Source organism: Pseudorasbora parva, chromosome 1 (assembly GCF_024679245.1).
Source record: "Pseudorasbora parva isolate DD20220531a chromosome 1, ASM2467924v1, whole genome shotgun sequence".
Taxonomy (NCBI): domain Eukaryota; kingdom Metazoa; phylum Chordata; class Actinopteri; order Cypriniformes; family Gobionidae; genus Pseudorasbora; species Pseudorasbora parva.
In genome coordinates this window covers 43,841,458-43,905,011 of record NC_090172.1, presented here as the reverse complement: position 1 = coordinate 43,905,011, position 63,554 = coordinate 43,841,458, and the positions used below count along the sequence as shown (strand labels likewise).

Genomic DNA, 63,554 nt, shown 5'->3' with positions numbered 1-63,554 from the left:
TTCTGAATGGAAAAGTTTTTAGAGCTGCTTTACAGCATAATTTGAATTTATTTCATATTTGCATAATTGATTTAGTTATATTCCTGTTTATTGCTGTGAAGCTGCTTTGAAACAATCTGTATTGTGTAAAGTGTTATATAAACATCCAGTGGAACACAAAATAAGATATTTTAAAGAATGTTGCTACTGTTTTGATCCTTACAATAATTGTCAGTGGAGTCCAAAACAACTCTGAACCCCGCTGACCTTCATTGTTTGGACACATCTTCTTTTTCGTTCCACAGAAGAATGAAATGCAAACAAACATTTTGAACAAACTATCCCTTTAAGACTTATGGTAAAGTCCAAGGCGGATTTTGACATGTAAGCTGGTTGGTAGCATCGTTTATTTAGTTATGTGGACTGCTGGTCACTCTGACTAACATCAATTCTTAATCACCAGTCAAGTCTCCGAGCCTGGGAACGCAATCCCCTTGTATACACAAGATATCCCTTTCCCTTGCCACAACTCATCAGACTGTTCACGCCATGCACTGAAGGGCAGAACTGCCCAGCAGCAACACTCTGAACTGGCGTGAGTCCTAGAAGTATTAACAGTTTAGTGACTCTTAGATGTTGGGTTTTCATTTGAATTTGAAGAGGAGGATATGACAGCTTGCTGAGTCAAACACATGTGACTCGATGTGTGTATATGCAAGAGAATGAAAAAAAATGACTGAGACAGGGAGGATTTGGTTTAGGTGTCTCCAGCCAGTCCATTAGGGGTACCAGAAATATGTCTAGACTATTTTGGTTTTCTGCTCTATCTGCTGAATGCATTTGGTCCCTCAGCTGAGCTCTATCAATGTTTCACACACTAAACCACATTTGATGGACTGTCATAAGCCACCCATTTAGCTGTGCATTTGTATCTCTTCCAAAGGAACGAATGTTTGGGAGATTTATGTGAAATTACACAGTACTCCCTAGTATATACAGCAGCAGTGTAACTCCAAAACCGCATGACATTTATGAATTTAAGCACACACAACTCAGACTCACCATGGTAAAATAGGAACTTCAAGTAACAAAAGCATAAGAAATTGTTGAATAAGACCAGCAGTTTACCTTTGAATAGCAAACCTAAAATTGTAGAAGAAGCTGGTATGCTCTACTGTGTAAGAGTGCATTGTGCACATGACTCAGGCCTCTCATTTCTCATTTGTTCAATTGTGGAGTAGACCGAACAGATACTGGTTACCTAGGAGACAAGCTAAATGGTGGTAAGGACAGACGCTGAGCTGTACAAGTGCATGATGCAGAAGTATAAGAATTTTTCTCTCTAGATGAAACTGTTTTATATTTACACGGCAAGTTCTCCACGGCATGGATTCTGTTATTTCTGCACAGACAGGGTGCAGTTGGTGAATGAATACCACATTAAAGGGAACAAAGCAACATTATAACTTTGAATCTCTATCAAGGTGCACAATAGAATGAATGATTCAAAAGAATGTCATTAAAAGTAAAAAGAGGATGGAAAAGACTGTACCCATGACTGAAAAAACTCCTAACTCCTGTCTTAGAGCACAACTGCTCATTAGAAGTATTAACTACATTTGATGCCAGTCTGCCGTAACTTTACTAGAGATTTCATGGATGCCTGAGCTCAGCTCTGGCCCTTGCTGCTGATCTACCTCTAATCCCCTGTAATTTCCTTTGAGCACAACACTGTGAATTTTCTCCTCAATTTGAAGGACTATCTAACTTTGGGAGTCCCAGAAAACCAGAAACCTAATATATCACATGATTGGCTGCATTATAAATAAATTTTAATAAAAACACAAACAAACAAAGACAGATCTGATTTTATTTAAAAGGTAGGCCTGTTTGTTTTCAAGATAATGGTGACAAAATATAAATCAAACAGATTGAAAAATGTTGGTACATACGGTGTATTTTTTATTGGTCTGTAATATAGACTGTACCCTACAGGCTACTTTTCATATTTATGGAAACCATTTTTTGGATTAGTTTATCATGTTGTCCTCCACAATTGCCTGATAGTAAAAAAAAAACTTGTTTACCTGAGTGACTGTAGTTTTTCACTGGTTAGCCTACTGTTATGACCAAGAAAAAACTGTGTTTCTTATAGTCAGTAGTAAAGAGAGCACCTCTAGTTTGTGTGTGTGTGTGTGTGTGTGTGTGTGTGTGTGTGTGTGTGTGTGTGTGTGTGTGTGTGTGTATGGAGCTAGAAATATGACTAAATGATCTGAATTTGAATTGTATAAATCTGAATTATTGACAAGTGTAATCTAACAAAATTGAATATTATGTTGCATTTTACATAGTTCTGAATTTGAATTTTTTAAAATGTTGAATATAGAACCTTTGAAATTGAACACATCTGAAATGTTTTTATGTCGAAATTGTTTAGACATGTATTTTCAAACAGCAGATATTTTGTTCTGAATTAATCGACTGGAAATATTCAGTTTTTGAAAATACAGATTCAAGATTTCAGATGAAAAAGAAATTCAGATCATCAAATTCAATATTCTAAAATACAGATCATCAAATTCAATATTCTAAAATTCAGATCATCAAATTCAATATTCTAAAATTCAGATCATCAAATTCAATATTCTAAAATTCAGATCATCAAATTCAATATTCTAAAATTCAGATCATCAAATTCAATGTTCTAAAATTCAGATCATCAAATTCAATGTTCTAAAATTCAGATCATCAAATTCAATGTTCTAAAATTCAGATCATCAAATTCAATGTTCTAAAATTCAGATCATCAAATTCAATATTCTAAAATTCAGATCAACAAATTCAATATTCTAAAATTCAGATCGCAGAAATTCAGATCATCAAATTCAATATTCTAAAATTCAGATCATCAAATTCAATGTTCTAAAATTCAGATCGCAGAAATTCAGATCTTACAGAAAGTAGGCCAGAGGTCATCAGGGAAGAGTAAAGGATGTCAGAAAAATCCAACGGAGCACCATATCTGATCATTTCATTTACTATTTGTAATGGAACAAAGAGAAAAGATCAAACAACCCCTTTATACTTTTTTGTTTATTTTAAATTAATGCACAGAAAAAGAGATTTCGGCTAGATTTCTCATTTTTCATGTGGTTTACCGCACAATTAAATAAGGTTGGGTACTGATTAATATTTTATATATCAGATAAACATTTTTTTCTGTGAAACGGGTTAAGTTGCACAGAAAAGTTGCCTGATCTAGGACCTGCCCAGTACAGTTTAAGAAGCGGTATCTTCTACTGCTATAAGACTACTATTTTGTTGAACAGACCTGGGCTGAATCTGAAATCGCCCCCTATACCCTCAATACCTGCAAACAAGTTTCAAAATCCGGCCTATCAGGTAGAGTACAGAGTAAATTGTATGTACTGTACAGTGTATTGGGGGGATTTTTGGTGGTATAAATATATTGATTTTGTAGTAATATTCTCATCAGTGTTCTATCAGCTTTTACATAGGCCTAATTAAATCTGCATATTTGTGATATTTACCCCAGGGTGTTATGTCATTTTATAAAGGCCATTTTTTTTTAATCTTATTAAATGTATGCATTTCATGTTCAATTCTTACATTTGATTAATAAATGCAGTTATATTAGTTAGACACTAGGGCTTTTACCAATCAAATTAATTAATTTAAACTGCAAAAATAAAACAGCAATGAATAATGTTATGAGATTGATGTTCTAAATGTTTGAATATACAAATAAAAAAATGCAATGATACTTTTAAACATGAAACTAAACCGCCAATAGGTGGCAGCAAGTGATCGTCTTAATGAGTGAGTCATTGAGTCGTTCATTCAAATGATTCATTCAAAACGCTGATTCATTCAGTTCAAAACACCGCGCTGAGTGTTGTTCCTTTGGAACTATATTCGTTGGTGAAATCATAGTTGAAATAGAAAAAAAAAGGTTTTTGAGTCTAAAATGTAAGTACCTAATACTGAATTATGCTACACAATTCACGATTGCAATGTAGCTATTTGAAATCGTTTAGATTGCTGCTCACTTGTTTTGATTTCTCCACGAATGTCTCACAAAGAGATAGGCAGCGCCAGCCTCAACGCGACTTTGTTACCAGAGATCCACTCCATTATCAGTCGCTGTTTACATTGAATATAATAATAAATAAATTATCTGGTTATTTTAATGTTTTATTTGTCCTGTCGGGAAAGTGAAACCCTCTTTGATTTGTCCCAGACAAAGATAATGTGGAGCCCTTACCGACAGCCCTGTGTGTTCATTCATGATTTCTCTCGTGCTGTAAAGCGGAGGTGATTGGTTCATGTCATGAGCGCTGCCGTTTGTTTGAACCGAGGGCTACAGTGATCTGTGAATGTCACGCCATAGACTGTTAAAAAATAGGTCACGCATCATTAGAGCATTTCCCATTATTATTGTTAACAACTTCACCCCCCACCCCCAAAAGAAAACTCATTCATCTACATTCATTCACTTTTTCGAGTTAACTGTATTAGTGGACTAAAGTAGGGTATAGTGAGGGTTTATGGGGGCGATTTTGGATTCAACCCTGGAGAACGACAGATGACGTCAAACGCTTAGATTTTCTTCACTAATCAGCGATTTGTAAATCACGCACGAAAAATGAGAAATCTAGCCGAAATCTTATTTTCTGTGCATTAATCTAAAATAAACAAAAAAGTATAAAGGGGTTGTTTGATCTTTTCTCTTTCTTCCATTACAAATAGTAAATTAAATGATCAGATATGGTGCTCCATTGGATTTTTCTGACATCCTTTACTCTTCCCTGATGACCTCTGGCCTACTTTCTGTAAGATCTGAATTTCTGCGATCTGAATTTTAGAATATTGAATTTGATGATCTGAATTTTAGAATATTGAATTTGATGATCTGAATTTTAGAATATTGAATTTGATGATCTGAATTTTAGAATATTGAATTTGATGATCTGTATTTTAGAATATTGAATTTGATGATCTGTATTTTAGAATATTGAATTTGATGATCTGAATTTTAGAATATTGAATTTGATGATCTGTATTTTAGAATATTGAATTTGATTATCTGAATTTTAGAATATTGAATTTGATGATCTGAATTTTAGAATATTGAATTTGATGATCTGAATTTTAGAATATTGAATTTGATGATCTGTATTTTAGAATATTGAATTTGATGATCTGTATTTTAGAATATTGAATTTGATGATCTGTATTTTAGAATATTGAATTTGATTTAATTCAGAACAAAATATCTGCTGTTTGAAAATACATGTCTAAACAATTTCGACATAAAAACATATCAGATGTGTTCAATTTCAAAGGTTCTATATTCAACATTTTAAAAAATTCAAATTCAGAACTATGTAAAATGCAACATAATATTCAGTTTTGTTAGATTACACTTGTCAATAATTCAGATTTATACAATTCAAATTCAGATCATTTTGTCATATTTCTAGCTCCATATGTGTGTGTGTGTGTGTGTGTGTGTGTGTGTGTGTGTGTGTGTGTGTGTGTGTGTGTGTGTGTGTGTGTGTGTGTGTGTGTGTGTGTGTGCGTGTGTGTGCGTGTGTGTGTGTTAGAGGTGTGGCCCCAGTGAATGGTTTGAGGAGGAGGAGGGTCGAGTGTCTCAGCGGTAGATCCATGAGCGAAGAAATCAGCGGCTGAATTTTATAGATTTAACCGGACTGAGAGGAAACATGCTGGAATACAAATCTAAAATTCCATTTCCACTTCACATCAGCTGGCAGTCTCTTCGGAGAGGGACGTATTGGCTTTAGTGGTAAGTTGCTTAAACAATAAGTTAAAGGGGGCAGTGGGTAGACCAAAGAGGTGCGATCGAGGATCCAGTATTGTTCGTATACGTAGGACTGACCACGTTTATCTGTTGAATGCTGTGTGCGTAAAATCACCTGTTGCAAAACATCACTTTTTACTAATTTATTTTCGTTTAAGATAAGCGATTTGGCACTAAACTGTATTAGGATCCAGGCTGTATATCGTGTGTTTGTAGTGGTATTAGAGGGTGGGTGGGTGAGTGAGTTAACGTTAGTTGGGGGTGGGTGGAAATGGGCTCAAATAAACAAGGTGGTGCTGGATTGTGCGCATGTGTTCTCGTACAGTCACTGCAAAGTAAAGCTCGATATCTTACAAGCACGTGTGAGGGAGAATAAACGTTTAAAAACTAGGGTAAACTATGGAAAATTATTCATGTTTGTGATGGGGCGCTGATAAAAGCTATCCTACTACCAACCGTTTGGTTTTTTGAGGTGCTTCCACCCTCTTAAATGTAATGTATCGAAACTTAATTTATTGCAGTTTTATTGCGATTATTCTATTGTTTCATTTCACGTAACAAGCATCAATTAAACTAGGGCAGTGGTTTTAAGTTTACAGCAAATATGACCAGTGCTTTTAAAGTAAAGCAATGTTCTGATAACAACTAACGTTAGATTTGTCCAATCTATCACCTTTGGGAAAACCAACCCTACCAGACCATCAAGATCCCAGGAAATCGTTGCACATCAGTGTAGTCAAGTTGTTAACTACAGTTTGGGCCAGACATGTTAACCACAAATGATGCATGGTGCATTAACGTTACAGCATGGTCCAGCCTAAAACCAATCACAAAGGTGGACAGTCTACTTTATGTCAATAGTCAATAATTAAGATCTAACAAGTAAATGCATGGAGAAGCTTATCATAACATATTCAGATAAACTGTAAAGTACATAAAACAAACCCTCATAGATAATCAAATGCAGTTATCAGTTTGATACTGAAGCTCACTTTTCACATGAAAGCATGCAGGCTACAATATATATATATATATATATATATATATATATATATATATATATATATATATATATATATTGTATATAAAATTTATTACATTTGTTTATTTGTGATATTTGCTGAAATCATCCTATATAGTATGCCAATTTCCTTTGTTTTAATGTCTAAGATACTTCAATCAAGTATTCATTAACCATGATGATTTATATTTATCATTTTAATTATGTGTGGGATCTGAAAATGGACAACATCCTCCTTAAATGTGTTGGGTGGACTTTGTTTATGGTTCAGATCATGCGATCTTTGGAGTGTGTACTATGAGAGAGGTTTGATAATGATTAACACATGAGATAACAATTTAAATGAAATTAGTGATCTCAACTTTTTCCCCACGAAAAAACATTTTAATTACAGATTAAAACCAAAATAATCAAAACTGTGAAATGCTTGCCAATATTTTCAAAGACTGAAGATTGTGTGTTACTAAAAATACAGGTAAAACTGTAGTTCCTCTCTGTGGTTGGGTGAGCACATGAAAGCAGACCTTTGCTGTTTACATAAACTCTACTCTCTTTAGAACAGCATCAGCCTTTTGGATCAAAGACTACAAGGACTAGAGAATGAATACCTTGTATGTCCATATCAAAGAACCGTTTGATGTTTATATTATTTGGTGAAGATAGTGTGTGTCCTCTTGGTTTGAGTCAGAAGGGAGTCAACAAATGATAACCAGCCCTCCATTTGGCTTATCACTTTGCCAGAGAAAGACAGTTCTTCTCACCATGTCACACCTCAGGAAAGAAAAACATAATTTGCTGTTTAACAATCTGTGAACATGAGCACCAGGTTGTTGCCTGTGCCCATGTGAAATATCCGTTGTTTGTATTTGTAGATGACCTTCAGGAGTTTCAGTAGAATAATTTATTGATACAGATAATTTGTTAAACTTTTTGCCCTAAGGACCTACTATGCAAAGTAAAAGAAAACAGACCAACGGTGTACTGCCTTCTTCCAGTTAGTATAATAGGACCCACTTTATATTAGGTGGCTTTAAAGAGCATATTGCAGGTTAGAGACTCCAGTGAGTCAGTGTATGGAAAAATAATGTAGGACCTAGAATTTCTACTATGTACTAACATTGTAATTAATCATTTGATATAATGCATTTATTGTGTACATACATGTTTTTACAATGTACTTACATTTAAAAAAATACCTGCATGTAATTACGTCTGTAATTAATTTCTGTAGTTACATTTTTAATTACACAGTTGGCACTTCCCTTACACCTAACCCTACCCTAAAACTGACCCATCCCACCACACCTGTCCCTAACTCTACCCGTATCCCACCTCAATATCAGCAAAAGTGCTTTGCAATACAATTTGAACACAGTAAATACATTGTACATATTTTTTGATTTAAGTACATAGTACTTAAGGCCACCTAATATAAAGTGGGGCCGTATAATAAAAGTGTCCTACAAATAAAAGATTTGACTATAGTTTTACATTTGTTTTTGTTTTTTCTGTTGTTAAAAAGTTACAACACACTTTTAATTATATTGAAATTTTAAAGGTACAGTTCACCCAAAAATGAAAATAACCCTATAATTTACTCACCCTCAAGCCATCCTAGTTGTGACATTTTTCTTTTCAGACAAGTACAAGAGTTATATTAAAACATTTCCTGCCTCAATGTCAATTAATGGCAGCCCACATTTTCAATGGGTTTGTACGAAAAAATATCCATATTTTAAAAGTATAACATTATTGCCGCACCAGGTTCTCTTTTTCCATAAATTAAATGAGGAAGGCGGTCCGCTTGCTAGATATTTAACATGTCATAAAGTATTGACGTTATTATTACAAAACCCCATCGATTTGCTTCAGAAGGCCTTCATTAACCCGCTGGAGCCGTGTGGATTACATTTAAAATGGATGGATGCATCTTTTTTGGGCTTCAAATTTTGAGCTGCCATTATAAAGCTGGGAAGGACATGTTTTAATATTTACTACATTTGTATTCGTCTGAATGAGGAATGTCATATACACCTAGGATGGCTTGAAGGTGACTAAATCATTTTTCAACTTTTTCAACAACAACAAAAATTATCCAATCATCTTTTGAGATCATGCACTAAGTCAGAAAATTTAAACATAAATGGAGGGTCATTAATTAGCTAAAGTTCTCTACTAAGTATTTTTTATAGAGTCGTATTCATGTTGTTTATTTATTCATTTATTCATTGTCTGGTACATGTGATCGGTCTGCTGTTGCAGGAGTTTATGTAAGTGTACACAGCATGTTTTATTTTTATCTCTGTCTTTAATCATTTAGAAGTGTCTGTCTTCCAATTCCCTGACTCTTGAGTCTTAGCAGGGCAGTTATGTGAGGTCTGCAGGCTATGGGTGTTTGTGTACATCTTGTACTTATAACTGATGTCAGTAGTACACTCATTTAGTTTGTTAGATCTATGCACAATCTAGGCTATATTGTTGGTGTATACATCTATTATATGTTTACACGGCTGAAATTTAGGCTGTTTGTTTGCATTTTATGGTTTGCAATGCTAAAGACAAAATAGTCAACTGGTCTATCAGTCCAGATTCAGAATTGAGTGACTGTTGATTGAAATTTTCTCCAAAATAATAATAAATAATTAAATCAGCACTAGGTAACTTTTCAACCTTCATAATATATTTTTTAAGACTCTTGTGATGATAAATCAACTTACAATAGGTTGAATGAGACGTCTGCCATAGCCTGATGGGGTCTGTATCGTTTTTAATCGTACTTTTAAACTTCGGGTTTCGGGTAGTAACCCGAGAACAAAAAGAACTACAAAATTCGACTGCTTTACGGCATATACGTCACTTCCACCACCACCACCACTTCCTTAAATTCAGACGTGCGAGCACAACTTTGTTCGTCGGATAATATAGTCCTGTCCGAAGCAGCAGAGACAAATAAGAAAGAAAAGGTTTTGTTGGAGGAAAGCAATAAGAGGAAACGAAAAAGTGATTATAGGCAGGACGAGGATCAACATTGGACCAGCGTTTGCTCGTCGGCGTGAGCTGAAGGAGGCGTGCCCGACCGATGCTGTCCTGCTTGTTATGGTGATTACCTACCACTCAAACATTGAACTGAAGTATCATATAGATTCTGTAAAACGGTAACCAATAGACTACTATAATGACGCTGGCTTGTAAACGTGAGCATCGTGATTATTTGGCGTTTGAAAAAAATAAAACCCATGAAATTATATTCATATGACATGCTGAAACATAAGCCACTGACTGTAACTTTACCTGGGATGAAGACATTTCACACGCGACGCCAGAAGAACTCAAACTCCTCTTGCAGCGTTCAGGGGAACTGTTAGCGCTGCACCAACCCGCGGCGCCACTTTTATGAAGTTATTTGGCCCGCATCGCACCACTGTATATATTTTTACAACCCGCCCCGCACCCGCGACCATTAAATAGATATACGGGGTCCGCGGGTTATGAGACGACCCGCGCATTACTAGTTCAGGGCTATCAGGGTTGTCATGTCAACAAATGCACGCGCGATGGCATCCCCTGTTGTAGGATGACAGATCTTACGACAGTAGTTGAGGACATTATTTTTTCCAAACTGTAGGGGGACCCCGAGAGCAAAAGTAGCCAAGTGCTGCTTTAAATAATACAAATTAGTATTATATAAAAGTCAAATGGTAACACGAAAACAATGCAACAGAATTTAATAGAAAGTAATATAGTTAAATATTTATAGTGTCCCCAACTGAGCATGCCAGGGAGAAAAATACTTGGGAGAAAAAAACCTTGGGAGAAACCAGGCTCAGTTGGGTTGCCAGTTCTCCTCTGGCCCATTAGCAAACAGTGTATAATTATGATTCAGGCAACGTTACAAATCAGAAGTCATATTAGATCCGAACAGTCAGAATATTTGTCCAGTTCCATCCTGCTCAAGTATTGAAAACAAATAGAAATCGAGAACATGAGCATGATCAGTATGGAATTTTGTAATTTTATTTGTGTGTTATGTTTGAGGCTACAGAGACTACACTGCCTTCCTGTTTTCAGGACATATCACCCTTAAAAGCTGATGAGGCCAAAAGGGAGGAGTTGTTGCATTTCCAAATTCTGTTTGGATAATGTCATGCAGAGAAGGACATTAGATTCAGCCTTTTTCCCACATAAACACTCAAGCATGTGCTGTGGCTGTTGAGATCAGCCTCATTTGAACTGAGAAACATCCCTTTTCTGTCATGTGTATGATTTGTCTTACGTTCTTCTTTAATTCAGCCATGAGGTGTTTTTTTGTGTTTGTTTTTAATAATCATCAGCTGTGAGTGGCTATAACTCATAGCTGTATCATTCAGTCTGTTCGTTTCTGTTTAATCATGTGATTTAAATGTGCTTCCGTTTCTTCCTCTGCAGACTCCAGACGATCTAATTGGAGTTTGCTACATGGATAAACACCAATAGGTGGAATTTGTTTGCCCACAAGGATCTGATATCTGTTCACCTTTGACCTCTTTGAAGGCATAATTGCACTATGGCAAGGTCTCTGTGACCTTAAGTATTCCTGAAAGAATCAACAGCCGGGTGTAAACATCACATTTGAATACCAAAGATACCTGGAATATAACAATCTTCAGTCGCAAATCAGTAACTATGGCAACCAAACGTAAAGTCCAGTGGAATGTATCCATGGAAACCACAAACTCTCTCTGGCTCTTGTTTTGGACCATATGGATTTTTTGGGCTGGAGTTTTACAAGCAACCATGGTTAAGGAAGATGATGTCACAGCACGCATCAGTTTCTTATACAGTAAGTGCATGAATTAATTGCTTTCTTATCCAAAGACATTTACAATTGCCCTTCTACTGTAAGGCCCATTTACACCAAGAACGATAACAATAATGATAAAGATATAGTTCTAAAAATCATTCTAAATATAAAAGATGGTAACGCTTTTTGTTGGTCTCCTTCCTTTAGACATTCTGTTGACTATAAGGTACGTTACACCTACTAACTCTCATTAGAGTTTTAGTGGACTGTCTGCTCAATATCTGATAACACTTTATTTTAATGGTTCCGTTCTTATTTTTTATGGACAAATTCTACTGGCATACAGTGGGTACAGAAAGTATTCACACCCCCTTAAATGTTTCACTCTGTTATATTGCAGCCATTTGCTAAAATCATTTAAGTTCATTTTTTCTCTCATTAATGTACACACAGCACCCCATATTGACAGAATTGTTGACATTGTTGCAGATTTATTAAAAAAGAAAAACTAAAATAGCACAAGTATTCAGACCCTTTGCTGTGACACTCATATTTAACTCTGTGCTGTTCATTTCTTCTGATCATCCTTGAGATGTTTCTGCAACTTCATTTGGGTCTAGTTGTGTTTGATTATGCTGATTGGACTTGATTAGGAAAGCCACACACCTGTCTATATAAGACCTTACAGCTCACAGTGCATGTCAGAGCAAACGAGAAGCATAAAGTCAAAGGAACTGGCAAGGCACAGATCTGGCCAAAGTTACAAAAATAATTTCTGATGCACTTAAGGTTCCTAATGCTGCGTTCACACCGCACGCGAATGACGCGATTCGCGCGAGTGATTTACATGTTAAGTCAATGCAGAGACGCGAATAGGCATTCTGCGGCGCGATTCGCGCGAATGAGGCGGCGCGAATGGCGCGATTCGCGCGAATGAAGCGGCAATGATCACGCGAATTGAGCGTTTTGAACGCGTGATTCGCGCGAACCGCGCGAAACACGCGAATCGCTCAAGTTGAAAAATCTGAACTTTGGCGGATATTCGCGCCGCGTTAACCAATGAGGAGCCTGCTACTGCTGTCACGTGGTGAAGTGACGGATGGGAAACCCATAGGGGAACCCCGAGGCCAGAGTAATTTAAAAATACTACTCTATTGTGTCACAAAATGTACTTTTAATAGTTTTTCAGGCGAGAATGTAGTTGTTTAAAGCTCAAATATGTGATTTATTTATTAAGAGAGCTCCTATTTGAAAATTTGATCTGGTGTTTTCGGAGGTGTGAGACCCAGGCGATCACCGGAGCTCAGCGCTCATCAACCCCGGTGAGAGCAGCCTTAACTCGGATAGTCTTTCTGCTTACTGCCGCTGCCTGGCAGAACCCCCTCCCATGACGCGAATTTGCGTCTGTTGTGTAGTGAATGTCACACGCGAATGAGCACTTTTTGTATAAAAAAAACACAGATTTGAGCATTAAACAACAATATTATCGCCTGAAAAAGTCTTCAAACTACGTTTTGTCACACATTAACAGTAGTATTTTTTACAGAAAAGAAGTCAAGTGACCCAGTCAAAATGACTAGCAGAAACCCCTCCCATGACGCGAATTCGCGTCTGTTGTGTAGGGAATGTCACACGCGAATGAAGCGAATTTGACGCGCGAATGGATTCAAAATGTTCATGCGTCCAACTTCGCGCGAATAGCGCGATTTATTCGCGTCATTCGCGTGCGGTGTGAACGCAGCATAAGAGCACAGTGGCCTCCATAATCCTTAAAAGGAAGATGTCACCAATACATTTCTCTGGTCTGATGAGACCAAGATAGAACTTTTTGGCCTTATTTATAATTAGTATGTGAGGAGAACCAGGCACTGCTAATCACCTGTCCAATACAGTCCCAACAGTGAAGCATGGTGGTGGCAGCATCATGCTGTGGGGGTATTTTTTAGCTGCGGGGGCAGGACGACTTGTTGCAATCGAGTGAAAGATAAATGTGGCCAAGTACAGGGATATCCTGTACGAAAAACTTCTCCAGAGTGCTCAAGACTGACGGTTTACCTTCCAACAAAACAATGACCCTAAACACACGGCTAAAATAACGAAGGAGTGGCTCAACAACAACTCTGTGACTGTTCTTGAATGGCCCAGCCAGAGCCCTGACTTTAACCTAATTGCATCTTCATTTTCTATAATTTTATTAAATATGTTTAAATATACAATGCATTAAATACAGCCTTTTTAAATTTTAATATTTCTTTTTTTGTGCAAAAAACTGTCCTGAAATATTATATAATGTCCTATCAACATCATAAAGCATCTTTGGTAAGACCTAAAAATGGCTGTCCACCAACATTTACCATCCAACCTGACAGACCTGGAGAGGATCTGCAAGGAGAAATGGCAGAGGATGCCCAAATCCAGGTGTGAAAAACTTGTTGCATCTTTCCCAAAAAGACTCATGGCTGTATTGGATCAAAATGGTGCTTTACTAAATATTGAGCTTAATACTTAGGTATATTTCTGTTTTTCTTTTGTAATAAATCTTAATAGAATGCAAAAATATCAACAGTTCTGTGTTTTTCTTTCAATATTAGGGTGTTCTGTGTACACAATTTTTTTTACTTAAATGGCTGCAATATAACAGCGTGAAAAATGTAAGGGGTTCTGAATACTTTCCGTACCCACTGTAAGTAACTTTGCAAGTGCATACCAACTTATTCTACTAACCTGAGCCCCTTATTCTACTACTACCCTACCTGTACTCCTAAAAGTCTACTACTATTCTAATGAGAGTTATTTGACAGGTAGGTGCAGCACTACTTATAGTCAAGAGAATGTCTGAATATGAACTGTCAGTAATGTGTAACCTAAAAGAATAGCAGATAAAGAACTATAATGATAACGACACAGAGAAACAATATCGTTGGAATCACGTTCAGAACTAATGAACGATAAAACAAAAAGAATCCATCATTCTTGAAAGCATTTGAGCATTTAAAGTGCCAAAACAAAACTGCAGTGCATTGTCATTGTTTGAATTTTCAGCATCATTACTCCAGTCCTCACTCTTCAGTGTCACATGATCCTTCAGAAATGATTCTAATATGCAGACTTGTTGCTCAAGAAACATTTATTTTTTATCATCAATGTTGAAAACGTGTTGTGATGCTTAATATTTTTGTGGAAACTGAATAATTTTTTTTCTTCTTTTTTTTCTTCTCTTCTTTGATGAATAGAAAGTTCAAAAGAACAGCTTTTGAAATGGAAATGTTGCATAAAATGTCATTTTATGCTCACAAAAGCAGCAATGTCAGTAATGAGCACTGTATTCTCTGGAAGAAGCTTTTGCTGTCCCAGATTTCCCTCAGATTAACTCTCATCTGCAATAATTTAGCTCAGTTTTAGGGCTACTTGAACTGCTATGATGTATCTTGTTCCCGAAAGACCCATTACGAGACTGTTCCAAATGTTACATTCACTCATCTTATCCAAACACACAGGAGGGTTAAATCCTTGATTGTAAACATTAAAAAGTGCTATTAGAACAATTTGCAAACCCTTGCTGGTGTATTGTATCAGAATAACAAGCCATACTCATTAATCATTTGAGGTTGAAATGCAAATGTAATGGATGTACTTAGAACAAAACGGCTCATAAAGGGTTTTATTTCTGTAAACACTGACGTAAGTGACCTCTGTGCCTTGCCAGGAAAACCTTCTGGACATACAGACCAACATCATTTTAAAAGTTTGGTTTGTGTGCCAGGTTTGTGTAGTTTTGGAGGTGCATTCCATGTGAGGAATGCAAGATGCTTTCTGAATGTACTCTTAAGACTTTATGTAGACACTGATTGAATATATATTTGTGAAACAACATTAAGATTGGTTGTTCTTTGTATGAGGTGGTTTTAAACGGCATGTACAAAGTAATATTTTTGCCTCTGGGTGTGTTCAGATGCAGACGGGCGATCAGTGAGAGAGTTTTCTGTGGATGGTGTGTTCAACTATTCAACTCTTCTGCTGAACCCAGAAGAAAACAAGATCTATGTGGGAGCTAGGGAGAACATATTCTCTCTCAGCCTGGACAACATCAGTGCAACGTATCTACAGAAAACAGTAAGTGCGTGCGAGAATGTTTGTAGTAGTGTGTAGGAGTGCATTTTGATGTTACTCAGCGTTGTTTTGCATCTTGTGCAGCTCACATGGAGCACTCCAGAAAGGAAGAGGAAGGAGTGTATCTTCAAGGGAAAGGACCCCCAGGTATAAATGTGTTGCGTTTTTTGTTTATATAAATGTGACGCAATGTATTAAAACAACAAACTAAATGATAATTTGCCTTTTATGTGTTTCAGACTGACTGTTTCAACTACATCAAGATTTTACTACATTTGAACAGCACACATCTGTATGTGTGTGGAACGTATGCCTTCAGCCCCATCTGTGCTTACATTGTGAGACATCTTTTAAAAAATCTAATATTTTATATTCATATCTTTTATATCAGATTCATGTGGTTTTGGAATTTTTTTTAGAATTTAATGCCTCTAAAAATTTGATATGGTATAAACATTAAGTAAAAAATAATAATATAAAAGTAATTTTTAAAAGTGAAACTAATTATCCGATATTTTATACAACTTTTTGACACACACAGTCATGAAGGTCAGTTTCTTTATGGTGTCATTTTTATTCGTTTAAAAAAAAAAATGTATTTGTTGCTTGAACAACATGACTCGTTTTGCGGACAAAGATTTTTCCAATTTTAATTAGCAGTGAATCTGTTTTAAGTTCTATAATAAATATTTTAATAGCATTTACTTTAATAACTTTTAAGTTTTTTTCTTTATGATGTTGATAGGACATTATATAATATTTCAGGACAGTTTTTTGCACAAAAAAGAAATATTAAAATTTAAAAAGGCTGTATTTAATGCATTGTATATTTAAACATATTTAATAAAATTATGTATAGGAATAAAATTACATAAAAAACCCTGAGCTTTATGTCATTGGCCATTATGCAAGTGTGTCTGATGTCATTTGATTTAATGAATTATGTGTTTTTGTGTTTTTCATGAAATTTGTAGAACATTTCAAGTTTCTCTCTGGAGAGAGATGAAAAGGGGGAGCACGTTATGGAGGACGGCCGTGGACGCTGTCCATTTAATCCAGAATCCAGATCTACAGCTATTACAGTGGGTGAGTAGACTCATGCAAAAACATTTTGTTTGAACTTCATATATAAACATCATTAAGTTTGATGAAAAGGTTGATTTGGTTAATGAGAGCTTGTATTTTTTGTGTTATAGATGGGGAACTGTACACTGCTACCGTCAGTAACTTCCAGGGAAATGAACCCACCATATATAGGAGTCTGGGGTCTGGCACCCCTCTCAAAACGGAGAACTCTCTTAACTGGCTCCAGGGTAAATATATACAAACACACACACATACACACACACACTTCCTCACATGGGACCTTCTAAGAGATTAATATCTAAAAAATAAATGCCAGCATCAATGATTACAGAACCCTGCTTTCTCACGCAAAATTACTGACTGAAACTAATGTTAAATAAACAGTTTTACGTTTTAGTTTTCCGGATTATGTTAAATGTGTGTGTGTATGTGTGTGTGTGTGTGTGTGTGTGTATGTGTGTGTGCGTGTGTGTGTGCTCGCTGTGGTCTGTCAGACCCAGCATTTGTAGGTTCTGCTCATATTACAGGTCAAGACAGCGACGGAAGTGATGATCAGATCTATTTTTTCTTCAGCGAGATGGGGAAGGAGTTTGACTTCTTTGAAAACACTATAGTGTCCAGGATTGCACGTGTGTGTAAGGTAGGATAGAGTGTTTAAGCAGTTCACACAGTGTTGATAAAGTCAGCATAAACCTGAGAAAAAACATGCACTGACCCACGAATACAGAAATCCAAATATATCCACTATCAGTATGCACTTACTATATGTGTATCTGTCTTATTCTCTTTAGTTTTAAAAGTAAAATGAAAGTTAAAGGTGCCCATTACATCCTAGGGACAATTTCTAGGGTTATAAATTGACCTGTAAAACTGTATCTGGACAATTTTTGCCCTTAAATAAGCCAAATAGCCTCTATGTAGATATCAGAGAACAATTTAACATATTGTTTCAAATCATTCTAGGACAACTTTAAAGTGAAAAACTTTATACTTGTTTCCTGGTGTTATAATGCAATATTCATTAGTTCACATTATATTATAAAGTTTTCATAATCTTTCATTTAAATGTAAGGATTTGATTTAACTAAATTAACTTTTGTCCCCTTTTATATATTGTGTTAACCAATAGCTAAATAGCCGATCAACATTGTCTTAGAAAGCAAATTTAAATTTGGCTCCATTATTCATTTTGAGAGAATCCTATTAAGAACCACAAATGACGGCAGAGACCGTACCAGAAAGACATTGACTTTATGGGTAATTCACCACTGTCATGATGGGCTTTTAAGAAAACCTGACTGTTTATGCAGTAGATGGTGTCAAAAGTCAGCCGATGACATGATTTGCATCATCCAGTGGATTTAAGTTCACAAATAAACCGGGAGATCTGGGTGCAGGTAACATGGAAAAAGAGTATACATTGTTCATTTAAATATACTACTGGCATTGTAACAATACAAAGCTGGTCTAAAATCTGCAAACTTTTCATTTAATTTGAAGTCATTGAGCCTAACAGAGGAAACTTGCACATATTTAACTAGGCTGTCACCCTAGTTTCATATTAATTTAAGACGCAAATGAACAAGGTGAATCACAGGAGACTGTGAACTCTGCCCTATTAATGCTCACATATGTGTTACTTTCCCACCCGTTGATGTTCCCTGCCTCCTTTACACCCATGGGAGTGCAGTTTTTTTTTTAGACATGTACCATGGCATTAAACTATTATTTTTGAAATACCCCGGATAATTATATACATTCTATAGTATATGAATATAATAATCGTTTAGTACTGTGGTATCACTATCTGATACTGTCATTGTACCATTGTTACTGCAACAATACTTTTCCCCCCACCATGATGCTCTGATACCAGGGCTGGAGTTCTGATGCCCCCTAGTGGTTCTTCAGAGTCTTATAAAATATTGAGAAGTGAGGGAAATATGTTAGTTTGAATATGCTAATCAGCTGCTGCTGTGTGTTTGTGTATAACCTCAGGAGGATCAAGGTGGAGAGAGAGTCCTGCAGAAGAAATGGACCACATTTCTAAAAGCTCAACTCTTGTGTTCGCTACTCGATGATGGTTTTCCTTTCAACATCATTCAGGATGTATATGTGCTTCCAGCCCAACGCAAGAAAAACGCACTCCTCTATGCAGTGTTCACTGCTCAATGGTGAGCGAAAAAATAGAGAGGGGCACAGGAGGATAATGTTTTTCTTTACTAATACTAGAAATACTATACTAATACTATATATTAAAAAAATGTGTTGCTATTTTTGTAGGAGTAAAGGTTTAGCAGGCAGTTCAGCAGTGTGTGTGTTCAGCATGGATCAGGTAGAACAAGCGTTTACTGGCCGTTACAAAGAGGTGAACCGAGAGACACAGCAGTGGTACACACACACTCACTCTGTACCTGAACCACGACCTGGAATGGTAAGACGACACACACTCTCCCACATATACACTTTACCAGTCCTGTATAAGTGTAGGAACTTTGAGTTTCTGTGAAGATTTTTGTGAAGATTTTTTTTCCCCGCCTTTCTACAGTGTATTACCAATGCTTCAAGGCAGCTGGGAATAGACTCATCCCTGGATATGCCGGATAAGGTACTAAACTTTGTGAAAGACCACTTCCTTATGGACAGTCCTGTCAAAAGCCATCCTGTGCTCTTCACTCACTCTGTGCACTACACACAAATTGCTGTACACCACGTGCAAGGCCTCCACAGAGCTTACAATGTGATGTTCATCGGCACAGGTATGTTGGTTTTTTTGAGTGTCTATTTTTCTCTGGTTATTTTTTTTTTCTAATTAGCATTTGATGTTGTGCTCTATGATTTAACAGATGATGGGCGTTTGCAAAAAGCTGTAAATGTAGCTGGTACGATGCACATCATTGAGGAGATCCAACTGTTCCCGGAAAAACAACCCGTACAACACATTGAACTGGATTCGGATAAGGTGTGTGTGTGTGTGTGTGTGTTCATGTTTTTCTGTCCCGGTGGGGACTTCAACTTGAATGCACACTGGCTTATGCGTGTGTGTGTGTTTATGCAGTAACACCTTACAAAGAGGTTCAATGCATTAATTCATATCATGAACTAGCAATACTTTTACAAAATTGATTTATCTGTTAATGCTCAGTTCTGCATACAACTACATTTCAGTTGCATTAACATGAATAGTTAACAACAAACTGTGGTATATTTAAAGGGGGGGTGAAATGCTGTTTCGTGCATACTGATCTTTTTACACTGTTAAAGACTTGGAATCCCATACTAAACATAGACAAAGTTTCAAAAGTTAAGGTGGACGTTTGATGGGAGTATTTCTTTGTCAAAAATACTACTTCCGGTTAGTCATAAGTTTCGGCAAGTTTTTTGAGATCATGCGTCCCCTTTGACGTTAATGGGGGCGGAATTTCCTTGTATGGGCCTTACGGACAATTCTACCGGAAGTGCGTGAGAGAGAGAGAGGGAGAGAGCGAAAGTAACAGGCTACGCCCATCAAAGCGCTGGCTTGTAGGATGCTGCACAGGTGATGTGCACATAACAATGTCACCAAAAAAGTGCGTTTTTGGTTGCCAGACCAAGACAGTCCTGCACAGATTCCCCAAAAACCCCGCGGTAAGGCAACAGTGGATGGAATTTGCTTTTCCGGATCAGCAACTGAGTTGCGCGAATGTTTATATCTGTTCGCTGCATTTCGGTGCCGACTGTTTCATAAACAAGGCCCAGCTCGACACAGGATTTTCCGATCGCCTAATGCTGAAGGATGGAGCAGTCCCAACGATAAAGGTCCCAACGTTAGTACCGCAGGCTGTGAGTAAGACTGCTTCAAATGTCTGTGTTTTTGCCTATGCCCATCAAGTAGCCCAAACATGATCACGTATAGTTAATTGATCAATGGAGCATGCGATGTGTAGTGCGTGTACATTTGTTTAGCTGGCCACTATATGTGTAACTTTATGTTTGTGTATTGTAAAAGCACTCCAAACAACAATACACAAAGAGTGGGGAAATATGTTGAACTAAATAAGCACGCTTCTTCATTCAAATGCGCTACTATTCCGTGTCTTTCTATGTAAACACTAACTTAGCCTGCCGTGCAAAACCAGTCCGCTTACTGTCTACACAAACCACGCGTAAACACACAAACACACGTGCACAACTGCACTTCCCACATGTACACCTTCAAAGACAAAAATACGACGATATAATTCAAGTATAAATATGTAAATAACACAAGCCGCTAAGCATATTATATAGTTAGTGTATAACTTGTACCACATAGAGACGTCCTGCTCTAGTCGTTTTTGCTGCTGCTCCTGTTCAACTGCAGCCTCTGGGTCTGATTCCGGATCATAGATGTATGGCTGTATCTGATTAAAAGCCATATTTTTATTTTGAATAAAGTTGTTTTCCCGCTGTTAGGGATGACACAGCTTTACGACGCACTCGACTCAACACAATAGCAGCAGCGAGCACACGTCATTATTTAGCTCCGCTCACACGATACGCCCCCACCCGCTCGGCTTTTTTCGGAAAGACTCGGAACAGCGCATCTTTCTTATATAATTATAAAAAAAATAAAGACTTTTCGGAGATATGCAGGATGCAATGCTACTCTATAGGTACTCAAGATTGACATGACACTGACTGAAACTGAGTGTTTCACCCCCCCCTTTAACATTTAAGCTATGTTAATAAATAGATTGTTACTTGTTAGTTCTTTAACCTAATGCATTAAATAATGCTCACATTATTTGACTTACATGTTACTGTTTATTTGACTTTTTAAAATAATTTAATACACTACCATTCAAAAGTTAGGGGTCAGTAAGATTTTTTTTAATGTATAAGTCTTAAACTGTTGTCTTGTGCTGGCTTAGAGTACAAACAGTAATATTGTGAAACATTATTTATTAATAATATGTGTAATATATAAAATGTAATTTTATCCCTGTCATGGTAAAGCTGCATTTTCAGAATCATTACTCCAGGCTTCAGTGTCACATGATCCTTCAGAAATCATTTTAATATACTGATCTGGAGCTCAAGAAATATCTTGAGCTCCATGTTAACCATGTTGAAAAAATTTGGTTCTGTTTAATTTTTTGGTTTTGTTGTGGAAACGGTGATTAATAACTTTTTATTTTTATTTTATTTTTTACAAATTTGTAACATTATAAATGTCAGTACTGTCACTTTTGATCAGTTTAATGCATCGTCTTTTAGAAAAAAAAATCACACTTTTTACTTGCTCCAAACTTTTCATGTATTTGAATTTGAATTACACATGATCTTGCACGTGTTCTCTACAATGCTTGTATTTCACTCTTACTCCTCAATCCTTTCTCTCAACAAACAGGGTTTGTTATTTATGTCGTCACACTCTGGTATTGTTCAGCTGCCAGTAGCAAACTGCAGTTTCCATAACAACTGTGGTGAGTGTGTTTTGGCGAGAGACCCATACTGTGCTTGGACAGGAACACACTGTAGTGACGTCACGCGCATCACGCCACAAAAGTAAGTCTTCTTTCTTTCTCTGTTCCAAATGATCTATTGAATTAATAATTTTTGGTACCAATACCCATCTTTTAACATCCTATGTGTGTTTCAGGCAATGGCAGCAAGATATTGAAGAAGCTGACACTTCATCAAAATGTAACGGCACAAAGCTCAGTGAGGACTCTAAAAGCTCAGGTAAACCTGCGAACTCTTACATATACAAGCATTTAATCATTCATCTGAATGTGTCGTAATATCTATCTCTTCTATCTTTCCAGTGTTACCACGTTCTTTCCCAAATTTCCAAGCATCTGATTGTGAGGTCATCATCGTCCCAGCTAACACCCTTCGGCTGCTGCCCTGCAATCTTCGCTCTAATCATGCCCAAAGAAAATGGGTATACAAGCCAGATGTAGGTCACTTCCTGTTCCCCAGCCCAGATGGTGGATTGGTAGTCAGTGGCCGTGCAGGCGTCGATGAGGTCTTCTCGTGTTGGTCAGTAGAACATGGCTTCTGGCAACTCTTGGCCAATTACTGTGTAAAGGCAGAGCCTTTATCCGAGTCCACAACAAATACTGGGGCGATGGATGCACCTCTTATAATCCAAAGCATATCGTCGGACCTACTGTCCGGTGAATCGGCACGCTCTGCTCAACCTCGCATAAAGACGTATGGCACAGAGCTAGCGGTAGTGTGTGTGTTGTTAGCTGTGTGTGTGCTTTCGTTCGGGCTGTCGGTAGCCTATCGACACAGGGGCCGGATGAAGGAGGTATTAAGAGGTGGAGAACAAACTGGAGGAGCCCAAAAGAGCACAGTCAGACCTGGGGAGAGTTTGCCCCTCAATGCTGGTGCGCTTCCAACCTCCCCATCCGACCACAAAAGCTACCAGACATTGGAGGAAAACTGTGGTTACATAATTGCTCCATTAGAGACAAGCACACAGCACAACTCCAAGGAAGCACAAACACTCGCCCAAACACCACAAAATGGGTTCAAAGAAAGTCATGTGGAGGTCAGTGACATTAGTCCTCGCCCACGGGTACGACTGGGCTCTGAGATCAGAGACTCTGTGGTGTAAAATACAGAAATTGCCAATGAATTTATATGATTTATGCAAAAATAATCTAACAGTCTTAATATTCACTTGGTACAGTCAATGGGCAGCTTTCATGAAGACTAAGCGTACTGAGCCCTGAGTACAAGAGAATAGATGAGACGTGCTCAGTGTGTGTATTGCCAAATTTGAGTTCAAGACAATGCCCTCAAATCCACTCACACAGCTCCTTTACACTTTGATGTTGTTATGACACAGTTTATTGTGTTAATATGAGAAAGTGTGTTGAAATATTAGAGATTAGAGAAAACAATTGGAGAAAGAGTGGACCAGATGGATGGACTGGAGAGAAATGGGCAACAAGCCTTCTTGTACTGGTACTGGTGCTTTTATCACTGCCAAGACATGAGTAATAATACTTTACTCAAGGTGAAGAGAAAAAAAAAGGTTTTATTTGTCTGTTTGTATTACTTCGCCATTGTTGTGCAAAGATTCAGTGTATGTGTTTAATGAGGGTATTTTATTGTTAAAAGCTGACTATGAAGCCAATAGCCCATTCTCTGCAGAGAGACATTATACCAGCATTGAACACCAGGCAGTTCAAACCAGAGAGCAGAACTTGGTAACTTTCTAAACGGTTTAGAAATCTACAATCATTTTTATTTATTCCTTGTTCGTTTTCCTTTTGTCAATTTTTTATTTCTTAGACCTTTTTTGGGAATTAGTATGTTAGTGTTTTCTCTTCTGTGCTGGTGTTAAATAATGGTATAATGTGTATGGAAATATTAAATATACAGAATAATTACGGGGGGGGGGGATGCTTTTAGATAAAATGTAGCAAGTGTGTATGAGCATTAAGAAACAAGGTTTCGTAATACCTTTGAATGTACATTTGAAGAGCTATATGGGAATGTAAAGCACAAGTACAATATTCTGTCTTACCACACAGGTCTAAACAGAGTCTAAACTGACAGAAACAAGATGATGATACGGTACAATAGTACAATGCAACAGCATTGTTGGCATTTGGCAAAGAGTGAGGTATATTGAAAGAGAAAAGAATGATAAACATTGTGGATGAATTTGATGTAAATGTATATTATAACATGTACAAGGAAATCATACGTGGCTAATACTGTGAGATAAGAGCGTCGACTCCAGTAGGAAAATCCATCTGTTTTAGGGTTAAAAAAGGAACTAGAGGAACATTGCAGGTTATGTTCATGGGTCATTCGTACTTCAAACACACCCTCTCTAAAACAAACACTAACTTCACTATTATAGACTTCCACTCTGAAAAAACGTTTTAATCGCCATTAACCGTGACATGTTTGATGTTGTTTAATCATGGGTTACATTCCACTGTTTTCAGCTTGTGTGTTTTGAATGGAAAATGTAAAGTAGATTGTGATCTTTTATACTCTGACACTGTTTTACTGTTGATGTGTTACATTGTACATTCACGCACTTTATTTTTTTCTACCAGTATTTGTAAGCTGTAAATGAGGTTGGCCACTGTCAAAGTCCTGGTTTCGTAGTGAAGGTTTGTACATTTAAAGAAATTGTAAAATAGGTCTGAAAGAGTGTCTCCACAGTCTGACATGCAAAATAAAATTTTGCATTAACTCATATGATCACAGTCAGAGTATCTGTCTTTCAAATTAAGAGTTAATTTTGTATGCAGTTGATGCATACAAAACGTCTATGATCGATTTGTCTTCTTGAAATAAGACCAATATATTTATTATACATGATAATTATACACTGAGGTCATAAAACTGCACAAAAAAAATCATTTTAAATGAAATTACAATAGGGATAATATTTTGAATACACATGTATACATTTTAATACAAGCAGGATTTATACTAATTGTATATTCAGATAATCATAAAAAAATGTTACATAAATTATGAGAATTCAAAACCTGTGGAATGGTTTTCACAGAGATTTAGAATGCTTTTATTTCAAGAAATATATAGAGTACAGATAAACGCAACAGAAATTGAACAAAAGCTATAGTTCCTTCTGCAGTTATTAACTCCCATCCTCTGATGGCTACTTCCAGCAGTATAATGCACCATGTCACAAAGCTCAAATAATTTCAATTTGGTTTCTTGAACATGACAATTGGCCTGTTGCACAAAGCTGGTGTCAGTTGTTACCCAGGTAAGTTCGAGATTAGTTTGAGCAAACTGGTTTTTCGGGCTCAAGAAGGTGGGTTGGTTTTTATCAGTGTTCATTATAATGGTAACTTACACTACACAGCTAACCTGCTCTGGAGCAGGTTTTATTCTGGGTTTGAGATCGCAAACCCAAACTGGACCAATCAGCTGCAAGTAAAGATGCAATAAAGCCACACACCCTGTATGTCTCGTTCCAAATGAAAGAAGTTTATAATGAAAAAAAAAATTGAAATAAAATGTTGCATCTTTTGGTGCTGATTATTTATTATATTTATATGAATTATAATCACTTTGAATTCATATACAGGTCCTTCTAAAAAAAAAAAAAAAGCATATTGTGATAAAGTTCATTATTTTCCATAATGTAATGATAAAATTTAAACTTTCATATATTTTAGATTCATTGCACACCAACTGAAATATTTCAGGTCTTTTATTGTTTTAATACTGATGATTTTGGCACACAGCTCATGAAAACCCAAAATTCCTGTCTCAAAAAAATTAGCATATCATGAAAAGGTTCTCTAAACGAACTATTAACCTAATCATCTGAATCAACTAATTAACTCTAAACACCTGCAAAAGATTCCTGAGGCTTTTAAAAACTCCCAGCCTGGTTCATTACTCAAAACCACAATCATGGGTAAGACTGCCGACCCGACTGCTGTCCAGAAGGCCATCATTGACACCCTCAGGCGAGAGGGTAAGACATAGAAAGAAATTTCTGAACGAATAGGCTGTTCCCAGAGTGCTGTATCAAGGCACCTTAGTGGGAAGTCTGTGGGAAGGAAAAAGGGTGGCAAAAAACACTGCACGAGAAGAGGTGACTGGACCCTGAGGAAGATTGTGGAGAAGGACCGAGTCCAGACCTTGGGGGACCTGCGGAAGCAATGGACTGAGTCTGGAGTAGAAACATCCAGAGCCACCGTGCACAGGCGTGTGCAGGAAATGGGCTACAGGTGCCACATTCCCCAGGTCAAGCCACTTTTGGGCTACAGAGAAGCAGCACTGGACTGTTGCTCAGTGGTCCAAAGTATACTTTTTTCGGAAGAAAGCAAATTTTGCATGTCATTCGGAAATCAAGGTACCAGAGTCTGGAGGAAGACTCGGGAGAAGGAAATGCCAAAATGCCTGAAGTCCAGTGTCAAGTACTCACAGTCAGTGATGGTCTGGGGTGCACAATGTCAGCTGCTGGTGTTGGTCCACTGTGTTTTATCAAGGGCTGGGCCTCCATAACACCTCAGCAGTGCCACAGGCTGATTGCCTCCATGCCACGCTGCATTGAAGCAGTCATTTCTGCAAAAGGATTCCCAACCAAGTATTGAGTGCATAACTGAACATAATTATTTGAAGGTTGACATTTTTTGTATTAAAAACACTTTTCTTTTATTGGTCGGATAAAATATGCTAATTATTTTAGACAGGAATTAGGGGTTTTCATGAGTTGTATGCCAAGATCATCAGTATTAAAACAATAAAAGACCTGAGATATTTCAGTTGGTGTGCAATGAATCTAAAATATATGAAAGTTTAATTTTTATCATTACAATATGGAAAATTGAAAATGAACTTTATCACAATATGCTAATTTTTTTAGAAGGACCTGTGTGTTCATATAAATATTATTTTAATTGACAAGTAAATAGTAATATAAATATAATACATGCATTCATAATTCTTTTAAACAATGTGTATTCATTAGAGCTATGTGATAATTATTAGGCATATTTCTTTGATACATCAGGCATTGATATAGTCAGATATTCTATAAGCTGCCTTCTCAAACTGTCGCTGCAGCATCAGAGTTTATTCCTGCCTTGTAAACACATTTAATTTTTTAATAATTTTCAAAACGATCTCTCAATCTTCAGAAGAGAAGTGAATCAAACGGATATGTTGTGGAGAAGTTTAAAGCTGGATTTGGATACAAAAAAAGATTTCCCAAGCTTTAAACATCCCAAGGAGCACTGTGCAAGCGATAATATTGAAATGGAAGGAGTATCAGACCACTGCAAATCTACCAAGACCTGGCCGTCCCTCTAAACTTTCAGCTCATACAAGGAGAAGACTGATCAGAGATGCAGCCAAGAGGCCCATGATCACTCTGGATGAACTGCAGAGATCTACAGCTGAGGTGGGAGACTCTGTCCATAGGACAACAATCAGTCGTATACTGCACAAATCTGGCCTTTATGGAAGAGCGGCAAGAAGAAAGCCATTTCTTAAAGATATCCATAAAAAGTGTCCATTAAAGTTTGCCACAAGCCACCTGGGAGACACACCAAACGTGGAAGAAGGTGCTCTGGTCAGATGAAACCAAAATTGAACTTTTTGGCAACAATGCAAAACGTCATGTTTGGCGTAAAAGCAAATCAAGCTCATCACCCTGAACACACCATCCCCACTGTCAAACATGGTGGTGGCAGCATCATGGTTTGGGCCTGCTTTTCTTCAGCAGGGACAGGGAAGATGGTTAAAATTGATGGAGCCAAATACAGGACCATTCTGGAAGAAAACCTGATGGAGTCTGCAAAAGACCTGAGACTGGGACAGAGATTTGTCTTCCAACAAGACAATGATCCAAAACATAAAGCAAAATCTACAATGGAACGGTTCAAAAATAAAGATATCCAGGTGTTAGAATGGCCAAGTCAAAGTCCAGACCTGAATCCAATCAAGAATCTGTGGAAAGAAGAAAGAACTGAAAACTGCTGTTCACAAACGCTCTCCATCCAACCTCACTGAGCTAGAGCGGTTCTGCAAGGAGGAATGGGCAAAAATTTCAGTCTCTGGATGTGCAAAACTGATAGAGACATACCCCAAGCGACTTACAGCTGTAATCGCAGCAAAAGGTGGCGCTACAAAGTATTAACTTAAGGGGGCCGAATAATTTTGCATGCCCAATTTTTCAGTTTTTGATTTGTTAAAAAAGTTTGAAATATCCAATATATTTCGTTCCACTTCATGACTGTGTCCCACTGTGTTGTTGATTCTTCACAAAAACAGTTTTATATCTTTATGTTTGAAGCCTGAAATGTGGCAAAAGGTCGCAAAGTTCAAGGGGGCCAAATACTTTCGCAAGCCACTGTACACATAAATATAATTTAATTTTCAGTCATTACTTTTCCATTGAGCATTTTCAACATCAACATAAGAATAGATGTAAACAAATTTAATGACAATAAAGATAAGTGCATTAATATGCCTTAATATGAAACATTTCTTTCAAAATTTATTGGGATGATTAGTTTATTTTTATTGAATGGTGAGTGAAATATTCTGCTGTGATGGCATCTCTGACAGCTCTGCCAGCTGGATGGTCCAGAGTAATGGGGTCAACATCATCATCAGTGGGGAGATAATATTCATCTGGCACTCGCTCCTTCCTTATAGTGGCTATGTTGTGAAGGACAACACATGCACCCACAATCTGAGATGCACGCTCAGGTGACACTCTCAGGTCACGAAGACAGTTAAATCGTGCCTTTAAAATAGCAAGAGTCATGTCCATCTTGAACCTGGTTTGACTAAGGGCCATGTTAAAGTCTTGCTGGGGTGTTGTCTCAGGGTCAGGGTAGGGAGTCATCAGAAAGCTCTGACATGCGTAAGTCTGGTCTCCCACCAACAGACCATCAAACAGCCCTGTTAATGAACAGAAACAAGACTGTCACAATAACAGTATACTTTTGTTTATTTCATTTTATTTTTGTAGTGTTTTTTCTACTGTTCCCATTTTACCGCACCTTCCTGAAAGCGCAGGCATAAGGACGACTTCTCGAAAATCTGGTTGTCGTGCATTGAGCCAGGCCATCTGGCATCCAGGCTTGTGACCATGCACTGATGGTCACAAGTAATCTGTAATAAAGATACGGCTGGTGAGTCCCACGTTAAATCATTACAATATAATGAAAGTGTATGCATATGACTTAAATGTAATATACATACCTGAACATTGAGGCTGTGAGTAGCCTTTCTGTTAAGATAATTAGCCTCAATCTCTTTTATTGGAGTCGAGATTGGAATGTGTGTGCAATCTATTGCTCCAATAACTTTAGGGAATCCTTTTAAAAGATCACAGCATATTACCAACTCTTAATATCGATAGTTATTGATGGTGTATTAGAGTGTTGATCAATCTTACCAGCTATATTGGAAAAGCCCTCTTTTATGGCCACAGTGTGTAAGTGACCAGGGAACACAACGAAAGAGTTTAGATATCTCTGAAGTGCTATAACTACCCTACGAATTGTTCGGCAAACTGTGTTCTTGCTGAGCTTCTCGGCATCGCCCACTTCATACAGGTATGTACCACTCGCAAAGAAACGCAAAGCAATACAAATCATTTGTGGGACAGTGGTCGCGTGGCTTCGTCGCGTCGGGTTTTTAATATGGGGCTCAAGAAGTTGACAAAGATACAACATTCCCTCCGCCGAAAATCGGTATCTCTCGTATAAATTCTCGTCAGAGAATGCTAATGGGTTTTGTTTATCTCTAATAACTCTTTCTCTGCGTAAAGCCCTTTGTACAAGTTGGGCTCCGATATCTACAGGATTATCCAGATACGGTGAAGCCATTTTGCTACTACTACACACACAATGAGAATGGACATGGTTACGTCAGAGTTATGTCACTTTGCTCATAGCTGATTGGTCCGATATCTGTTCACGAGCTGTTATCCTAGCCCTATCTTGAACAAAACCTGTCCCAGCCAGAGCTGTTCAATTTAGCGATTGTTTTACCATGGCTGTGTACAAAAATGTAATCTTTCTTGAGACTGCTCTGTTTTAAAGATGCTGTAGTGAAAGCGATGCTCGTAAGTCGGATTTTTTTTCTGGAACGATTTCACTGATTCATAAGAATCAGATTTCATGCGTCGAATCGATGTTTAATAGCAGAATGGTTAAAACTGGACACAATTAGTAACACTATTACTAAAACTTAGCTCAAACAGTCCTAAACAGAAAACGTGTACATGTAGCTTTATTTTATAGATATGCAACGGCAGGATGTCAAGCTGTTCGAAAGAACCGATTCGGAGAAGTCAGCTGAAGACTAGCAACGCCTCCTTTCTGCAAAATCTCGACCTCTGAAGATATGACAGCGAATCAAAATAATCACCAAACAGGTTACCTTATGGATACCATACATTATAGAGTATTATGTCAACGCCAATTTATGGTATAAGATTCCTGACATTTTAATTAGGTAGAAAACAAAAAAGCAAATAAAGATGGATGAGTTAAAATTTACTTAAATACCTGTTATGCCAGTAGAGAAGTTGGCACTGAGAATTCACTACTGCTTTTTAACATTGACTCAGACTAGAAAAGCACACTGCATTATTTGAAGTCAATAATCAAGTTATAATTGCTTTAGCAATTATATGGTTAATGGGCTGCAGTTTTTATGGGCTGCAGTTAATGAGCAGAGCAATTTGCCCTCAAACCATGTCTGAATGCTAGTTAATTCTAAATAATAAGGAAATAATAAACTGTGAATTGTTAAAAACATTACATTCTAATACACACACATTATAGGGATACCAGTTTAATTGGTAGGCGTGAATTAAAATGTACATTTTTATTAAGAAGGGCACTTTATACAAAAATACAAGATTACAAGTCCAGTCCAGACATTTTGAGACTCCCATTTATTTGGGCTTGCTCGGGTTTATGTGAACATAAGAAACTCTCTCCTCTTCCATAGCTGAACACAAATCATTATGAACTGTATAGTTGATATGCCCTTTCAAGCACATTATGGAGTTTGGGAAGAAACATTAAAGAATCAAAGTCTCCACATCGACACAATGAAAGACACTCTCTTGACAAAAGAAAAAAGATCTCTGATGTCATGTTGGTCACAACCCCATCGACTGGTTATTTGGCTTTAGGGTCTCCTTTCTCATTTGCCTTTTTTTGCTTTTGCTGCATGATTTCAGCATCTCTGAGGAAGAAAAGAAAAAGAAGACCACTCAGTATGGTGCATTTTGTATTTTTAAGCATCTATTTGTTATTATTCTCTTTAGGTGTACCTTTGCTTACGAGCAGCTGCAGAGAGGCCATCCTCATTTCTCTTCCCTTTGGTAGTGTCATTTTGCTTCTTGGCATTCTTTTGACGGGCAAGCTCACGCTGATTTCCCCCTGCAGGACGAGAGATTTCAACACTCTTAATGGTTTGTTCATGCTCTACTCCCTTGAAAAGACAAAGTGCAGACAGGATGGAACATGAATTAACAAGAAAATGCCTCTCTCTTTAAAATCTCCTGTCAGAAAATATCTATTCAGTGTCAAGAAGTGTATTTTTAAGATGAGGAAGGTTGATGCTGTACAGTATAACATGTAACCGTGATTTGTATACACTATCATCAAAACAGAGATGAGTGGCAGTGAGGCGACGTGGCAATGAAGGCGCCAGAGAGCCTTCATAACATCAACATCCGCACAAAACGATCTACTAACAGTTACCTACTATCGACGATATCTCAAAAGAAACATCCTGGTCTTATAAAACTTGTTGTCTTATCAGACAAAAAACGTTCGCTGTATTTTACTGGGTGGCTTTTATGTTGCATTTTAATTGACAATATAGTTTAAGATTGCTAATGTTAAACGTCTGTCAACTTTTCAACTTTTTAACAAAAAGTTGTTTTGTGTCGTAGTAAATACATAATGTTCACTAACGCCACCATAAATCAGCATTTCGCCTGGTTTAGAAGCTTAATCTTGTGATTTCACTTCGGGGACTTTTCACAGAATAAGCTAGCTGGCTAGTTAGTTAGCCTTGCTATCGTAGTGCTCCTGAAACCGGGATTTCATTAAAGTACTTACATTAATAACAGTAGAAGCTGATATAATGTCAACAGAATTAAGAAAAATCAATACCCACTCGTCATGATCGCACTTTTGTTGTCGCCGGAGCGCAAAGCTCAACCAGGCGTTACCTCTTGTACTTGTGATGGCTGGCGGACCCGAGTCGATTCGGAAGATTTACGACAACGCAGTGTCGGAACACAGCAGCGTGTTTGAAGTGAACGTGGACGTCATTACGTCACATGAAGATATTTAATAAGGTCTATTGTAAGCATGTCATCTCTCTCTCTCTCTCTGTGTGTGTTTTTTGTGCATGGTTTAAAAACGTTTTTACTACATAATAAATAAAAAAATAATTAATAATAAACGTATGCACGTTCAATTGTATGAATCTCTTTGATAAGCTCTGATCTACTAGATTTTATCTTTTTTTTTATTACATTTGTACCGTTATACCTCTCAAATACCTTTTTGTATTTACATCAACATATAAAAAAATGTGTTAAACAAATATAATTCAGTGAAAGTGACTTAAATGTAGCATAAAGTCCTATTTGGACGGTATTTATGGAACTATGTGTATTTCTGCTTAATTCAACAATCCGTCTCCGTCATATACGACAAAATATGTGTGATTTATTTTAATAAATGTAATTTTAATTTTTGTAATTTAGTGTTATTTTTAAACGTCACAGTGGAGTGCATGAATTTGCCCAGCAGATGACGCCAGTGCAATAGCGTTTCTGTCTTTCTTTTTCTTTCGTTCTTTTTTTCCTTTCTAGGTTCAGTTTCTTTTTCAGAAGCTTTATTCTGCAATTCACACATCCTTTTGTGTCATGAATAATATTATGTAAACGCGATTTTAACAATGAAATACGGACACCAAACTACTTATTTTAACTATTTATTTATTTACTTAATTATGTATGTATGTATGTATGTATGTATGTATGTATGTATGTATGTATGTATGTATGTATGTATGTATGTATGTATGTATGTATGTATGTATTTCTTTTTTAAAAATGCTACTTGTGTTCAACTGTTAGTGTTTGTTTGGGTCTTTTATTTTGTAATGAATGTATGAGACGTTAGGTTCGGTATTATCGTTGGTTACTTCATTGTCGTTGCTTATTTTGACACATGGCGCTGTACGTGGATATCTAGCGCCCTGTATCATAAGTCATGAAGCGTTATAGAGTGAACATGTCAGTTTGAGATTCGTACTGGTTTAGTCATTCTTCACAGATCTCGTCATGTCGGCGGCGTGGACCGCGCGCCAGGGGGAAGTGGGTGATCTGAGAAGCAAAAGTAAAGATGAGCTCCTTGAGATACTCTCTCGACAAGAAAAGTTACTGTCTAATAAGTAAGTGATGACCACTGCAATTTTATGTTAGCCTCGTTACCTTGAATATATAATAATAACGTTAATATATATATAACTAAATTATTATTACTGGCTAGAATAATATGCTGCTTAAACATATTCTGGATCATTCCAGATCCACCGCCCCCAAAGTAACCTCTAGTCGTGTAAACATCATGCATCCCATGAGTGGCAGCGTAAACTACACATGAAAGTTGGGAGAATTACAATTCAAACCAAAAAGACCCCTTTCATATGTTATACAAGTGAATTTGTTTCATTAACACTGTATTTTCATATTCATTAATATACGTTGCTTTGAAAAAAATATGTAATGTTTAAAGTGTTATATATTATATAATTTATGTCTAAATACATTGTGTACTTTTATGATCACTTCAGGAGATTTATTCAGAGCCTCCCAGATAAGGGAAAGAAGATTGCTGACTTTATGGAGAAAGTACGCCTTGCACTTGGATATCTGGAGGAGGAGGAGAGAAAACAAGCAAGTTTAATCTCTCTCCGGACAGAGTTTCAGGCTAAATATCAGCAAGCCTTTGCCAAGCGAAGCACAGATAAGCATTTAGACTCAAATTTTGACATGATTATTCAATCCAATGATGGAAACGAAGCCAGTGTTGATATCGATGAGGCTAACATACAGAAAAATGGTGTTCTGTTTGGCCAAGAGGAGTTTTTGACATCCCAGACGAAGGCTGCTGAAACACTAGAAACAGCCGGTGGGAATGCACCAGCCTCACTGATGAAAGACACAGAGCTTGTGGAGGTGTTTGGAAGAGTAACACTTTCTGAAAGTAACAATGGCTCCAACCAAAGCACCATCAAAACCCTGCCTTCTAGTAAGCCCTTTGTGGATAATCAACATCAGAAGAAACCACATTACATAGAAATCCTGGAGAAGACAGAGAAATATGTGAATATGAGGAAGCCCAGATTCAAACCTAACCAGTGAGTGGAACTACAAATGTCATTGCATGGCTATGTATTTTCTTTAAAAAATATGGGGAAATTGAAAACTACATTTACACACTTTATATTTCCTTTACAAATTAGGTTGAAATTAGACTATTAGTCTAGTTTTAATAATAGACTTTTTTACTTTGTTGGTGCACATTACTAGTCTTGTGGTGAATAATGAATTATCCACCAACAAAGTGTCTTTATATTCTTTAGTTAATCTTCTTCAATGCCAATTAAGATTACCGATCTGGAATGTGAGGAATATGATTTTATACACTTTTAACATTGAACACTTTACTTGCATAGCTTCAGGTCTCAGGTTCATTTGCCCTTGCTAGCAACAGTCATGGGTTAGTCTCAGGAAATCCATAAACATTCAAAATCCATAGTTTAAATGCTCTGTTAAGTCACTTTGACAACTGTCTTTAGGTTAGCTGTAAAATCGAAGTCTACATCACCTAGTCAGGCCTCTGGCAGCACCACACCACTTACTGCAGAGGCCAGAAAACAACATGAACGAAAACACCTGGATGATGTTACTGCGGCAAAGCGTCCACCCATGCACCACAGTCCTGCCCAGCTGCTGTCTTTAGAGGAATCATCTGACCTTTTGCAAGAGCAGACCAGAAGGCATCTGGTAGGTTGTAGATGTCTAATGAATGACATTTTATGAACCATTATGAACCCCCCCACCTTTAAAACATACGTGTTTGCCACTTGTTTATGTGGTTCTGCCTCATTATGTATTCAAGATGTAGTACATTTATGTAATTGTGTATACTGTTTATTTCAGGAGTTGCAGGCCAAACAAGCTGCCCAGAAGCTGGCAGATGGTCTGAGTATCAGGATGGAGAGTTACAACCCAGAGGGAGGCCCACTGGAAGCCTACAGAGAGGTGCATGATGATGGGGCCCAGCTTTCCTCAGAGGAGGACTGACCGTGGGGCCTAGCAGGCAGGGTACTGGCTTGCTGATATGTTTGGCCTCTTGCCCTGGACCAGCTCTCGGCCTAGAGCCCATGCTTCAGGACCCTGGAGAGAGGCTTTCAGCCTGAGGACAAGAGAAGGGCTCTTCATGAACTGCACTGACAATGTCTTCAAATTCTGCCGGGGAATATAAAACTGCAGGTTGAATCAAGTTGAGAGTTCCCGAAAATTTTTGCATGTGGGAATGCTACTATCCAACAGTAACAGATTATTTTGGCAAGCCGTCTCTGAAAATCTACCTTGGCAGGTCCACACCTGTTGTCTTGTACAGAATAATATAATTTGAAGCTCTTATCAGCTGTACCTTCCAGGGTGTAATTCAAGTGTTATTGTGAAGATAGTAATGTAATATTTTTGTATGACCTTTCTTAGTGTTTATTTTAAAAAACCTCTGAATTGACCTCCAAAGCTTTGATTGGTTCTTTGAATCGGATAACAGAAACCGCAGTTTCATAAACTAAAGGTGGAAGCACTTAATGTTTTGTCACTTGAGCGCAACAGCTTGCAAGACGTCTGTCTCCCTCCCTTTTTGCAGCATTGTTTTGATAACCGCCCCACTGGTTTGATTGGAATGAGTCAGCCATCGTTTGAAGGGAGGGATGTTGTTATCAGTGCAGAAATCTGTGACATGCCTCAGATGATTAATATATGTAATGTGAAATATCGAGGCTTGAAGGAATTAGACCAATTGGTGGAGACCATCTGGATTGTATTTAGATCATGTTACTGCATAAAGTGGCAATGCATTCTGGGATGGCAACAGATAGACAGGCGCGTCATATGGTAAATGCAATTTCCAAAGCCATCAACACTGATAAAGCATTCTAAAAATTTACTCTTTTAACCTCTTATGATGTAAAAATGTATTTTCTTTTTTGCATATGATTCAGGAATCTTTATATTTAGATGGAGAAAAAGGAGTTTGAAGGAAGGAAATCCAAATCCTCGCCACTCTGCAGTTGATGACCTGTGATAACCTCTAGTAATTGCTTCTGGCACTTGATGGGAACTGCAGCCTCGGAAAAAAAGATCTTAACACATCTGGCAGGTTAGTGTTTAGACACCGTTTGTGACGAACTCCAGAGTGCCTTACCCAGACGTCCCGTGATAAATATGTCAGACTTGTCCAGAAAGAATCTCCTCTGTACTGGTATTAATTAAGTCTACCTTGCATACAGAGGAAAAAAGACTGTTGTCAATTACACACTAGATTCCCGTGCTGATCCGATTCGCTCATGAGTACATAGATATGCTTGAGTTGGACATGCGTTCTGACCGTGTCTTTAAGTTGATACGTTTTTGCTTTCCACAAACCCTCACACCAGTCGTCTCGGATCATTAAATGGCTTATGAAGTCATCTGCAAGTGGTCTTGCTGATGACTTATTAAAATATCTATTGCAAGTGTGAAATTGTGCCTTGAGAGAATGGGCAACATTTTTTAGCTGTAAAGGGGATACAAGGATACAGTTATTTTTTAAGTGCCCTTTCAACATACTTGCCAATAAAAACACATCTTATTGCAGTAGAAGATGTTGACAGACATAATAAGGTTTCATTTAAGGGTGTAAGAATACGATGAAACGACTAACAACACATACAAAAATGCTACCTACACTCACCTAACGGGTTATTAGGAACACCTTCAGTTTCTTATTAATGCAATTATCTAATCAACCAATCACATGGCGGTTGCTTCAATGCATTTAGGGGTGTGGTCCTGGTCAAGACAATCTCCTGAACTCCAAACTGAATGTCAGAATGGGAAAGAAAGGCGATTTAAGCAATTTTGAGCGTGGCATGGTTGTTGGTGCCAGACGGGCCGGTCTGAGTATTTCACAATCTGCTCATTTTACTGGGATTTTCATGCACAACCATTTCTAGGGTTTACAAAGAATGGTGTGAAAAGGGGAAAAAATCCAGTATGTGGCAGTCCTGAGGGCGAAAATGCCTTGTTGATGCTAGAGGTCAGAGGAGAATGGGCCGACTGATTCAATCGGATAGAAGAGCAACTTTGACTGAAATAACCACTCCTTACAACGAGGTATGCAGCAAAGCATTTGTGAAGCCACAACACGCACAACCTAGAGGCAGCAGAAGACCCCACCGGGTACCACTCATCTCCCCTACAAATAGGAAAAAGAGGCTACAATTTGCACAAGCTCACCAAAATTTGGCTTGAATTCAAAAGCTTGAATCATTTCAAAAAGGTTTCTTGAACATGACAATGAGTTCACTGTATTAAAATGGCCCCCACAGTCACCAGATCTCAGCCCAATAGAGCATCTTTGGGATGTGGTGGAACAGGAGGTTTGTGCCCTGGATGTGCATCCCACAAATCTCCATCAACTGCAAGATGCTATCCTATCAATATGGGCCAACATTTCTAAAGAATGCTTTCAGCACCTTGTTGAATCAATGCCACGTAGAATTAAGGCAGTTCTGAAGTTGAAAGCGGGTCAAACACAGTATTCAGGTGTTCCTAATAATCCTTTAGGTGAGTGTATATAGATGATATATTTTTAAAGCATCTCTATTTTGACACTTCTCATCTTCGCAGATTGTCCATCTAAATCAAAGCATTAATTCTCGTTTAAACTCGCCTTTGACAATAACGACTGCCCGATGGTCCAGAGTTGACGGATGTGTCACTGTCCCGATCGGGCCAGTGCTGAATCATAATGAAACTTTACCAGTTGCCGGTGTTTTAAGTGCAGCCAATTTAAATAATTCAAGCAAGAAGACATAAAAGAAAACTAGTTTCTGTACTCCCACACTGTGTGAGAAATTTTACATGCGTACGCATCTGAAGCAGCACACAGAGATCCGCCTCTCAGATCGAGAGAAAATACTTACTGAATTGAGTTATCTTTCACTATCTTTTACTACTTCACTAATTATGGCAAAATATCTTTCTTGCCATGTATACTTGTAAACATAGTTGGTTATGTCATAGTTGGTTATGTGAATGTTAACAGTTCGAGAAAGACGTAATATATGTTTCAGTAAGTCCTAAGGACTATATAGGATCTGCGCATTAGCTCTTAAGTGACGACAGCCTATATACCTGCTGCTGCCTGAATAACCGTTGTAACTCTAATAGGGATTAATCAATATCTGATTAATACAGGGAAGATTTAAAATTAAAATATTAGAATAAGCTGTTATTTTACATTTCATAATTTAAAAAATATATATATTTTAGACCTATCTGAAAAAAGTGCTTTCAGGTTATTTCATTTATGTCTTTGTTCTAGGCTATTTATTTGTGCTAATGCTTATATTTTGATTATCTGTAGGCGTAAAAAAAACTTAACGGCGAGCCCTACCAATCATTTTTAACTGCTTTATTTTTGCAATTTCTTTTTTCTTTGTTTTTGTAAATTAATGTATTTTTGCTGTTTCCTAATGAGGATGTGCACAAAATTATACACACTGCACATTTGTAACCCTACACCACAAAACCAGTCATATGTCGCACAGGTATATTTTTGGCTATAACTAACAATGGATCATATGGGTCAAAATTATAGGATATTCAATAAAAAAAATTCTATGAAGATATTTTGTACATTACCTACCGTAAATATATATAAAAATGTATTAGTATTTGGACAACTTTAAAGGCAATTTTCTCAATATTTATACTTTTTACACCCTCCGATTCCAGATTTTTAAATAGTTGTATCTTGGCCAAATAATGTCCCACCCTAATAAATAAGCTAACCTTTTTGTTCACCTTTCAGATGATGTATAAATCTTAAACTCCAAAAATTGACCTTATGACATGGTTCAGGGTCACATTTTAGCCCCGAAAGCTAAAAGACTTTCTTGACTGTTGTCATGTCATAAGTTGTCATTAGATTAGATCTCATGTGTGACTTGATGTTTTGCTCATTAATTATTTTTCTTTATTATTTAACTTATTTTGTGGATTTCCCAATTGGGGTAAATGGTGTACAATTTCCACTTTTCCAGAGAAATGTTCTTGTTATATATTTTGGTTGCATTTGTGAGTTAATAAAATGTATAACGTTGTGTAAAACAGGCACATAATATCATAATATCGCTCAATACCCCTGAATCGAATCGTAATCTTTCTGCAAAAATTGCAGAATTCTTTAAGCTATTGGCAAATATTGTATCATGAGAATCAATATCAGATCATATTGTGACGAAGCGTCTGCTTTGCACTCCTAGTTGTGATAAATGCATTTCTCTGCTCTTAAAGGCATAAATTCATCACCGCTTGGAGACATAAGGACAGTTTCACTGTAAATCTGGCCTCTAATAAGACTGCTCAGAGCAGGTCACATACTCTATTGCAGTGGTTCACAACCTTTTTGACTCCCCTCCCATCTATTCTGACATGTACCTCTTGTATTGCTGTTGTAACAAAGCAAACAAACCCAAAAATTCAGTTTATTTTGAAGGGTTGTTTTTGTTGTTGTTGTAGTTATTATATTGAATTTGGTTGAGGCTCCCTATAGTAGGCCTGTCCCCCTGTTTGAAAAAAATACTGCTCTAATCTATTCGCTTAGATATATCTAATGTGCTGTTTTTTCCACATTTTATTCTGTAGTTCAAATCTGTTTGATAGTTAATAATTAATTCTACAGTCGTCCTGTTTTGACCAAATGCTTCTGTACTGGATATAGAGTAATTAGGACAATGGCAATGCATCATTTATATCAATATATTTGCTTTTAAATCTTTGATTTGTGTATTGTTTTGATACAGTGGGAAGCACTGCAGGAAGGAGAGGGTGTGTCAGCGTTTGGAACGAGATACCTCAATATTGACTGTTGGCTGTAAAGATGTCTGGGTTTCTGCTTTAGTCTACGATTGGTTTTAGAAATGTTGTGAATGTTGGGAGCTGTTGAGAGAAACGCTGCTTATTTAATTTCTGATGTCTTCCAGCAATGCGGTCATATGATCATGAAAGACATGATGATTCCACATCTGCTCCTTCATCAAGTCCATGTGAATAAGAGCAATTATGGGAATATTTAAGTACACAAAGAGGAGTGGGAATGATTATCACTGCTATCTCTATTACTTGACTTGACTAACAACCCTGAAAAACAACGTGGTGGTAGCACCACCATTATTGTTTCAGACAATTATGCCATATATCTTTAATATACTATATTGTCATGCTTTGTTATTTATAGAATTATTGAATGAACACCATTATTTTATTTATCATACCATGTCCAATTAAAATGGTAATACCCTGTTTCTATTTTCAAGTCGAGTCAAATTAAATCGAGTTTTTTTCCCCTTTGTCATAATTTACTCACCCTTGTGTATCTTAAAATATTTACACTTCTTTCGCATAAGAAAGGTTTCTACATCAGGGGTGCAGAATTTTCTTTTTTAAGCTGAGTGGATGCATGACAAAGTAATGAAGGTGACCCTAGAAGAATGATTATTTAGTCACTTTGTTTGCTATACATGTCTTTTTAAAGGGTTTCGCTACCCTAGCAAGTTTTTTTAACAGACAGCAGGTGGCAGCAGTGCTTTTGTGTTTCACATACTGAACAAAACCAATCTTTTCGACTGAGAGGGATCATATCTTGTATTTTTATTGTAATTATTCTTAGCCATTAGATCTTTTTTATATGGGCATGTAGTGCAATTTACTGACGTGAGCTCATTGAGATGATTCAGCATAATTTTGTCGCCATTAGTGGCTCCAGCTTTTTGCCATTCCTTTCAATTGCTAAATCATCTTGAAAGTGTTATGGGTAATTTGATACACATGTATGCTGAAATTATGGTTGTATGTTTAGCTCAGAGCTCTAATAACTATATAATATCAGCCTGAGTGGGGTTTACACCTGCAGAAGATGATGTTTATTCCCTAGACGATCCTCCAGAGCTCTACCAGATCTGGGGAAAATCCTGTAGTTTTAAATCATAGTCCACATGTGCTTAAACAAACTGTTGTTCTAAGAAGTTTGCTTAACAATTATGAGATGGCTGGTCCATCTCAAAAGCATGGAGAAAGAGATGGGGGAGATTAATAACCGCCAAAAAACTGCCAGCATTCTGCTCAGCCACTGCTCAGCCTGGCACGGCTGTAAAGCCTGTCAAAAACTCATCACGGTGAGGAAGCCGCCTCAGCAGGGATGCTTCGAGCTGCCAGGGCACGGTGGGGGAAGAAAATGGAGCCGCTTGCCCAGCAGCGTGTGATCATAATGAGGAGGAAAATTCCCATTCTTGTATCCAGATTAATGTAACAACAACAATGTGCTTTTGTCCAACTTTTTTCTCCCCCCTCTCGTATTACTCAAAGCCTCCGTTCCCTTTTCCATCCATGAGCGGTAATGCGAGCGTAGAGTTACCCGGTACAGTTGCATTGACGGTTTAATGCATCTCTTGGGTGGGATTTCACATAGATGTACTTGCATATTGTGCGAGTTTCTAGTTCTTTAGCAAGCCGAGGAAAATCGATTCTGGTTACCAGGCATCCGAGTACCATCTCCAAGCAATGAGGCTCTCTATCTGTGTACATGTGTACATGAGGTCAGTCTCAAGCTGTCTGGTGATGAATGCAGTGTAATGCTGTTTTTAATTATTTCCATGCTATTCAAGTGAAATCATGCTTTCTCATTTCTGAATGCCCCAATTGACAAGCACCAGGAGTGTGAATTAGCAGCAACTCGGCGAATACTGCCAGACGTTACAAATGGAGATTGCTAACTTCATTTAAAGGGTCATGAAATACAATCGGAGGCATGTCAAATATTGTCATTGCCCATTTTGCTGTGTTGCAGGTGCGAGAGAGGCGAACCCATTGGTAAAAAAAAAAACGTCCTTGGACTGCTCTGTATATCTGGTGTTTGTCATTTTATTCTAGATTTATTTATTTATTTTCTGTCCCTATGGTCAGATTCTCTTATATTATACGACTCCGGCAAGATTTGCTCACCAGGCCTTTGGTCATACAACAGAAGTAAAAGTATGCTGTAAAAACAAGGCAGTTCTCCTCAGCCCAGCTCATAACAATTACAGGGCCTTGATATGGACCCATAGCCTTGTTTATGTGTTGTAATGTTGTCTGCGTGCCAAGACAACCTTGAGTGCTAGGAGCCCTGGTGTTTCTGATTGGGGATATGTGTTGACTTTGCTAGTCTGCAGTCTGGCTTATTAGACTACACATTTTGTGTGTTTGCATCTGTTTGTGCACATCCTAATTTGTTTATTTACATAAGCATTCTCTTCACAATCCCTCTGTCATGAAATCTGGAGCCTCGTCTCCTCAAAAGGCAAACATATTTTTCTAATGAAGGAAGAGATGCCGTCCAAGCCCATGATGATCTTAAGCTGTGGAAAACTGACTGCATTAAAATGCAATAATTAGGTTTAACATGCTTTTAATTGAGTTCTTCCTCTGTGCTGTCATTTTTTCAGTCCGTATCATAACCTTTGACCTCAAGCGGCCTGTTTCTAACGTACTTAGCCAGAATTCAAATGAGTGGAATGCATAGAAACACCTTGTAATGGCCCGAGGAGTGATTCAACGGGCGTGGAGTTTATTCTGTGCCTTGACTACATTTCGACGGGATGTTTGTCTTCCTGTGCTTTTCTGTTCGGTGCCAATGTTAAACGAAACATAATTGCGCACAGGACCGTGACAATTGTTGAAATGTATCGCAAATTGGCAATCGCTCATCGCCTCAAGATGGTAATGCTGTCTTTTACAGGTGCCACAGTTTAGAGTAATATAAAGCAGAGAGAGAGAGAGAGAGAGAGAGAGGAAACAGCTTGGATGACTTTCCTTATCCTCCTTTTGCTTCTTTACCATTGAAAATGTATTTTGCCCTTCGTTCTTTTTTCTTTTCCTTCCCTTTGTTTCCTCTCATCAGATTTCACATGCAGCGTGGGACCTCTTCACAGACAGATGGTGTCGCTCACACAAGCGGTGCCCTGTTCAGTCACATATCAGATTCGTTCTGTGTGGATACTCAGGCATGGCTCTTTGGGAGAGGGAGGAACCCTGCAAAAGTGACAGGTCATTTGACGCCCCCCACTGATCTCATGTCTCATCATGCTTTGATAAGCATTGTGAATTTCAGAGGCAGGAAGAGGGACGACACACAAAGTGACTCGCTCTGCAGGACTTAAAGGGTGGGGTGTTTTTTTTTCTCCCTCAGATGGTTTTTTTTTTTTCAACCCCTTCCCAGGAAGAGAAATATGTCACCACAGACAGTTATTGAAGTACCTTTAATGGCCATACCTGGACATTCATTAGTTACAGGACATTCTTTGAACATTGATAATTCTTTGTTCCTCTTTAGAGCGTCTTTTTCAAAAGCTCCCACACCGTGCCCTACTCGTGTTTTGACAGGTTTGGGTGCAATTTCTGCAGATAGTCATTTCACAAACATGATGCAGTTCCCATTGATGTTATATTCATTATGTACTTAAAATACTCCCTCTCTCATTTTTTCTCCTCATTACTTCCCAGAAATAATCACAAACATGTGATACCCAGACAGAGTGTATAAAAGCACCTCACGGCAGAGGCTCTTCTCAGTGTCAGAACTGTCTTTGGTTATCTTGTGCTTTCAGCTCAAGCTTTGACAGCTCCAGCTTGTTCTCCCACTTACTTGCCTCCTGGTTCCCATCAACATAACCACTTCTAATTCCTTAAAAACAAAGGGAAAAGAAGACTGAAAACGAATTAAAGACGCATTTTAGAATAAGCTGCAAGTCTTTACAATAAGGCTCAATTAGTTAGCATTTAATGATCTTGGAGTAATTGGGATTGTGACGATGTTATTGTGCATCGACGATAGTCAAAAATATTGACAATGATGATGTTATCAAGACGATTATTGGCTCGTTTTGCCATTATTGTATTCAATTATTATTATTAATATTATTATTATTAAAGACTATAGTATTATTATTAAATTAATATTAGTGCCTACAATTAATTTGCCTTCACTAATTTAATAACGAAATCACCACCATTAGACTACCACTTTTGCGATAGGCTATGCACGAATGAGGATTTCCTCAATGAAAATGTTTTTAAAAACATCTACAAAACTAAACCCCATCAAAATTAAATGGCAAGGTATTTACAAATTGTCAAAAGCTTGTTGTAAAAGAGATGCATCATTATTCTTATATTTTTATTTAAGATGAAAACATAGATGTTCCTCAGGATTTTGTTTTCATAGCACATTACCAAAAAATGTAATGACAGTAATAACTCTAAAAACAATACAATTGCAAATGTATAATAATAATATCACTAAAATGATATAGGTCTGATAACAGTCTTATGTTCGAACACAGCACAAGTCATCTGTGAAAATCAAAAGGAGCTTCAAACACACACAAAAAAACAATGTGTTTAACAAGCAATCAAATATATATATATATATTGATTCTTCACTTTTTTTACTGTCATTAATGTATGGTCTACAAGAAAAATATTAAGCCTTTGATTTAAGAAGGTTGATATAGGCTTACCCATTATCAGTTTTTGTTGAGGTAGATTGGTAATAGAGGTAAATAACACTCCATCTTTGCTTACAAAATCGAAAAAGATCATATATAAAACAAAGTAATTAAATTAGCAAATTAATGGCTAAAAAAAATAAGCAAATAAATTAGCGAGTTAATGATCAAATTATTAAGCCCCGCCCCCACAGCCCTCTCACAGGCTGATAGGACGATATGAAAATGGAGCTTATCATCCAACACTAGTGTGATTATTTATATATATATATATATATATATATATATATATATATATATATATATATATATATATATATATATATATATATATAAAAATATATATATATATATAAAAATATATAAATATGTATATATATATAAATATGTATATGTAGTGTCAGGGAGTAATGGCTGAAGAGAAGTGCACAATGAAGGCGGAACTAAAGGAGGCTTTAATCCAATATAAAACATAAGAAAGTATAATCACATATCACGGAAAACTCAAATAACTAGACAATGAGCAGGCAGAAACTGGGGGTTAAATGGGCAAACAGAGGAGCTAACACATGTGACACAATTGAACTGAACTAACGTGTGTGTGTATATATATATATATATATATATATATATATATATATATATATAATATACTGCTCGAAAATAATAATTTGCACCTATTTGTAATGCAATTTATATAAAAAAAATCTCAAAGTGCATTAGACTGGTGAGTTTCTGAAATGTCATTGCAGCAACTCAAAATTTTACTCAGTAGTTTGTATGGCCCTCACATGCTTCTAGCCATGCCTGACAAAGTCAGGGCACGCTCCTAATGAGACAACAGATGGTGTTCTGGGGTATTTCCTCCCAGATCTGGACCATGGCATCACTGAGCTCCTGGACAATCTGAGGTGCAACCTGGCGACGGCAGATGGACCGAAAGGCAATGTCCCGAGGTGTTCTATTGGATTGAGGTCAGGCGAGAGCGTGGTGGCCATTCAATGTTATCAATTCCTTCATCCTCCAAGAACTGCCTGCATACTCTCGTCACATGAGGCCATGCATTATCATGCACCAGGAGGAACCCAGGACACTGCACCAGCGTCGACTCAGATTTCATCCCGATATATAATGGCAGTCAGGGTGCCATTGTCTAGCCTGTAGAGGTTTGTGCGTCCCTCCATTTATATGCCTTCCCAGACCATCACTGACCCACCACCAAACCGGTCATACTGAACGATGTTACATGCAGCACAACGTTCTCCATGGTTTCTCCAGACCCTTTCACGTCTGTCACATGTGCTCAGGCTGAACCTTCGCTCATTTGTGAAAAGCACAGGTTGCCAGTGGCAGACCTGCTGATTCTGGTGTTCGATGGCAAATGGCAATCAAGCTCCACGGTGCCGGGCAGTGAGCACAGGACCCACTAGAGGATGTCGGGTCTTCAGGCCACCCTTATGTAGTCTGTTTCTGATTGTTTGGTCAGAGACCTTCACACAAGTGGCCTGCAGGAGGTCATTTTGTAGGGCTCTGGCAGTGCTTATCCTGTTCCTCCTTGCACAAAGAAACCGATACCGGTCCTGCTGATGGATCAAGAACCTTCTTCAGCCCTGTCCAGCTCTCCTAGAGTAACTGTCTGTCTTCTGGAATCTCCTCCATGCTCTTGAGACTGTGCTGACACAGTAAACCTTCTGGCAATGGCACATATTGATGTGCCATCCTGGAGGAGTTGGACTGCCTGTGCAACCTCTGTAGGGTCCAGGTATCACCTCATGCTACCAGTAGTGACAGTGACCCTAGCCAAATGCAAAACTAGTGAAAAACATAAAAGTCATAAAAGTAGCCTGACAAGCCAGACCCACATCAAGATGTTTGGTCTGGAAACTAACCATAGACAGGGCTCAATCCGAGGGGTGGGATAAACGGTTGTCTTTCAAACTCCCTCTGCACGCGATAGGATAGCGCTACACCAACCAGAGCAACGAAGGTGAAAAAGAGCTTGTTGATAGATTAAACATTCACCGTATCCAGTCGGCTAAACTCCGAACACATTCCATTTTTTAGAATGACTTCAGTGCCGTTCTTTGTTCTTTTCTCAGAGAAAAGCTTAACTCTAAGTCTTCCAGAATCACAGTCAAAGCTGATTCGAAAGACCGCCCTTCGCCAGTTTCTGTGTTTACTAGAAGCACGCAAACGCAACTCGGCCGTCGTCATTATCGCCTCGCCCGCCGACTCTATACACAACGTGATTGGCCCGTCCAGATTGAGAGGAATACAGCTCAGAAGGGAGATTAAGAGTTCCTAGACGACATTTGCGGGCAGATTAAATTTGCTGCCGCTAGGGTGCGTCTAGATTTCTAGGCTATCATAAAAGATGAGTTGGGGAAGAAAATGCACCTCCACCTGTAAAACCATTCCTGTTTTGGGGTTTTTCTCATTGTTGCCCATCTAGTGAACCTTCAGCAGCAATATCGGCTGCATAGCAGATCTATTCCGCCAAATCTAAATACTTTAACATTGTCATATTCATTACCATGCTAATAATTTATATACATGTATGATTTGGTTCATGTCGCATTTGGAGCCAATTAGCTTGCTGCTCAGTATTTAAATGGCTGGTTTTCATTCACTATACAGCAGTTTGGCATCGGGTTCTACGGTACAACTGAGAGGTACTGCTCGACCTCAAACAAAACCTAGGAATTTTATTTATAAAGCAACTAATGGAAGAGTGATAGTGGAGGATGAGTTTTTTTTACTTTATTGCCATCAAAATGAGAACACTGTCCCGTGACAAATTTGTTTTGTTAGCCTCAAACTATTTGGAGGATTATTGAGGAGTCCAAGCGACTGTTGTTTAAAATGTGCATGACTACGATGTGCTGCATCAAACATAAAGGCCCTTTAGAAGGACATTAACAACATCAAGGAATGTCTGACGGTGCTTAATGAGTGCGATGAGAACATTCCCAGGTTTTTTCTTTTTATTGCAGGCATCCGTCCAAAAACATTACATTCAGTTAAATATTATTTCTGTATAAGTTTTCTTTTCAAAGTATGGTAATGTGTACTTCATTTTAGTGTTTAATGCATAAATTATATTTAAAAAGACAAATTATTACTTTAGTAAGGTGCATGTAAATGTTTTAATGTTCTTAATGTGTTACACAAAGGCCTAAAATAAAGGCGCAGATAGAAACCGAGAACACGAGCAAACAATATATGCATTTAAAATAATAGCTGAGGTCCTGAGACAGGAAATGATGCCATTAGAAAGATCTCAGCAGAGCAAATCAGCTTCTCAAACATCTGTGCTTTACCCATACTCATCTGATGTATGGAACAGTTTAAGCCTTGAACACATCTTTACTTAATCACTGCTTGAGTCATTACTGGTATTTTTGGCTTTAATTGAAATGATCCATTCGGCTGTTGAGAGTGGCGGTGTGTCAGCTCGAGCGCATTGAACCAAAGTGATGAAACCATTGGATTAACTGTACAGGCACACGGCTATGACGACGGAGGAGTCATTTGTCCACCCATTAAGCTAATGTGCTCTCCCTGTTCAGCCACATATCACTGAAAGTGCATAGGGGAGGTCTCGAAGGAGGTGGCTCCGCTGAATTGTAGCCAAGCTTATTCTCTTACCTTAACCTTGCCAGGCCATATGAAAGAACATCTGAGCAGCTCCATGCCAGAACAAAATGCTTTGGCTTCTTGCTGAGGCAATAAAGCAATTGTTTGGTCACCGTAGCTTTAACAGGGCCCCCTGAAATGGTTCTTGTCTTGGCTTGAGTTTCTCTCTGCCTAACGTTTTCTTGTCTCTCTCTCTCTTCCCACATATTGTTACTCAACATATGATTTTTAAACTGTCTATGTCATTGTTAGCTATATAACCTCACCCCTCATTTCTCTCCTCCTTCGGGTGTGGTAGTGGATGCCATTTTGTAAACATAGACATTGCTCAACATGATTATTCCTTTATATTTTCCGTCATCATAATTGTGCACACTGTTCTCGTGATATGAAGTGTAAATACCTCAGCGCTCTCTGTCAGTGTGTGCCCAGTGCGAAGTAAGGAATGGACTTAACGCCTTTCTCTCTCAGGAGATGTATGTACGTTTGTGTTGAAGAGGAGTGTGTGTCCAGTGCAGAGCTTTGTTAAATAATAATCGCCCACTGTTAAAGTGACTCCTCGCAGTCTGCCCAGAAAAACACATCCCGCAGTGAGAGAAAGGCTTTCCTGCACAACCATGGCCGATACACCCAGCTCTGGGTCAGAGAGGTCTGAGTGACATCATCAGAGTTAGACAGCTCAGTGCCAAGAGCTGAACATAACTGCTCAGCCTATTGAAACACTGTTTAGGAGAAAGTGAACGGTTGCTGGAATTTACTGATCATCCTGATCTAGTCTAACGGCTATATATTATAGTTATTTGGATCGTTTTTTGGGGATTTTATTCCAGATTTTATTAATTTTTAGAGTTTTATTATCTGGCATTAGACCATGTCCATCGTTTTAGTGAATAATCAAAGGGATAGTTCACCAAAAAATACAGTGCATAGCATTAGTTCTGGCAGGTCAGGTTAGTCATGCTCGCATCAGCTGATCACGTCTATCGAAATATGATGCCTATAACAGTGTGTGTGTATAAACATATATATATATATATATATATATATATATAACATGATTATATATATATATGATTATTTATATATATATATATATATAGAGAGAGAGAGAGAGAGAGAGAGAGAGGGAGAGAGAGAGAGAGAGAGAGAGAGAGAGCTCCTTATCAATTGCTATCGTGTTTTCTCATAGCTCCTCCACTCATTAGTCAGGATTTGGCATTCTGATTCCTCCTGAATCAGACTAAATACGAGAATTAGGTTGTACATTTTATTATTGACATTAATCTTATCTGCAATGCATCATTGCTTCTGTTCTGTTTACCCATAGGAGGTTTATGACTGCTCTTATCCATGCTTGGCTGCATGGATGCACAGGGAGTTCTTGCCCAGAACAGAACCATACCGCCAACCCAAACATGCTAAATGTCTATCCCTTTGACCATAGTGACCCTGACAGAAATTAACATTCTGTTATGTACGCACCCTCATGTCATTCCAAACCTAAGAGTTTCTTTCCAAAGAAAGACATTTTGAAAAATGTTTAAACTGTTCTTAAAATTAATGTAAATGCTTTCTAAAACTAGTTTTTTTTTTTTTTTAAATCAAACCCTCTGTGTTCTGCTTAAGAAAGAAAGTCCTACCGGTTTGGAGCAACATGAAGGTGAGTAAATTATGGCAGAATTTTGATTTTGTGTGAAATTATCCTTTAAAAGCAACATTTTACATGTAAATGTGTATAACTGAAATCTTTATTTGGCTGCTCAAAATGCACCCAGTAGACAACAGTGTGCAGCATCTTTCCTGCTCACCTCCTTGCAACCGTTCTCATAGTTTTCTTTTGTCTTATTCCTGCTTTTGTTATGTCTCCAGCTTCCACACTCAAAGTATGTGCCAATGATGACACCCAAAAATGAAGAGAAGATGAGTCATTATTTATTCCCTTTGGTAGAACTGTGACGCACATAATGTTAAACAATGGATACACACTTGTGATTATCTTGTCGGCTGCCTGATACGTTTTAGGATTTCTTTTTCAGCTATTGAACTATTGATCTAATATTAAACAAGCTTGAACTGTCTTTTCTGTCTGCAAGATAGAGATGTTGAGGTGACAGTAGTATGGGCCATTGTGTTTTAAAGACAATGCACTCTCAGAAAAAAAGGAACTAAAGCTGTCACTGGGATGGTACCTTTTCAAAAGGTACACCGTTGTACCTAAAGAGTACATATTAGACCCTCAAAGGTACAAATTGGTTCCACAAGTGTACATATTAGTACCGTAATGGTACATATTAGAAGCTTTTTGAAGGGTACCATCCCAGTGACAGCTTTTGTACCTTTTTTTAAAGAGTATAGGGAACTAGCTAAACCAATGTGTGCTCTAGAGTCTTCACATGTGCATGTATACTGTAGCGTTTCCTTTATGGAGGAAATTTTCCTTTTGTGATGAAATAATAAACCTTAAACTAAACGTTTCTTTCCTACCCTGTTGGCCAAATTTAGCTGTTTTGTGCTCTTTCTCCCCTATTCACAACCACAGCATTCCTCTTCTTTAGTAAAACAAGACTTGATTCACTTGTTTGCATATCAATAAATAGGTTCCATCTGCTTGGCTGCAAATACATCCCCACTTCATTATTTCCAGTGTATTGCATAGTAGGATTTTATGTGAATTCCTCATGTTTGTGTACATCATTGGCTCCTGTTTGTCACTATAAACAGCTGCTGAATCAAAACTGAAGTTTATCATATCTGTGCAACTAATACGGATTTACTTCCCAAATCATCATAATTTTATGATGCAGAAAATTTAGCTTTGCCATCTTGTACTGTATTTTTGATTAAATAAATGCAACCTTAGTGTGCATAAGAGATTTCTTCAAAAACAATGAAAAATCGTATTGACCCCAAACCTTAAAGGGTTAGATCACCCAAAAATGAAATTGATGTCATTAATGACTCACCCTAATGTCGTTCCACACCCGTAAGACCTCTGTTCATCATCGGAACATAGTTTAAGATATTTTATATTTTAGTCCCAGAGCATAATGCAGTCAATGCCCACTTTATTGTCCATGTCCAGAAAGGGAATAAAAACATCATCAAAGTAGTCCATATGTGACATCAGTTGGTTGATTAGAGTCTCTTGAGGCATCGAAAATACATTACAAATACATTTTGGTCCAAAAATATCAAAAACAGCATTGTCAGCATTGTTATTCAGCATTGTCTTTTCCTCCATGTGCCTCCAAAAAGAATCAAATGGTTAATGAATCAGTGAATCGATCAATGATTCGGGTCGTCAATGTCACATGATTTCAGCAGTTCAGTTCGCGTCACTTCAAAATCACGAAATCACGTGACATTGGCGGTATGTGGCGGACATTGACATGGACATGGACAGTAAAGTGGGCATTGACTGCATTATGCTCTGGGACTAAAATATAAAATATCTTAAACTGTGTTCCGATGATGAACAGAGGTCTTACGGGTGTGGAACGACATTAGGGTGAGTCATTAATGACATCAATTTCATTTTTGTGTGAACTAACCCTTTAACATCCCCAGTCCTTTATAATTTAAAAAATGTATTTTAGACAAGAATAGTTTTAGTTATTGTTTTACATAATCAGTTGTTCCACTTGTCATTTTCTCTTTTAAACAGGTAGCTGAAAGCATTTAATATCCTTTCTTCTTTTATTCATCATTTGCAGTTGCACTAGACTTAGACTATAGTTTTTTAATCAGGTTCAGCAAATGAACCCAGATAGAGAGAGTCCAGGTCCAGAAAGCTGAGCCTTTCGTAATTTGTACTTTTTGTCTAGTCACGACTTCTTTTCAAGCCCACGGTATGCTGACCTCTAGTGTTTGGAGACCTTTGGTCCAAGTGCTCATTTAGGTTGAGGCCTGGCTTGGTGCAGCATGTGCCGGTCTGAAATGGAGTGTTTGTCTTTTCTCCCCTTATCTCCCATCCTGCTGTCTGTGGACTGTGGAGGCATTCATCACTGCAGGGCAGCAGTATTTAAGAGCCTTCCCTCTTTTTATTAATCTCTCCCAGCTGCCCATGCCTCGGCCGTACACGGCTCGCTCACACTAAACACCTTAAGGGGCGACCGGCATCTCCAACATGTGGGCCGGAAACAGGCCTTTTAATCCAGAAAACCACAAATAAACCCCATTAAAGAAAGGAAAGGCTTGTTTTAATGTTTTTTTTTCTACTGAAAGATAGATTTACATGGAGCATTTTTTTTTAATTGTTGTGTTTACTGCACTCGTTTCAGGGCTTTTATAGTGAAAGGCGACTCCGTCTCTTGGATGAGACTGGGATGGTAAAGGCTGCTAACTAGCCCCTAATGATCAGTCAAAGCAGTTAGATGCCCTGTGGACTGAAATAACTGTTTTCTCATCTCTTTAAGCAGAGCTGTGTATAATCTGCAGCCGCTTTCATGTGAATTAATCCTTTGTGGCTCTCTTTCAGCGTTTAGTGCGAACGGGCAGAATAGTGAATGTTTTACTGAAGTCTGGAGATTCTTCTCATTTCTCGCTCGCTCTCTCCCTCCACACACGCACGGACTCCCTCCAGTCTCCTGCTCTCTTCGCATGGCAAGAGTCCCACACTCACAATCAGCTCAGACTCTTTGCTTGTTTTACTGGGCTCCCCCCGCCACCTCCTCCTTTCCTTTCCCTCTCTTCCTTCCTTTCCCAGAAATGACACTGTCAGATTTTGAAACATCTCTTTCTCCGTTGGCACTTGCTTTGCGTTTCCTCTGTGTCTATCTGTTTCTCTTTCGAGAGGACCACACAGAGGGATGACATGCATGAGGTTCGTCCGTACTGGGTGGCCTGAAAGCCTGGAAAACACGGGGTGACAGGATCGGTCTTCAATCAGCGCGAGAAGTAATGCGTGAGGACGGTGCAAAACCAGTCTCCTGGAGACCCCGGGAGGAAAAACGAAAACCTGGATAATTGCTGTGCAAAGTAGCAGATATGCTTAAGGTCTTTGGCAGTGTCCAAGGCTGAATCTCCCCGAACACCCTGTCTGATGCACCTCAAATGCATTAGCCAAGAAAGGGAAAGCAAAGAGACTTTATCCTTCACATTATGCGCTGAAAGCCATTCTGAATTGTCAGACCTCATGTTGATTCAGTCTTATCTCAGGGGACAGGGAGACCATTCTCATTCAAATGAAGCCATCTTCATCCCCTGGGATGATAGTCAGTGCACTAGCTGTTATTTTATAAGCCTCGGTTCCTGCAGCATCCAAAACTTGAAGTGTGGCACAGCGGCTTCAGTGAGGACACACAACAGCTGGAGGCTGGATGGGGAAAAAAGTAAAGTTTCAAGCAAAGTGTGGTGCATTGTTTTGCTAAGTTTTGCATTCCTTTATAGAGATGCCATTGAAAATACACACAATTTCCTGTATTTTAATGTGACTCTCATTTGTTCTGCAGTACCAGGCAGTATGAGTAATACTTAGTTGATTATTCTCTGTATCGATTTCCTCTCATTGGCATGATCGGAGTGTATTAGGTCATACTAAGTTCCCCTTCTCTCAAAGTTGTTATATTTAAGCCAATATGTGATTGTTGACGGCAGGGTTTGGGCAAAGTTGAATTGAAGAAATTGTCTCCTTTCAAGTGAGTTGGGATTTGAATCTAACTGGCCACACCCCCTAGGAAGTTGAATTGGAAAGTGTAATTTACTGAATTCAAAGAAATTCATCAGGCTGTGGAATTCTTGGAAATTGAGCGTTCTTCTAGCCTGACAAGCCAGACCCACATCAAGATGTTTGGTCTGGAAACTCACCATTGACAGGGCTCAATCCGAGGGGTTGGATATATACGGTTGTCTTTCAAACTCCCTCTGCAAGCAATAGGATAGCGCTACAACCAACCAGAGCAATGAAGGTGATGCAGAGCTAGTTGACAGATTAAGCTTTCGCCGTATCCGGTTGGCAAAACTCTGAACACATCTTCCCTTCTTAAGAATGACTTCAGTGCCGTTCTTTTCTCAGAGAAAAGCAAGAGATTTATGCATTTTATTTCTGGGAAAATCCTCCAATTTACGCCATCGGAGGAATTTTTGGCCAGAGGCTAAAGACTACAGCCAGCAGAGGGAGCCATTTCCAGGTTTTCAAACCGCGCATGGGGGATAGATCACACTCACAGCTCAGCTCGGGCAGCTGTGGGAATTCATGTAAACGGAGCCGTAGAGCAAAGGGAGTGTTTCAACTTCTCAAATTAATTCCTCTGAAAGTTAAGCTTCCAAAGACATGCACTGAAAATGCTCCAGAATGATCACGGGCTGTGAATGTATGCCGTGAGCGTGGTCGTGTTTACCTCAGCTCTCATCACGAGAGCTCATTCATCACAGTGAATGTAATACGACTCCTGCAGTGTGTGTGCTGGGACATACGCACGGCGACTCACTCTATGTTAAACAGACATTTAAAAAAAATTAAATTAAATAAAAAACTTGAGTTGATACATTGAAGGAAATTGTTTAATAAATAGATACTCAAAATATTATTGTGTCTGAACCACATAAAAAATTTGATAAATCATGAAAATAGCACTATTTGGCTATAATATTTTTGTCGAATCTCAAAAAAAGGTTCATTGTATTAACTCAAAATTTTAATTTCAATGAACTCAAAATTTTAAGGCAAGCATGTAACTTTTTTTCTAAATATTTTTTTTTTCAGTGTAATATTATGATCCGAAGGAAGCTTATCCAGTGACTGTGTTCTTCCACAATATCTTGCTTGTTGCTATCTTCCACATGTTTATTGTTATTGCTGCTGGATTGTGATCGACCGAACAGCTCCATGAGTTGGTGGGCAGGGCTACGAAATTAAACGTTCTGTAGAGGTGTGTGTTTCGTCGCGCAGTGAGGGAAGTATGAAGCACAGGACCGTTTGCTGAGCCTGGTGTCTATAAAAGCTTTTCTTTGACTAACAAGAAAGTTTTCAGCTCTGAAACTTACAGGATATTCTTATATTACCATGACCATTTATAAAGCAACAGCTCAAGGGAAAGTTGATTTCTCAATTCATCACCCCTTTAATGACCCAGTTTAAATACAGATTCATCTTCCCAGCGCTGAAGTACCCCTTTAATTAACACTTTTAAGGCCCAGAAAGGTAGTAAAAACATTGTTAAAATAATCCATGTGATTATTTAAAATTAGTGGTTAAACCTTAAAGGGGGGGTGAAACACTCAGTTTCAGTCAGTGTCATGTCAATCTTGAGTACCTATAGAGTAGCATTGCATCCTGCATATCTCCGAAAAGTCTTTATTTTTTTTTTATAATTATATAAGAAAGATGCGCTGTTCCGAGTCTTTCCTAAAAAAGCCGAGCGGGTGGGGGCGTATCGTGTGAGCGGAGCTAAATAATGACGTGTGCAGCAGCGCGCTGCTTTTGTGTTGAGTGCGTCGTAAAGCTGTGTCATCCCTAACAGCGGGAAAAAACTTTATTCAAAATAAAAATATGGCTTTTAATCAGATACAGCCATACATCTATGGTCCGGAATCAGACCCAGAGGCTGCAGTTGAACAGGAGCAGCAGCAAAAACGACTAGAGCAGGACGTCTCTATGTGGTACAAGTTATACACTAACTATATAATATGCTTAGCGGCTTGTGTTATTTACATATTTATACTTGGATTATATCGTCGTATTTTTGTCTTTGAAGGTGTACATGTGGGAAGTGCAGTTGTGCACGTGTGTGTGTGTGTTTACGCGTGGTTTGTGTAGACAATTGTAACGTTAGTAAGCGGACTGGTTTTGCACGGCAGGCTAAGTTAGTGTTTACATAGAAAGACACGGAATAGTAGCGCATTTGAATGAAGAAGCGCGATTATTTAGTTCAACATATATCCCCACTCTTTGTGTATTGTTGTTTGGAGTGCTTTTACAATACACAAACATAAAGTTACACATATAGTGGCCAGCTAAACAAATGTACACGCACTACACATCGCATGCTCCATTGATAAATTAACTATACGTGATCATGTTTGGGCTACTTGATGGGCATAGGCAAAAACACAGACATTTGAAGCAGTCTTACTCACCGCCTGCGGTTCTACCGTTGGGACCTTTATCGTTGGGACTGCTCCATCCTTCAGCATTAGGCGATCGGAAAATCCGGCGTCGAGCTGGGCCTTGTTTATGAAACAGTCGGCACCGAAATGCAGTGAACAGACATAAGCCTTTGCGCAACTCAGTTGCTGATCCGGAAAAGCAAATTACATCCACTGTTGCCTTAACGCGGGGTTTTTTGGCAATCTGTACAGGACTGTCTTGGTCTGGCAACCAAAAACGCACTTTTTTGGTGACATTGTTAATTTCTTGAAGTCACATCAACTGTGCAGCGCAGCCTACGAGCCAGCGCTTTGATGGGCGTAGCCTGTTGCTTTCGCACTCTCCCTCTCTCTCTCACGCTCTTCCGGTAGAATTGTCCGTATGGCCCATACAAGGAAATTCCGACCTTTTAACGTCAAGTGGACCCATGATCGCAAAAAACTTGCCGAAACGTATGACTAATCGGAAGTAGTATTTTTGACAAAGAAATACTCCCATCAAACGTCCACCTTAACTTTTGAAACTTTGTCTATGTTTAGTATGGGATTCAAAGTCTTTAACAGTGTAAAAAGATCAGTATGCATGAAACAGCATTTCACCCCCCCTTTAATTTTATGAACCGACAAGAATACTTGAATACAAAAACAAACAAAAATAACAACTTTCTTCAACAATTTTGTTCTAGCCTGTGCCAGTCCTCCGAGACAACTTACGTTGTAAAAACAGTGCAACTCCAGCGTCATCATCACACACGCATCGTGGTGCTCACGTAAACGACGTCGACTACTGTAGATCTAGAAAGAGCTGCACGATTTACAACGGAAACTGTATAGGGGACACAGACACATGCTAGAACGAAATAGCTGAATAAAGTCGTTATTTTTGTTTGTTTTTGTGCACAAAATGTACTCTCATCATTTCATAAAATTAAGGTTGAACCACTGGAGTCTCATGGACTATTTTAACAATAAAAAAAAAGGTTCTACCTTTCTGGACCTTAAAGGGGTAGTACTTCAGCGCTGGGAAGATGAATCTGTATTTAAACTGGATCATCAATGTAGTAGAAATGTGAAATTATTTTTGAATTTGGTGCTTTCTAGACTGAGAAAAGACAGAAAATGTATTTTTGTCTCATGGTGATGAAAGACAACAATTCCCAGAATGCTTCGCTGCCCTGTGAGGCCACTCCCAAAGCCACTGCTACTGAATCACTTTAACTTTCCCACCACCGCGTTCATCTTCATAAAATCAGTTATTAGAGAACAGACACTACAATTAAAAACTGAACGTGTCTGTTCAATATATTGTGATTTAGCCGCTGAGGAAGTGTCAGCACACACGCAGCAGGAATCAGATTACATGCATCATGATGAGCTGAATGAGCTCTCGTGATGAGAGCTGAGGTAAACGCTACCACGCTCGCAGCAGCAGTTCTCAACGCGTGTTCAGTCTGGCGCGTTTTCAGTTCATGCCTTTGGAAGATTAACTTAGGAATTAACTTGAGAAGATAAAATACTCACTTTGCTCCGCCGGCTGCACCGTTTCCATGAATGCCTGAGCCGAGCTGAGCTGTAAGTGCGACCCCATCCCCCATGTGCGAGTTAAAAACATGTGGAAATGGCTCCCTCTGCTGGCTGTAGTCTTTAGTGTCTGGCTAAACATTTTACCGATGACGCAAATCGACGATATTTGCGTCACCGGAGTAATTTTTCCAGAAATAAAATGCATAAATCTCTCGTCTCAGGGGGATATGAGAGGGGGGAGCACGATCATTCGAATATACTCCAGGGTTTCTACTGATACAAAGCCATATACTAATCGCTGAAGTAACCCTTAAAAGTGTTAATTAAATAGCTGTCCATGAAGGGGCCTGAGAGCTCTTGGATTTCATCAAAAATACCGTAATTTGTGTTCCGAAGATGAACGAATGTCTTATGGGTTTGGAACGACATGAGGTTGAGTAGGAATTAATGACAGAATTTCCATGTCCCATATTCCTTTAAAAGGATAGTTCATCCCCATGGAAGAATTCTGTCATCATTTACTCACCCTCATGTCGTTTCCAACTAGTTTGATTTACTTTCTTCTGCAGAACACTAAAGAAGATTGAATAAATTTGGTCCATTGGTTCCAAAAGTATTTTCTTTAGTTTTCTGAAAGACATTTTCAAAGAGCAAATTTGTTATATAACCTCTTCCTTGATTATTTAACAACTGAATTACATTGACCCCTTCATGAGTTCTTATACATCTGGCAAACAAATGCACAATAGAGCAAGTTCATACCAATGAATGCATGTAAACACATGTAAATGGTGCATTTAGGTTCTGAACGCCCAAAGCTCTGCATGTTTATATTAAGGAGCTTTAGTGTTAGGAAGCATCAAGCCTCAGTGCTGGCGAATGCAAGAGATCTGGGCCTCAGTCAACAGTCTTTTCCATCAATGGATGAACAGCAAAGATGTTCTATCACTCATTGCTCTACATATCAGCACTTCAACGTTTGTTTTCCTGCTCTATCTCTGCTCATGGCCCCTTCTTCAAATGAAGATCCCCTATTGTAAACTTAGCTTTTGCCCTCATCCATTATCATCACATTGTCAGGGATGGGAAATCATGGGTAATGTTATTTTGGGGATGAAAGAATGAAAAACACTGTCAAATCCAATTTCCTCAGCTTTGTCATCCCGCAGCTGTACGTTGAGGCGAATGGTACAGACAGCACAGCTGTGAATCATAAGAGTTGAAAATATAAACTGTTTAGTAGTAGAATCCGATGCTCTTTCTGCCAGGATTGTGCCATAACATTCATATGAAATCATTTCAGCTCAAATCCCAAGGACGATCTGCTGGAAGTGGGGAGGTTTTAATACCACTGTCTTGCTTGCGTAAGTGTGATGGATGTGCGCTTGGCTGTTGAGACATGAAACAGAAGGTTTACATCCTGTGGTGCGTGGAGCAACTTTAAGCCTGAGCAAACCATCGGCAGAAGATATTCAGGAATCAAATGGAATTCAGTTCATTTCAGTTTGTTTGCAGACATTCCATGTCGCAGAATCGCAAGCATTCTCAGTTTTCCGCCATACGTTATCCAGTTTTATCGCAGGAAATCACCACACCACTTAGGAGTAAGTGAGAAGATCTGAGGACAGCTGCTAACAGTGAGCTCAGTTTGCATGCAACACAAGATATCAGTGCTCAAGATTATAGACAATGTTCTATAGTCAGTTTATATGCACAATTATAATCGAGCAGTCTTTGTCGGTTTATCCAAGACTAGTATACAAATGAGTGTTTGTTTTAACTCTTGTGGAGCAAGAACATGATGCAGAGGCCAATTATAGTCTGATTAACATGTTCAAGTGTTTGACAGGCCGAATTGCATTACTTTCAGACTAAAAGTGTTTCAACATTGACATATATTATTGTCCTCAAAAGTGCATGTAAACATATTTATTTGAAAGAAATTAGGTTTCAAAACAACATTGGATCCTAAAAATTTTTAATTTGATGGATAAAAACCCTAAAACATTATTAAAATATTTTCTTTTGTATTCCATACAGGTTTGGGGTGACATGAGGATGAGAAAATGTTGATGGAATTTTGGGTAAACAATCCCCTTAATGTTTTTATTCCACGTTTTACAGATGAAAAATGTACTTATAGTAATAACAGTAAATGATGCATAATTACAAACTAATCCTAAATCAAAGCCTAACTCTATAGGAAGTACATGTAGTTAATTAATAATACTCTGTACTTATTTGAATACGTACAATGTAACTGTCACTTTAAAATAAAGTGTAACTCATATTAATATTTTTAGTGAATTGTTAACATGATGTACTAATCTTTTTTCAATTCACAAGTATTTTAACAAGAATGCTGAATTCACAATGATCTTTGTGACAATGTGGAAATGCTCAACACCGCTACAGTTGCTATCACGGGGGGGACGGAAAACACAATTAGTGGGCTCTCAGGCAGCTGTGTGAGTTTTCTGTGCTCCGCTGGGAGATCTCTTGGCCTGCCGAGCTCCAAACAAACACCACGTTTGCGTCCTTTGCATGGTGAGTCATGGGGTTTGCTGGGATATGATCAGGATGGGATGTGCAGGAAATTAGTTGATGCTTTCATGCCCCTGAATGCAAAATTACTGAAGCGCCTTCCCAAGCCAATGTAGGGTGTCTTCAAAGAGCACAGAACCATCTATGACTCAAAATCAACATTCACGTTCTCTTTGGGTAATTCCTCCCTATTGTTTTTCATCACACAGCTGTAATATTTAAATAGCACAGGTGTAAAAAGCTTCATTGAGCCCAGCAGTTGACAGCTGGACTGCCCCTGTTCCCCACCCTGATACTTATGCTCAATTATCACAACTTCATTTAATTGGCCCAATAAAACAATCCAGCTGCATAAACATGTAACAGAGGGTGTGAGATTTAGACCAGGGATTTCTGTCTTGCCATGGATATATGGCCGTCTGCCAACGCAAATGAATCATTTCACACTGCGACATGGTGGTTAAAAGGTGGCTGAAGTAGAGCGCAGCTCCGCGGCACCTTGCTGGGACAACGTGTTGCTTTCTTATGCATCCATCACCGTGAACGACCCTCTTCCCAAATGGCTGCCACACAGACTTTGTGCTGCCCCATTTGGGGTGCTTTCATGGAGAGTTCTGCTGTTGATCTGCCCATGTGGGGTGTGAGGATGGGGGGCTTAACGTTAAGGTGATATGGGGGAGGGTCCCTGGAAGCTGCGATAGAGTAACTACATGAACTGCTCATTCCAATAGACGTGAAGAAGAAACTGTGAGCTCAATGTCTCTGCCTTTCTTACTTGTGTGCTTTGCTTCAAAACAAGTTCTGATTGTGGAGGCCAAATTGAAGGCACCTTAACAATAATTGTTCTTGTACAACACATTATTATATTAACCTTAAATAATAATGTTTTGAGTTACTGCACAAGTGACTTATATGGCTGTGACTTATATATGAAAATATTGCACTCTGATCTTGACAGAGCTTGTTCATACACTCAAGTATCCCTGTCTCTTGAGAGGTGTAATTACAGAGTTTGGACATATTTCTCTGTTCTGCTTAATGTCCATCCTCACTCAATGCTTTGACACATGTAGTGGCTCTTTCCTTCATCCCAACAGGCTGACCCACCAGCCATCTAATCAGAACCAATTAGTTTTAAAACTACCCAGAATGCTTGTTTCCATCATGGCCAGACTGGAAACAATCCTTCATATTACAGGCATGACATGTGTCTGAAGAGACTGCACTTGTCTACATAGAAAGAGAGAGAGAGAATAAGAGCTTTATTTGGAATGAATTTGGAGTGTTATATCAGAAATGCAAGTTTGGGGTCAGTATGATTTTTTTAAATGATTTGAAAGAAATTGCTTATGCTCACCAAGGCTACATTTATTGGATAAAACTTAGAGAAATAATGTGTGACATATTACAATTTAACTATTTTCAAGAGAACCATTTCTTATCACAGTTTTCTCGTGATTATAGATGTCTTTGACTTTACCCAGAAAGCAATTTTGCATTTAAAAGACATCTAATAGCTGTCCAAACACAGCCCTGTGACGTCTAGGTTAAAACAAGGCAAAATTTGGGCTGTCAGTGAAAATGTAGCCTAATAGACGTCTAACCATAGCCCAAGAATAGTAATCTAGAACATGTCAAAGAAATGAAACCAACCGCCATGCAATTATTGTTGACTTTGTCTACATGATGGAATATCATACATCTCGTAAGTTATTTAGGCAAAAACAACATGCAACCAAATTCAAGGTTATTATGGCTAGAAGGGGGTTACGCATAGCCAGACTATATCTTGTCTATAGTTAACCAAAACTAGTTTTTACATGATGTCCAACGCTTAACACCCACCTGGAGGGCAAAACAAGGCTTCCATCCGTTGCCCGCCAGTCATTTTTACCAGGTTTGTAGTCAGTATTAATGCAGTAAGACAGTGATATTAAAATATCAAATTCACCTACATCAATACCACCATATTGAAAGTGCATATTTTGTACAGGAAAGCAGATGATCACAGAATATTAGTTCAGCACACGATTTCTCGTAAAGCGTTTTTTTCCCCCAAACTTTTTTCCCATTATAAAGAATTCATATTCTGGAGTCATCTGTTCACCTTTATAGAGTATGCATTATAACAAAGGTAAAAACTGAATTTGATCTTTTAATATTACTGTTTTAGTACATTATTGCCCTTTAAGGGTGGGCTGCACTAATAAGGATTCTTTAGCCTGTTGTCGGTTCACCCTCCGTCTGCTGCTTTATCACCTCTCTAACTCGAATGGTTTTACGGTGTACTTAATTTGTGTTTGCAACAACTTGATTTAAAATAAAACCCATATCAACAAATCCTATTAGTTTTAAACTTTGCTTAATTGAATCCGTATTAGTACATCTCACCCTATAGGGTGTTTTTCACGCTAAATGTTTTAGAACTTCCTGCTGTTTTTAGCTTCCCAATACTGCAGCAGGTGCTGTATGTGTTCATAAGTACATGCATCTTGTTCACATATTTTTGTCTTAAAATGAAAATTTGACATGCTTGTGCTGCAGTTCAATGGAGTTCTATGGCGGTTTTGCCT

General features: G+C 38.2%; 4 protein-coding genes and 1 long non-coding RNA gene across 5 annotated transcripts; 3 read left to right on the top strand and 2 right to left on the bottom strand.

The window, feature by feature from the left end:
* The first annotated feature begins 5,623 nt into the window (after positions 1-5,623).
* Positions 5,624-25,012, top strand: sema4bb (sema domain, immunoglobulin domain (Ig), transmembrane domain (TM) and short cytoplasmic domain, (semaphorin) 4Bb). The gene is made up of 15 exons (XM_067441931.1): positions 5,624-5,806; positions 11,268-11,661; positions 15,575-15,735; positions 15,817-15,879; positions 15,972-16,070; positions 16,707-16,818; positions 16,929-17,045; positions 17,313-17,458; positions 18,817-18,992; positions 19,102-19,252; positions 19,367-19,577; positions 19,665-19,780; positions 22,190-22,347; positions 22,442-22,524; positions 22,608-25,012. Exons 2-15 carry the CDS (start codon positions 11,505-11,507, stop codon positions 23,405-23,407), a joined length of 2,550 nt encoding a protein of 849 aa, XP_067298032.1. The 5' UTR covers positions 5,624-5,806; positions 11,268-11,504; the 3' UTR covers positions 23,408-25,012.
* A 3,647-nt stretch (positions 25,013-28,659) lies between these two features.
* Positions 28,660-30,282, bottom strand: harbi2 (harbinger transposase derived 2). The gene is made up of 4 exons (XM_067442144.1): positions 29,711-30,282; positions 29,515-29,630; positions 29,313-29,424; positions 28,660-29,211 (listed from the first exon to the last, which is right to left on the bottom strand). The coding sequence occupies exons 1-4, from the start codon at positions 30,141-30,143 to the stop codon at positions 28,814-28,816; spliced, it is 1,059 nt and encodes a 352-aa protein (XP_067298245.1). The 5' UTR covers positions 30,144-30,282; the 3' UTR covers positions 28,660-28,813.
* Positions 29,335-30,993, top strand: LOC137073631 (uncharacterized). The gene is made up of 3 exons (XR_010904795.1): positions 29,335-29,444; positions 29,747-29,870; positions 30,561-30,993. It is a non-coding gene; the product is annotated as an uncharacterized lncRNA (long non-coding RNA).
* Positions 30,994-31,130: 137 nt separating this feature from the next.
* Positions 31,131-32,615, bottom strand: serf2b (small EDRK-rich factor 2b). The gene is made up of 3 exons (XM_067442276.1): positions 32,458-32,615; positions 31,604-31,712; positions 31,131-31,515 (listed from the first exon to the last, which is right to left on the bottom strand). Exons 1-3 carry the CDS (start codon positions 32,462-32,464, stop codon positions 31,449-31,451), a joined length of 183 nt encoding a protein of 60 aa, XP_067298377.1. The 5' UTR covers positions 32,465-32,615; the 3' UTR covers positions 31,131-31,448.
* A 742-nt stretch (positions 32,616-33,357) lies between these two features.
* Positions 33,358-36,113, top strand: polr2m (RNA polymerase II subunit M). The gene is made up of 4 exons (XM_067442157.1): positions 33,358-33,747; positions 34,150-34,716; positions 35,158-35,365; positions 35,522-36,113. Exons 1-4 carry the CDS (start codon positions 33,638-33,640, stop codon positions 35,663-35,665), a joined length of 1,029 nt encoding a protein of 342 aa, XP_067298258.1. The 5' UTR covers positions 33,358-33,637; the 3' UTR covers positions 35,666-36,113.
* The last annotated feature ends 27,441 nt before the right edge of the window (positions 36,114-63,554 follow it).

Excerpts from the sequence above, each read along its gene's own strand:
- sema4bb (XM_067441931.1), top strand. The coding sequence starts at position 11,505 with ATGGCAACCAAACGTAAAGTCCAGTGGAATGTATCCATGGAAACCACA. Across the intron at positions 18,993-19,101 it reads GCAGTGTTCACTGCTCAATG|GAGTAAAGGTTTAGCAGGCA; the intron begins GTGAGCGAAAAA and ends CTATTTTTGTAG. Across the intron at positions 22,348-22,441 it reads ACGCGCATCACGCCACAAAA|GCAATGGCAGCAAGATATTG; the intron begins GTAAGTCTTCTT and ends TGTGTGTTTCAG.
- harbi2 (XM_067442144.1), bottom strand. The coding sequence starts at position 30,143 with ATGGCTTCACCGTATCTGGATAATCCTGTAGATATCGGAGCCCAACTT. Across the intron at positions 29,631-29,710 it reads GGGCTTTTCCAATATAGCTG|GATTCCCTAAAGTTATTGGA; the intron begins GTAAGATTGATC and ends ATCTTTTAAAAG. Across the intron at positions 29,212-29,312 it reads ATGCCTGCGCTTTCAGGAAG|GGCTGTTTGATGGTCTGTTG; the intron begins GTGCGGTAAAAT and ends GTTCATTAACAG.
- serf2b (XM_067442276.1), bottom strand. Across the intron at positions 31,516-31,603 it reads GCAGCTGCTCGTAAGCAAAG|AGATGCTGAAATCATGCAGC; the intron begins GTACACCTAAAG and ends TTTCTTCCTCAG.
- polr2m (XM_067442157.1), top strand. The coding sequence starts at position 33,638 with ATGTCGGCGGCGTGGACCGCGCGCCAGGGGGAAGTGGGTGATCTGAGA. Across the intron at positions 33,748-34,149 it reads GAAAAGTTACTGTCTAATAA|GAGATTTATTCAGAGCCTCC; the intron begins GTAAGTGATGAC and ends TGATCACTTCAG. Across the intron at positions 35,366-35,521 it reads AGCAGACCAGAAGGCATCTG|GAGTTGCAGGCCAAACAAGC; the intron begins GTAGGTTGTAGA and ends TGTTTATTTCAG.